The sequence below is a fragment of the Cornus florida genome, unplaced genomic scaffold (assembly GCF_030987335.1).
Source record: "Cornus florida cultivar Cherokee Brave unplaced genomic scaffold, ASM3098733v1 CherokeeBrave_3.0.0_Hap2_Chr10, whole genome shotgun sequence".
Lineage (NCBI taxonomy): Eukaryota > Viridiplantae > Streptophyta > Magnoliopsida > Cornales > Cornaceae > Cornus > Cornus florida.
In genome coordinates this window covers 8598502-8670590 of record NW_026775580.1, presented here as the reverse complement: position 1 = coordinate 8670590, position 72089 = coordinate 8598502, and the positions used below count along the sequence as shown (strand labels likewise).

Below are 72089 nucleotides of genomic sequence, written 5' to 3'. Positions count from 1 at the left end.
AAATGTCAAACATGTGTAGAAGCAAAATTGACTAGAACCTCATTTCACTCTATAGAGTGAAGTACTGAACCTCTAGCATTAATTCACAGTGATATCTATGACTTTAAATCTATGTCAACTAGAGGTGGGAAAAAATATTTCATTACTTTTATTGATTATTGCACAAGATACTGTTATGTATACTTGTTAAAAAGTAAAGATGAAGTCTTGAAAATGTTTAAACATTACAAGAATGAGGTTGAGAATCAACTTGGTAAAAAGATAAAGGTGTTTAGAAGTGATAGATGTGGTGAATACGAAGCACCATTCACTAACATTTGCTCAGAACATGGTATTATTCACCAAACTACCGCTCCTTATTCACCACAATAGAACGGTGTTGCTGAACGCAAAAACCATACCTTAAAAGAAATGATAAATGCTATGTTGATAAGTTCTGGTTTAACCCAGAATTTGTGGGAGGAAGCTTTGCTCTCTGCTAATTATGTTCTCAACAAAATATCTCAAAAGAAAACGAATGTGATACCTTATGATGTATGAAAAGGTAAAAAACCTTCCTATAAATTCTTAAAAGTGTGGGGGTGTTTAGCTAAGGTTGCGGTTATGTAACGACCCGGTCATTTGCCTTCCTTTCCTTTTTTCCTGAAATTTTACGAATGAATTTTTTTCGTTTAATTTTCTTTTTTGAGCTCTGTTTCGTGTCGCTTAGTGTCATCTCGAGTGCTCAAAATTGGTTTATGAGATTCTTTCAAATGAATTGACAACTTCCTTTGAGGACCGAGTCATTTTCGCATTTTTCATTTTTTGGACACTATGCGTTATTTCGTCTTTTCCCTATTCTGTCATTTTCCCTATTTCGTCTTATCTTCGTTTGTCAGTTTTTGGCACAACCTCACTTCTCATGCTTGGAGTTGGTTTTTGAGTTCACGTGCCTTCATCTTCAGTGGTTTCCTCGAAATACGTATCTTGACTTTTGCAAGAAAGTACTCTGGTTGCTCTCGGTGTCCACAGGAGCATAGATGCACAATTCTTCAGAATCTTTTTCATTTCTTGGGGTATTTTTTGTAAATATCTTTTGAAGATATTTTATTTCAGGGGCATCTAAGAAAATATCTTTTGGAAGATATTTTCATTTTGGGGCAATTTCGCAGTTAACCCTTTTTGTAGGGGCCATTGTGCAATTAACGAAAGTTATTCAAAAAATGTCTTGTCTGGAGCCTGGATTCTTGTACGGGATTCATTTTCACTTTTTTTTTACTCATAAATTCATAAAATTTCCTTCTGGTCATTTTTCTCCAGTTTCAAAGTTTCTGGACTCGGTTGCCGCCGAACTTGTTCGGAGCATAACTTTCTGCTCGGGACTCTGTTTTCAACGCCGTTTCTTCCGTTATTCATATTTTCTCATTTTAAATCTTTTTTGTTCACAGAGTTTCACCATTTGAGCGCGTTTCCTCAAAATCCACTTTTTCGGACCTGGCGAGGCCCTTTCGGGACACTTTTTGAGACTTATTATAAATATGGGACTTAAGAACAAAAAAATCAGATTTCACCTTCTTCTTCCTCTCCCATGGCCGGCCAAGCTCTCTCCCATAGCTGCCACTTTCTCTCTCCTCCTTTGATCCACTATTCTTTGATGAAAAGTCTTCGGCCTTAACATTTGTTGTTCGTCTCGTCGTGCTCTACCATTACCCCTTATTAGAAACCATTCCTGAACAAATTTCAAGTTTGGGATTGAGGTCAAGTTTGGATTTTCATGGGGCTTCTTGGGGATTCATATAGATCGTGTTGTCCCTGACAAAACTTAGGAGTTTCGTCGGATTCGGAGCCGTTTCAATTCGGTGGGGATTTAGAATTTTCATCTCAAATTGAGGTACGGGGTGTTTTAGGTTATATTCTTGCTATCTTGTATGCTATTGATGTTTACACAACCCATATGCTCACTTTTAGTTCAAGATCTAGAAATTGATTTAAATGTGATTTAAATTCTACTTAATTGTACCATGCTTGTTTTCCAATTTTGACTTGATATATGGCATGACTATGACTTAATCCTTGATATATATTAATTTGAGATCATTTGAATAACCTTTAAAATCTAGAGATTTAGTAAATTTTAAATTAATTAAATTATACATGATGATAGCTTGCTCACTTTGTGAAATTGATATGATATTTGCAATCACCATGAAATGGACATTCACATATATTATTTTGAGAATTTTTGGACATCTTTGATTTCTAAAGAAATTAATTAATTAGCTTAATTAATTTCTACTTAGTATTCTAAAGAATTAGACTTGTATTGTGTTCTTAAATCAAGTTATGGCATGCTGTATAACATATATTAAATTGGGATTTATTGCATGAGATTTGTAACTTTTGTTTTATACTTAACTTTAGTGAAAGTTTAATTCGCATGGTCGTAAATTGAATGAAATAAACTTGTAATGTGATTTACATTAGTCCTTGGCATGTTTTCCAACATAGGTTAATTTGAGAGCATTTGGTTAAGTTTGAAAATCTAGGGATTTTAATTAAAAGAATTAATTAAAATATATTTAATGGTTCCCTTAGCTTAATTAAGTTTTTAACTTGATATTTGTATTGGCCATGACTTGTTTACTAGTATATATTAATTTGGGACTAGTTGAAGTTATTTTAGAACCTTGGGATTTAAATTAGCATGATTTAATTAAAGCTCTACCTTGTTGTTGTATATTCATTTGGTTATGTTTTGAACATTGGATAACATAGTTGTTATGTTTACACTCATAAGAATATGTTTTCCTTATTGAATATATTGTTACCTTGTGTAATGATTTGCACACTTCGTATTTAACATCTTTCATGCATAGCGTGTAACGAATCGCACGCTGAAGATTCGACATTTATCATATCATATTAGTTGTGGACTTAGAGCATGTATTGTATAGGTTTCCAAATTTGGTTGTGCATGGTAGATAGTTGATTATCTTGTATATAAATGTTGATATATATGTTGTTGCACAATTTGTTGATTTTGGAAACTTGGGGATGTCGTTGTTTGGCTACGGCTAGGACGTGGTTCTAGTACGGGGGATAGTCCCTTTATGTAGTCTAGTGCACACATAGGGAGGTTACCCATGGGCTAGTAACCCTAAAGTAACTATGTTGTCGGTCTGATCCGGCGTGACGTCCGAGTATCCACTTTGTTAACTTCGCATTTCATTTTCAAGTTGATAACTAGATGATGTTGTAACTTGTTGTTCCTTATTTGTCTTTCCATTTTAAGTTACATGATGTTAATTTTGCGAAATTATGCTTTATGTGTTGTATTGAAAGTTCCAATGTTAGTCAAATTACATCGATATTGAAAATTGTGTTTTGACGTTCTAACATAGCTTAGGAATGATCCTATTGATTCATTTAGAACTTAGACGTTAGGTGGCATGACCCACTTCTGTTAATTTCATACTTTAGATTTTAAGTTGAAGGCTTTAAGAGTTTATACCTTGTTACATTGCATAACTTGCTCTTAGGTTGTTGAATTACATGGATAATGTGATTCTTGTTAACATATATTCAAATATGTTTTTTGTCATGTTGTATAGATTACTCTAGACTTTGTTGAATTACACTAATAATGTAACCCATGTTAACTATAAACTTGTTGTATTAATCGGATTACTCTAACCTTGATTTGTCTCACTTACGTATTTATATTATGATTCTTGTTGCTTTGTATAACATGTTTCTATGTTGTTAAAATGCATAAATGATGTGATTTATGCTAGAAACACTCTAAGGTAGCTTAGGATGCTCCATGAGTCTCATTTCGATATAGACGTTAGGTGGCATGAACCCCTTAAACATGTTTCACCTTAAGGTGATAAAATTATAAAATGCTAGGTCGATGCATGCTTATCTCCTACGAGTAGCTTTATGTTGCTCACCCCTACGTTACTGGGGCATATTTCAGGTACAGAACTTAAGACTTGAAGATTTCATTGCTTCTTGGATGAATTCTAGCTTTTCAGTTTCCATTTCATGCAAGTGTTAGCATGAAAATGACATTTTTATAGCCTTTTGTATAAAATTTGTATTCTTCGATTCTAATTATGTAAAGTGTACATAAGTACATTCTTAACAATGTATTTGACATGTATGAGATGAGGCCGGAGGCCAATGACATGTATATTGTATTTTATGCAACTTTTTAAATTAATGAAATGTTATGAAAACCTTGAAAAATCGCAAGTCATTGCTTCACCATGGTTGCATCGGGTGTGGGAATTCCATTTTCATTCTTTCATAGCATCTTATTAATCTTGTATGAAGTGTGGCCAAGGGCTAAATGGTCATTTGACTCCATTTTGTATTTTTGGATTCCATGTTTTCCATTCCAAGTCCATTTTTGCCTTTTTGCCCGTTGGGGGGTCGGATTTTGCATCGGCTATATTTTTAAGCCATGGACCATTATAGCACATCTTACTAGGTAAGTTACGTTTGCGTGCATGGTCGTTTCCGGGCAAAGCTTCTTCTTTGGTGAAATGAGCCTCCTACGGACTCATTTTACACTTTTGTTGCATATTCTGACCTAAGGGTATTTTGGTAATTTTCTTTGCAAAATAAATTCTGTTCTTTACATGGTCACTTAGAAAATGTGATTTTAGGGGGAGTTTCTTCTTCGTGTTTTTCCAGAAAATGCCATATTGGCATCGGAAATCGCATCTAAAGTTCAGCTCTCAGTTTTTAAATTTAGCAACTTTTTGGACTCTCTGGACCAGTTTTCTTGGGAGGGCATTTTGGGTATTTCACAGTGAGTTTTTTTTTATTTTTCTCATTTGCCACATAAAAAACTTGATTTTGAGGGGGGTTTCTTCTTTGAGTTTTTCCAGAAAAAGTCATCTTGGCCCTCAAACTTCCATTTTCCCCGGAAAAACCCTTGCTGCCAGGTTTTTGGGTTGCACTTTACTGCCCTCTTCACATGTAAACGGTTACGAGGGGTTTCGTAACCGGTTACATGTGCATTGGCAGTGTTTTTGGTGAGATTTTTGGCCTCCTAACCGGTTAGGAAGGTCTTCTAACCGGTTAGATGTTCTTGGTTGTCCCCTTTTTGACCGTTTTGCCCCTTCTTCTTCCGTAAGCCATATCTTCTTCATCCGAACTCCGAATCAAGCGATTCTTGAGTCTAAATTCATTAATTTTTCGTTGTCTTTCCAATGGTGTACTCGGTGGTACCCACTTTTAAGCTAAAAATGACAATTTTGCCCCTAGGTTCATTCTTGTTCGTTTTTGAAATGTTGCTTCCGCATTTGTTTCCTTTGGGTTCCGTGACTTCATTGAGTGTCACATTGGTGTCTTAAGGATGTGTTGTATCTCTAGAGACCGTTGTTTTGTCTTTTGCTTCCGCATTTCGGATCTTTTATCGGGTCATCTTTCGTTCATTACTGACGCACCGGGTTGAAAAACCTGGGCCGTCATAGGTTCCTATTCTTAAGAAAGTTAAGATAGGACCAAAAACCTTTGAAGGGATTTTCATAGGCTATGCACAGAATAGTAGTGGATATCATTTCCTTGTGCATAAATCAAACATTCCTGACATCCATGTCAATATTATTGAGTCAAGGAATGCTTATTTCTTTGAGAATATATTTCCTTGTAAAAATCCTTTTAAAAGAAATCATGATATTGCTAATAACAATATACAAGAGAATATAGACTAAGAGTCTATAGATGATGAAAATAAGGAAGAACTTAGACGTAGCAAAAGAGCTAGAACGTCTAAGTCATTTGGTCCTAATTTTCTGACATATATATTGGAGAATAAGCCACAAAGCTATAAGGAAGCTATGTCTTCTCCTGAAGCTCCTTTATGGAAAGAAGCCATAAATAGTGAAATTGAATCCATCATGCAAAATCATACTTGGGAGCTGGTGGATCTTCCTCTTGGTATTAAATCTTTAGGGTATAAGTGGATTTTCAAGAAGAAGATGAAACCTGATGGTTCAATTGATAAATATAAAGCCCGACTTGTTGCTAAGGGATATAGACAAAAGGAAGGCTTGGATTATTTTGATACATATTCACCAGTCACAAGAATAACATCCATTAGATTGTTATTAGCTATTGTAGCATTGCAAAATTTAAAGATACATCAAATGGATGTTAAGACTGCCTTTTTAAATGGTGAATTAAAGGAGGAAATTTATATGGAACAACTTGAAGGTTTTATAGTTCCAGGAAAAGAAAAGAAGGTGTGCAAGCTTGTAAAATCCTTATATGGATTGAAACAAACACCTAAACAATGGCATGAAAAATTTGATAAAGTGATGTTGTCAAATGGTTTTAAAATTAATGAGTGTGATAAATGTGTTTATATGAGAAACACTAAAAATGAATATATCATTGTGTGCCTATATGTGGATAATATGCTAATAATGGGTAGTAATGATGTTATAATCAAAACTACTAAAAAGATGTTGACCAAAAATTTCGATATGAAAGATTTAGGCACAGCTGATGTCATACTAGGAATCAAGATTTCTAGAAAATTAGATGGTCTAGTATTATCTCAATCTCACTATATTGAGAAAATATTAGAAAAGTTTAATAAGGAAAATAGTAGTCTTGTAAAGACTCATGTTGATGTAAATCCTCATTTATCAAAAAATACTGGTCCTAACATATTACAACTTAAGTATTCTCGCATTATAGGAAGCTTAATGTATTTGATGAATTGCACACAACCATACATAGCATACTCAGTTAATAAATTGAGTAGATATACAAGTAATCCAGGAAAGAACCATTGGACAGCAATAAACAGGGTTCTACGGTATTTAAAATATACCATAAGTTATGGATTATATTATTCTAGATATCCAGCAGTACTTGAAGGATACAATGATGCTAATTGGATATCAGATACGAAGAATTCTAAATCCACAAGTGGTTATGTCTTTACTATTGAAGGAGGTGCCATATCTTGGAAATCTTCAAAACAAACTTGTATTGCTAGATCCACTATGAAATCTGAATTTATTGTTTTGGATAAAGCTCGTGAAGAAGCTGAATGACTTCATAATTTCTTAGAAGATATTCCAAATTGGCCTAAACCTGTGCCCGCTATATGTATACATTACGATAGTCAATCAGCAATTGGAAGGGTACAAAGTAATATGTATAATGGTAAGTCTCGACATATACGTCGACGACATAATACCATTAGACAATTACTCTCAAGTGGGATAATCTCAATAGATTACATTAGGTCAAAAGATAATTTAGCAGATCCGTTTACAAAAGGTTTGACAAGAAAGCAAGTGTATAGTTCATCGAGGGGAATGGGATTAAAGCCGAAAGCTAATGAGTCATCTTAATAGAAACCCAACCTAGTTGACTGGAGATCCCAAGATCTAGGTTCAAAGGGACAACAGAAATTTTGAATGGCTCACCAGAAGTACTGGGAAGATTTAATCTTCTACCCATTTCTATGATGAGACAGTGCTACCTACAGCGATGAGTAAGATAAGCTATGCTTTTAATGACTCTTATACCTTGAAAATTCAAATGGGGTATAGTAGGATACTCTTAATAAGAAGTCACCTATATAAGTGTGAAGTGGGGCCGCTTCTATGAGAACTTCTAAGGCTAAGTTTTCTAGAGCACTCATGAAATACCAGGAGTTGTTCAGGGCCATATGAACACAACTGTGAGAACCGACTTTGTGTGGGAAGGAATTGTGTGTTTGCTATTATCTTAGTTTACATCAACAGTTGAAGCACCATTTTTCATCTCAAGCCACAAACTGGTCGACCGGTTTGTCCTTTCGGTCGACCGAACTGAAGACTTACCTTCCTTCTTTTCCTGGCTCACTTCGGTCGACCGAAATGGAGCTGCCTCATGGGTCTTGTTTGGTTTGTTGCTTAGACAGGTTAACCTTGTTTCATTCGTTCCCACTTGACCTTGTTGATCTTGTTCAAGCCATTTAATGGCGTACGTGGTCTAGTTTGGACTAGATCTCATTCCTTCGGTTTTCATTGGTGCCATAGGGTCCCATTTAACCTTTTTATCCTAGTTTCCACTTCCGGTTATTTCTTTGGGCTCCATGACCTCATGGAAGGTCATCAAAGTGTCTTAGAGGTGTATTGTGCCTTGGGAGACCGTTGTCTTGTTTCTTGTTTCCGCATTTGGATCCGTTAACGGGTCAACTTTTGGGTCATCACTGACACACCGGGTTGAATAAAAACTCGGATCGTTACACCAATGGTGCTAAGCTAGGTCTACATCACAACCCTAACAAAGCGTTTAGCCAAGCATGATTGGAGTGGAATTCTTCATGGTTGAGGAAGACTCTCTTCATCGCCATGAATTGATCCCTTCTTTCTTCTGAATGCTTCTTTTCTGATCTCAGCCTCAAGCTCCTCTGTATGATCCTCTAATGATGTAGAGAACTCCCTTTAAATAATAGAAGATCATCCCTAAAATTCCCTTTTTCACATAGAAGACATATATGGAAAATCTGCCAAACAAGGATTCCAAAATTCATATAGACTTCCAGCCCAATTTTGACAAGGTAAACAACTGTTTTATGAATTTTTTGCGAAATACAAAATTGTAGCTTTTTGAATTTTCTTTCAACAAATGCGTGAATTTAGCTGTTTTAACATTCAAGGAAAGAGATACAGACAGATTATCAAAACGGGTTCAAGTTACCAACTTTGGAGAAAGTTTCCTAGTTGGAGAAGAATTCTTCTTTCCAATCTCATCAACTTGTAGCTTCTCTTAGACTCTTTTCTAAGTCTAATTAGACTTGAATCTTTATCATTGCTCAGTCTCACGGAATGTCATCTTTTAAAACTCGAAATCACTAGTCTTGACTGATATTACAATTAAAACACTGAAATAAATAAAAACAATAAAACAATATAAAATCACAAATAAACTACTACTAAGAGAACAAAACATGCAAGTTAAGGGGCCAAAATGTATAACTTTAAGCGCCTAAGATAAAATTTTAATTTGTCACTTTGGTTGAATTAAACATATGCATTGATAACCAGACACGTTTTAAGTGCGTAACGTATTAGTGTCAAACACGTATCCGAGGCTCGAACACATGCTCGACACCTTGTTACCATGTCCTATTTTTACTTTATTTAATCTGGGATCAGAGGATACGCCGACGACATGCAAAGGACATGCCGACGACATGATATAGGACACTCCAACTGAATCTTTTAGAAGAAAAAAGAGAGAGAAGAAGATGCTATATCAATATATCATTATATATATATATGTGTGTGTGTGTGTATATATTCATCTCTATATAATACACAAAGAAAAAGGGTCCATGAAAAAGATTCAAGAAATAGATCATGAAATAAAGTATAAATTGATACAATACAACTAAATTTATAGATGTGTTTGCCAAAATCGTGTTCTTCCATGCTACTTTTGTTCGATTTGAAAGTTTGGGTAGAGGGGATTATAATTTTAAGTGAGAGAGCTCAGAGACAAAAAAAAAAAAGATGAAAGAAGACAGAAGATACGAGAGAACAATAGAAGAGAGGGAGTTAATCGTCCAGAATGAGAGAGTGAGGACGCTGGATAAGAACAACAAAAGAGAGAGACACACCCGGAATGAGAAAGGAAGATAGAGGTGGTGATAAGATTATACTGCAATCTTTTCTTCCGTGACCACTTGTTTGGTCACAAGGCTAACATTTTAAAAAAATTTGGGCTGTTTGGGCCATATATATATATATTTAAAAATATAATTTTTTTAGTGGGCCAAATTTAAATGGTTATGAATAAAGGAGGAATTGGGAATTTTTTTATATATAATAAATTTATATTATTATTTTATTGTCGTATTCTTGCCATGTTTGTGTCTTATTATTATTATTATTATTATTTTTTATTTTTTATTTTTTTTAAAAAAAATTGGTGTATTAAAGTGTCCATGTCGTATCGTATCTATCTTTGTATTCGTACTTCCAAGATAACCATGGTTCAAATCCACTATACTTTTCAAACTCTTATTCTAAAAATATCAAATTATCCCCCTTAAATAAAAAAACTTCTTCACCTAAGAACTTTGTAGATACCTGTTTCTACTATACCGTTGAAAGGTCAATGAGTATGAGATATATCACTTAAAATAATATGAGGAAAGCAGAAGAGCTGAGAAGGGCGAGAAAGCTAGCCCAAAAGCGAGGATTGGAGTGATGGTAGGAGAGATGATGCCCGGAGTGTATGGTCTGAGTGGCCTGCCTCTAACCTTTTTTTATTCCTTCCTTTTATAGCCTAAGGTCACTAAAGGGGGATTTATTACCACTTATTGGGCCTCTTTCTAAATAGGGTAGGGCTCATGTAATCATTAAGATCACGCTGCCCTAATTCCTATTCTTCAGGACCTACTTAATAAGTGTAACGCTCTCTTAAATGACCCAGGTAGGATCAGGCATAACTGTAGCGTTACTCATTCCGGTTATCTCTCACTCTGGTCCTCGAATTGGGTCTTGCTTTGTAAGACTTGACTAACTCTTTTTCTCAATTCTAAAGTCCCTTCTGTATTCCCCCTGATAACGAAGTAAGTCCTACCATTTACTCTTCGTTCTGGTTAGGTTGGACAATTTTAGGGCTGTCGATCGATGATTCGTGATCGGGTCGGATCGAGGTTCTAGGCCCGTTGATTGAGGATTCGTGATTGGGTCGGATCGAGGTTCTAGGCCCGTCGATCAACGATTCGTGGTCGGGTTGGATCAAGATTCTAGGCCCGTCGATCGACGACTCGTTCTAGGCCCGTCGATTGACGACTCGTGCTTGGGTCAGATTGAGGTTCTAGGCCCGTCGATCGACGACTTGTGCTTGGATCGGATCGAGGTTCTAGACCCGTCGATTGACGACTCGTGCTTGGGTCATATCAAGATTCTGGGTCCTTCAATCGACGATTCATGGTTGGGTCGCTGTACTCCTAGACCTAATCTTTATTCTTTTTTTTGAACTTTATTGTGATTTTGTCTTTCCTACATTCCAGTAATAATGTCGTGGGAGCCACCTAGATTTTGACTAGGCGACGTTGCCTTATTACTTCCACAAACTTTAAGAAAATATTAGCCAGATTTCCTTTAACTAATTAGCCGTTGGTTATTTGCAAGGAGTGCCACTGTATATAATTTTTCTTGTAATTATTAATTAATTTCCATTTTCTAGTTATCTGATAAGTGGTTTGGTTTGTGAAGCAACAGAAACTTGCTATTCCGATTATCTCTTGACACCTTAAGCATTTCTTTATTTATTTAGATCCCTTGAGAAATAAAAAAATAATTCACTCCAAATACTGTAAGAAGTATATCCTTTGTAGAAAAGTTAAAATTTGCTCTCACACACCAAAAGAATCCAGAACAAAATGCATGGAGCTTTTACTGTTAGTATTATTATTTTCTTTTTAACTACACTGTTAGTATGAGTACTTAAACTAAATTTCAGAGTTTCTGCTCAGACAAAAACGTGGTGGTATAACATATTGCTGCAATTAAACATATATGTACTTGAAAGAATTAAAAATCAATTATATGCGAATGAGTTTTTCTAATTTGTTTGAGTGAAAAAATTATTTGATTTAAAAAGAATAATTTAATAATTTAAAACAAGTGTGTACACGATATTTATTTTGAAATAAGAATGTAGAGGATATTTTTTACTTAATTCAGTAAACGTATGAAAAATCAAATTTTAGCCCAAATAATACTGCATTCAATAATATACGGAGTAATACATACATACATACATAGTACAAAAGAACTTAAAGAAGTGGACGGTTGACCTGCTAGGGTAAGGTGGACTTGGAAGTTGTACGGACTACGCGATCATTTTCTGGTGGCCGTTGGATTTTCAATTCAATGAAAGAGCAAAACGCCGACGAGACGAACAATGTTGTTGGAAACACAGCGGAAAATAACAATCTCACAGTCCAATCTGTTCCTTGTCCTTCTTCGGAGTCGACCCAACAACAACAATATTCAGAAGAAGAAGAAGAATTGCGGAAGCTTCTAGTTCCAGATGTACAAAGTCTTCCTCTCGCTCCTCCTTGTGCTGTTGAATCCAACTTCGCTGTCTACTTTTATCCAGGTTCATTTGTCATGCCAAATTACAGAGAAAGCAAAAGAATTTCTAAGATTTTTTTGATTTTTTTAAAAATCTTTTCTGGATTAAAATCTTTTTCTGAGCAATTAAAGTCGAAAAATAATTTCATTTTGTTTGCATTTATATTTTTTATTTGTTTAGATTTCATGAAACCAGGACATGATCAGTATGTTTATCGCCACGTCAATGGGTACAAGTCCTTTATTTATTTATTTTTTATTATTATTTTTTTAATACATTCTAAATATCGACAAGAATGTGTATTTGCTTATTGTGATTCAAAGCTTGTGCGTGATCGGCTTGGCACCTACCCACCTGGCTTTTAGAGATAAAGGAGGAGTTACGGCTGTTGATTTTAATGTTGGAAAGTCTGATCGTAGTGGGATTAAAGTCACGGGCAAGCGCAAGAAGGTAATAATCTGTTTACTTCTCAAGTTCTTCAGTTTTTAAAGTAATTTAATTTAATATGACTGGAAGTAAATAAACTAGGTTTGGAGCATTAGTTTTGATTTATGGAATTATAATGGTGCTGAAGTGATTGGTGATTCAGTTCTGGTTTGGGTCTTCAGCGTCTAGATATTAAACATAATAGAAAGAGTTAGTTGAAAGCTCATCTCTCTTAACTTTCTCTGCCTAGTGTTCCATTGGGATTTTCGAGTTGTTTTAGAAAACTATGGTCTGACTCTGGTGTTCATAGCTGGTAAAGTCTATTGGAGGTTTTTTTAGTTTTCTTCTGAGTTCGGAATTTGGCCGGCAGTGCTTTCCTGTGCTTGTGCGTATGACTGTTCAATCATTTTTTGGAGTAGATAATGGAGGTTTGAATCACCCGTGGTTAGCGTACCTGATTTGGAGGAAGAGGATCATTTATGATGTAGGACAAAGAACACCGTAGAATAATATGGCTGAAAGTTCAAATGAACAGGATTGGGGTTCAAGAGGTGTTAGTAGAGAGAAAGGATATGAAAACAACAAATTGCCTATTGGAATCACACCAACAGGGTCTAGGCATCACACCTAGAGAAGGCCTCACACCCTCATATCTTGTGAATCACTAACCAAGAAATTTCGTAACATTTTTTTTTGTTCATTCATTCACTGACCACCAATATTGCATTCTTCCACTTTTATAGTATTATGTGAGTGCAACTCATGATACTTGGATAACCCTATAATTGAGGTAATCAATAGTTGACTCTATAGCATAATAAAAGTAATCACCCCATAATTGAGGTAATTAATATTTGATTCTACGATTACCCTGTAATTGAGATAATCAATATTTGACTCTAGGATACTCCATAATTGAGGTAATCAACACTTACCCAGTAGCATAATTAAAGTAAGTAAAAGTTAACCAAATCTGCCAATTATTCAAAACTCCAAATGGACCAATATTTTCTAGCCTATGCCAGATTGAGTCTTAGAATCCTCCATTTTGCGCCTTTTATACACTTTTAAAATTTTTTGCCATTGATCTCCATCAATTCTCCCCTGCTTAGAAAAACTCGACCCCGACGAGTTCAAGGGATGAAATTGCTCGTATAGGTCAGGGGCTAGGTATTGGAACTCACTATCAGCAATCCAAGTACAATAAAAAAGTGGATGGTCGCCAACGGGCCAGTGGCCTAGCGGTATCGGCCTCTTACTTCCCAAAGGGAGGTCAGGGGTTCCAGTCTCAGAAGAGACATGTGTCTGTGAGTACCAATTAGGGAAAAAAAAAGAAAGTGGATGGTCCCTCCATGTAACAAGGAACTTCTGATAACCACTCTGAAAATCAGCTTGTGCCTTGTGACTCTCATTGCAATTTTCCTTTGAACTTCTGCATGAATATCCTGGAGATGCTTTCTAAAAGCATTAGCTTCTGCACTAGGGCGTGCCTCAATTGGTAAAGGGACTAAATCAATTGGCTTCCTAGGACGTAAACCTGTCAAAATTCCAAAGGGGCTGTTCCCAATGGTCTTGTTTACATAAGTGTTGTTCACAAATTCAGCCATAGGAAGAATCTGGTCCCATCTAGTAATATGGTCATCAACAAGAGAATGAAGCAAGTCACCCAAGCTGCAATTAATGACATCAGTTTGGCCATCAGTTTGTGGGTGAAAAGAATAAGAAAATTTCAGCCTCGTATCCAACAACTTCCATGATAGCTGAAAAAAACTCATAAAGTTCACATCTCGATCAGAAACAATGGTGTTGTGCAAACCCATGAAGCCGGACAACTTATTGAGAAAGAAGTTTGGCAATATTGACAACATCGAAAGTCTTAGAATAAGAGATGAAGTGCGCCTTTTTCGAAAAACAATCCGCAACAACGAATATGGCATCATGTCTTTGACTTGGTCTAGGCAACCCAAGAAAAAAATCATCTTTTGACTCATCATCCTCATTATGACATCCACTTTGCTGCAACTTTGAAATAAAGTGAGTACAAAAAACATCATTTGTACCATGAAGTTCAGATACCTAGTACCATTTCGCAAATAGTACAGAAACCTGATCACTAGAACTCGTAGGATCTGCTCAATCAGACTCAGCATTGATATAATTATCCCTGCTTGTAATAGCATAGTCAGATCACTTCTATTCTTGGGATTGCTTGACCCTATCATCTTTGCCAGAAGCAAATCCAGCAAGAACTGCAGCATTATCGGCAACTTTATTCCTCCCAACATCAATAATCTTTTCCATGTTCTTGTTGTATTCTGTAAGGTTCAGCAAGTTCTTGTGAATAAGGCCAAGAATTATGGTTGTGTTAAACTGCCTCTCCTCATTTGAATGAATCACCGGAATATAAGTACTATCTATCCAAGCCACTTTGAACGGTTGTGGATATGGTTGGATGGAAAGTTTGAGAGGGCTGTGGAGATAGCACTTGGGCAGCCACTGCCATCAATAATAGGCTTCCGAACTTGCTTTCCACAACGAACTTGCATCTGAAAATTAGATGTGAGCAGCCTTCTTCGCCTTCAACTTTAGGGTCTTCAAGGATCTGCCTCACAACGAAGATGGAGGAGACATTATCTTCATCCTATTCCTGATTGATCAGTGTTGTACTTCTCATTTTCAAGCAGGTACTTATTATCCTTGCTAGCCAGCCATTGTACTCTTTCCTTCGACATCAGCCATGTTATAGAAAGATGATTTTGATCCACCATCTGGCATCATTGTTGTTGTACGTGTGCTGCGAGTTCCATCACTTAACTTCTTTATAATATCTCCAGTGGCATCATAAAGCTCATATCCTCTATTGGATTTCTTGGAAACTCCAACATGGGATGTAGGGGTGGGTCAACCTTCAAATCACGCCTTTGCTGTGAGTGTAAAGGCTGTTGTAGATCGCGATTTCTTCCATCATTAATACCAAATGCAGATCCTTCTTCAAGGGCTACCGATTTGTTAAACTGCCACGAAATTCGAGCTCCTATCTCATCGCATCGAGCATTCAGCCCTTTAAGTTGTTCCACAATATGTGACAACAACTCAATCTCCTAATTACCTGATCGAGTAAACATAAGGTCTACTTAGGCTCTGATACCAAAAACTGAAGTAGGACAAAGAACATCCTAGAATAATTGAAACAAATAAGAGTTATGGCTGAAAGTACAAATGAATAGGATTGGGGTTCAAGAGGTGTTAGTAGAGAGAAAGGATATGAAAATAACAAAAAGCGTATTGGAATCACACCAACAGGGTATAGGCATCACACCTAGCGAAGGCCTCACACCCTTATATCTTATGAATCAGTCACCAAGAAATTTCGTAACACTTCTTTTATTCATTCATTCATTGACCACCAAGATTACATTCTACCCCTTTTATAGTATTCTGTGAGTGCAACTCATGACCCTTGGATAACCCCATAATTGAGGTAATCAATAGTTGACTCTATAGCATAATAAAAGTAATCACTCAATTATGGGTATTAATATTTGACTATAAGATTTCTCCATAATTGAGATAATCAATATTTGACTATAGGATACCCCATAATTGAGGTAATCAACACTTACCTAATACCATAATTAAAGTAAGTAAAAGTTGACCAAATCTCCTAATTTTTCAAAAGTCCAAGTGGACCCATATTATCTAACCTATGCCAGCTTGAGTCTTAGAACCTCTATTTTGCCCTTTTTATACACCTTTAAAAATTTCTGCCATTGATCTCCATCAATTTCTTGGTAGGAATTGGACCTTTCCCCACGGAAATGGAGACCAAGCTTTTGAAACCGAAAATGCTAGCAAGATTATCATCTCAGTTGAAGATGGTGGTGTTGTTGCAGCATCGATTCTGGTGAATGATGAAGGACTCTACTACAGGGTCTATTTGGTAGAAGAGAAGTTTCTTGAACTTGTTCCTTCGACGGCGAGTCTCAACGGGAGTGATAAGAACACTTTTATAAAGGAGGAGGAGTGGTTCTAGATTTAGAGAAGACGTGGCAAACGTGCAAAATATGACGAATTTAAAGATGCAAAAGTTACTTGAGGAGCTATTAAATGAAAATCATTTTGGAAGTTTAGACTGAGAAGAATCTATTATATATATATATATATATATCTATTATTTTAGGATAAAAAGGTACGAGGTTAGAAATGTATTAAGAAAAATGAAATCTAGAAGGGCTTTAGGACCAGTGGACATTCTTGTTGATGTTAGGATAATGAGACGCCGGCTAACAAATTTAGTTAAAAAAATAGCTACTAAGAGAATGGTAGACCACACAAAAGTATTTTAATACCAATATATAAAATAATGGGAAAATATAAAGTTAGACCAATACTTGTGGTACTAAATTAATGAGTCAAACTATGAAATTCTTGGAGAGAGAGTGATAAAGAACAATTAAGACAAGCAACTGAACTGTCAATGATGGAGGCTATATAGTTTTTTCTTTTGGTAAGTAAAATTATATTAAGAAACGTTCAAAAGGGGAATGCATCCCTGAAAAGCTACACAAGGCCAAATGGGACCTCTAAACTCTCAATGAGTCCAAAAAATGAACTATATCATCTATGGATTTACAATTTCTCCCTTGAACCCAAACCCAGCAGAAAGGTTGCTAATAATGGAAGACTTCAGCGCAACAATAGGGGTCTCCTTTCCTTCAAAGGATCTCCTATTTCTTTCAAATCATAAACACCACCAAATGCACAAGGGCATGACCCTCCAGAATTCATGAGCTTGGGCCCCACTATACAACCTCTCCAAGCCTCGACCAAGCCTATGGAAGACCTGGGCATAATCCATTCATTCCATTGAACCCTGAACAAACCCAATTTCAAAACTCAATAATCCCAAGCTACAGGGCAATGCAAAAGAAGGTGTTTCACAATTTCCTCATTTCTCAAGCACATGCAACAACAATTAACAACAACCAGTCTCCTCCTCCTCCTCCTCTTCAGATTAACTTGGGTTAAAATTTTTCCTAACACAGATGTCCAAGCAAAGAAAGCCACCCCTTGGAACCTCTGTAAGACGCCTACATACCTGCTCCCAATTAACCAAATGATACTTGAACTCCTCCCTTTTCCCTCCCCAAAGAAAGTTCCGCTGCAACCTTTCAATTTTATCAACCACAAAAGACCGAATTTGAAAAAGGGTGAGGAAGTAAGTAAGGAGGCACTACAAAGTGCTCTTCATCAAAGTGACCCTACCACCCTTCGAAAGATGCTCTTTCTTCAAACCTACCAATCTCCTCTTGAAACTCCCCATCATGGGGTCCCATTTTCCACTCTCCTCGGTGTTGCCTGGTGCCCCGAGAGGCAACCCCAAGTAAGTAATGGGAAAAGATCCAATGCAATAGCCCAAAATGTCGGCAAGGGTGGCAATATCGCGTTCTGGTAAAAGATCTCAATATCGTATTCGTCTAGAAGAAAACAAAAATTACATTTTCATTATGGTCTTACATAACGACAATTACTTAAATAGTTAAATACGTTCGGCACCTCCCCATGCGGCACCAAAACACTTTTCGCCACATTCACCTTCAGTCCAGAAACAAATTGAAACCATATCAGAACACATCTCAAAAACCTCACCCGGAACACATCCGCATAACTAAAAATTGAAGTGTCATTGGCAAACATCATGTGGGAAATCTCCAGTTGATTGGGAATGCCTCCCCCCCCCCCCCCCCCCCCCCCCCCCTCCCGAACCCAAAAACCACGCAAAAGACCTAGATCCATCCCCCTTTTCATCATCCTGCTAAAGGCCTCCGTCACGATGAGAGAGAGAAAGGGAGAGAGAGGATCTCCCTGCCTCAAGCCCCTCAAGCTACGAGAGAAGCCCATCGGAGCTCCATTCACGATGCCTGAGAAGCAAACACTTAGAGATGCAAAAATCAATCCATCTCCTCCATCTCTCACTGAAACCCACCCTCTCCAGCAAATAAAGAAGAAAACTCCAACTGACATAGTGTGCGCATTTAAGATGAGCTTCCATAGTGAGTGCTTTTCGTTGATGATATAGTTTTAATTGATTAAACTAGAGGAGTGCATACTAAGTTAGAGGCTTGGAGGAAAGCTCTAAAATTTAAAGGGTTTAAGTAATAAGATACTAGGATTAAAACATAATATATGGAGTGTCACTAAGTAAATCTAGAAATATATATAGGGTGATAGTGAAGATTGAGGATGAAGAGGCATTAATAAGTAATAAGTGAACATTTTTGTTATTTAGATCAATTACTCATAATGAATGAGAAATAAAAGATGTTAATCATAGAATCATAGCAGTATTGGTTAAACTATTAGACCAATTGTTCTTTATGGGATAGAATGTTGGGGAGTTTAAAAAAATACTTTGGCATGGAGTGAGTGTGGTGGAATTGCAAATGTTGAGATGGAATTGTGACAAGACAAGATAGGATAGAATTAGAAATGAAACAAAGGAACGCTTAACAAAGGAATTTGAAACAAAAGATTTAGGGAGTCTAAGGTACTTCTTGGGCATTGAGGTAGCCCGAACCAACGACAGCATTTTGTTAACTCAATGGAAGTACATCCTAGACTTACTAAAGGAAACTGGGATGGCGATACCCTAATTGATCATAATCACAAAATTGGAGCAGACAATGGAGGAAACCTTGTGGAAAAAGGGTGGTATCAACGGCTAGTTGGTAAATTGATCTATTTGTCTCATACTAGGCTGGACATAGCTTATGCAGTAAGCGTGGTAAGCCAGTTTATGCATTATCTTATGGAAAATCATATGGAAGCTGTATAATGAATCTTGAGATATCTGAAGTCTTCACTAGGAAAAGGGCTTATGTTCTCTAAAAATGGTCATCTACAAATTGAATCCTAGACTTACTAAAGGAAACTGGGATAGCGATACCCCAATTGATCATAATCACAAAATTGGAGTAGAAAATGGAGGAAACCTTGTGGAAAAAGGGAGGTATCAACGGCTAGTTGGTAAATTGATCTATTTATCTCATACTAGGCTGGACATAGCTTATGCAGTAAGCGTGGTAAGCCAGTTTATGCATTATCTTATGGAAAATCATATGGAAGCTGTATAACGAATCTTGAGATATCTGAAGTCTTCACCAGGAAAAGGGCTTGTGTTCTCTAAAAATGGTCATCTACAAATTGAATCCTTCACTGATGCAGGTTGGGCTGGATCTCCAATAGACAGAAGATCAATGTGTGGGTATTGCACCTTTGTAGGAGGTAACCTAGTTAATTGGAGAAGCAAGAAACAAACTGTTGTAGCTAGGTCCAGTGCTGAGGCAGAATTTCGAGCAATGGCTCAAGGGATATGTGAAGTTCTATGGATCAAAGGGTTGCTCAAAGAACTCAAACTGGAACATAAAGGGCCAATGAAAGTCTAATGTGATAACAAGGCCGTAATCAGTATTGCACACAATCCTGTCCAACACGATCGCACCAAACACGTAGAGATGGACCGACACTTCATCAAAGAAAAGATTGAGAGTGGACAAATTTCTACACCATTCGTAATGACTACATAACAACTAGCAGACATCTTCCCCAAAGGAATTCAGACAACTAGTTTCGGTTCTTTAGTTTCCAAGCTGGGAATGCATGACATCTAAATACCAGTTTGAGGGGGAGTGTTGGCAGATCAAATCTCCTCAGATCTGATTTCACATATCATGCAATATGATTCGGAAGATTTGTACAAACAAATCTACACGTAATCTCCTCATGATTTGTACAAACAAATCTGCACATGAGCTGTCAGATTTTATACCGTTGTAGTTGACTATTTTATTATTTTTTAGCTTTTTTTATCTATACACTTTGTGTATACTCATGTAATACCTTTGATTTTTTTTTTTTTTTTTTTTTTGATAAGTAAAAATGTATTAACAAACGCGCTTAGAGGAGAGCGAAACCTTGACAAAGCAAACAAGAAACCCAAGATGAACCATTACAATGATAAGTTGTCAACAAAATCCAACAAACTATCTACAGATGGGCAATTCTTCCCATTAACCCAAGAATAAAAAGAATGCAAAATATTCGCCTTGATAACCCACACTGGCGACTCCTGCCCTTCGAAAGATCTCCTATTCCGCTCGTGCCATAAGCCCCACCAAATATAAAGAGGTGTAACCCTCTACGCCTTCCTAACTCGACTCTCCACTTGTCTCCCTCTCCAAGTTACTAACATATCCATCGTATTCCTTGACACTACCCATTTCACCCCAAAGAAATTCAAGACCAAACTCCAAACATCCGCTGCCACTCTACAATGTAACAAGAGATGATTAACCGACTCTCCCGCCTTCTTACACATGCAACACCAATTAACTATAATTTGTCGTCTTTTCCTTAGATTATCTAGAGTAAGAATGATACCAAGCACCGCTGTCCACGTGAAAAAAGCCACCTTAAGTGGAGCTAAAGTCCTCCATATAGCCTTCCAAGGAAACCCGTTGCTTAGCGAATTCGTAAGACTTTTATAAAACAGCCTCACTCTAAACTCCCCTCTCGAATCCCCCATCCACACCATCTCATCCCTTCTTTCCCCCTCCACCACTTGACTGTAAATTAATCCCATTAATTCAATAAACTCCAACAACTCCCGATCATTAAAATTTCTGCGACATCTCACATTCCAACTGGCTCTCCCATTCTCTAAACTAAAACAATCTGCCACCACCGCATGCTTCTCCTAAACCATCATATAAAGTTTAGGAAACCTACCGGCCAACACCACATCCCCACACCAAACATCCGTCCAAAACCTCACCCGACGACCATCCCTAACTCGAAACCGCATCCGCTTAGAGAATTCGTCCTACCCCCTCCTGATACCTTTCCATGCACCCATGCCTGCTGATGCACCCATGCTTGCTGATGCACTCACACCTCTAGACACCCAACCTCCCTCCTCTTCACCAAACCGACAAGCAATAACACGCCTCCAAAGCACGGACCTTTCGCATCCAAACCTCCATAACCATTTCCCTAGCAAAGCTTTGTTAAACATTTACAACCTGCGAATACCCAAACCTCCTCTTTCAATCGGGGTGCGCACTTTCTCTCATTTCACAAGGTGATATTTAAACTCCTCCCCTACGCCCCCCCCCACAAAAAATTCCCCTGAATCTTATTAAGTCTACAAATCACTATTTTAGGGATTGGAAACAAAGACATGAAATATGTCGGGAGATTAGATAAAGTACTCTTCAACAATGTAAGTTTACCCCCTTTCAACAAGTATTGCTTCTTCCACCCAGATAACCTCTTTTGAAAACGTTCCAATACTGGATTCCAAACAACAACTCTCCTCGAGGAAGCACCCAATGGCAGCCCCAAATAAGAAAAAGGAAAAGCCTCCACTCCACAACCCAAAATAGCTGCCAACTCATGAATATGCTCCACATTCCCTACTGGAACAATCACACTCTTCCCAATATTAATCTTTAACCTTGAAACCAGTTGAAAACAGGCTAACACACACCTCATGTGTCTCACTTGCTCCACACGCGCATCACAAAACACAATAGTGTTGTCAGCAAACAGCAAATGAGATGTCACAATCTGATTTGGCTCACGGCCCACCCCAAAACCTTGAATAAAACCGAGAACCTCTGCCCTTTCATTAGTTTACTAAAGGCTTCCATTACAATAATGAATAGTTAGGGAGACAATGGTCCCTCTGACGTAAACCTCTCGAACTGGCAAAGAATCCTGCTGGTGATCCGTTCACTAAGATAGAAAACCGAGCGGTCGAAATACATTGATGAATCCACCCCCTCGCCAATACCCATCCTCTCCAACACATACAATAAGAACACCCAATTCACATGATCATATGCTTTTTCTATGTCTAATTTAGACACATTTCCCGGAACACCACTCTTAACTCTTGCATCAATGCACTCACTAGCAATAAGAACTGGGTCAATAATTTGCCTTCCTCCAACAAATGCATTTTGAGACTCTGAAATAACCCCATCCATCACTTTCCTTAACCTATTAGCTAGAATCTTCACAATAATCTTATAAACCGCTCCCACCAAACTAATTGGCCTAAAATCCTTAGCTTTAACCACTCCACCCTTCTTAGGTATAAGAGTAATGAAAGTGGCATTCAAACTCTTCTCAAAACACCCTTCCTCGAAAAAAGCATACATTACACCCATCACATCCTCTCTCACCACCTCCCAGTTCTTTTGGAAAAATGCAATTGTAAACCCATCGGGCCCCGGAGCTTTATCTCCATCACAACTCCTAAGAGCTTCCAACACTTCGTCCTCCTCAAATTGCCTCTCCAAATCCCCTCTATCCTCATCAGAAATGGTATCAAACTCAATATCATCCATCCCCGGCCTCTAAGAGACAGACTCTGTGAACAGCTCCTGATCAAATGCCACGAACCCTGTCCGGATCTCCTCTTCAGTTTTAGCTATAACACCATCAAAACTTATCCTCCCTATACTGTTCCCTCTTCTATGTGCATCAGCTAATCAGTGAAAAAACTGTGTATTTCAATCACCTTCTTTAAGCCACAAGGCTCTTAACTTCTGTCTCCACGAAATTTCCTCCATCACTACAATCTCTTCAAACTCGGCCTTACACTCCTCCCTTCTACTTCTCTCCAACACTGAAATCCTCTTAGCACCTTCCTTCCTATCCAACTCTTAAATCTCCAAAAGTAGCTGATTCTTCCTCCACTCCAACTTACCAAACACCTCCTTATTCCAAACCTTAATATCACCCTTTAAGTATCTTAGCTTATTTGCCAATTGGAAACTTGGGTTACCCCTACCATCATAAGCACCCCACCAATTCATAACCCTTTCGTTGAAATCATCCACTTGCAGCCACATGTTTTCAAATCTGAAAGGGGTTCTTCCTCCTAATCCCACCACAATCAAGCAAAATAGGTATATGATCAGAAATTGCCCTAACACACGTCACTTGAGCCACATCCGGGAATTTCTCCTCCATCTCCACTAAAATAAGAAATCTGTTCAGCCTAGAAAAAGGAGGAGGATCCCTCCCACTAGACCATGTAAATGCACCTCCCACCATGGGAAGGTCCAGTAGCCTGTTAGCTTCCATAAACTCAGAAAAATCAACTATTGCACCATCCCACGCCCCCAGAAGATCTCTAACTCATATTAAGGACAACATTAAAATCCCCCCAACACACCATGGAACTCCCCATCTGCTTTTAATTATGACCAGCTCCACACACAGCACTCTACGCTCCACATCCCTTACAGGCCCATAGACACCCGAAAAACACCACTTCACCCATCTTCCTCAAACTCAAACAGTAATGATAAAGAATGACTCCCTTTCCAAACATCAACCTTCAACACCCATCTCCTATCCCAAAGAACAACGATTCCCTCAGCAATCCCCTCTGCATCAATAACCTCTATTTCCGCAAATCTAACCCCCCCCCCCCCCCCCCAAACTTTTCATAACCTTTGCCGCCTCCACAGCCAATTTGGTCTCCTGCAAACAAACCATATGCACCCTCCATTTTCGAATCAAGGCCTTCACCACCTTTCTCTTCCTCAGGTCATTCAGTCCCCGAACATTCCAAGACACTATATTGAGCTTCATTAACAACCAATGATTCTTCCACTCCTCCTCCTTCCCCCACTCCTCTTCACTCTCCCTGCTCCACTCCACCCCTCATACTTCACTTCAGAAATCAGGCCTTTCAGTTCTCTCACCCCTTTCAAAACATTCAGGCTCTTCTCCTTCTTCCTCACCCATTCATCATCCACTGCTTGAAACAACTCCCTCACTTGCATATCCTCCCCTTTCTAAGTCAACCCCAATAGCTAACTTTCCTCTTCAATTCCCTTCATAAACCAGTTATCATCAACACCATCCACCTCCGAAATACTCTGGCTATCTCTAATCACTGCCAAAGGAGTGTGAAACCCCACAAAACTCTCTCCACCTTCAGCCCCAGTGTCCCATAACTGATACGCATTCTCCTCAGCATCCTCATTACCATTAAGCTCATCCTTATCACTGCCAGCTCTGTGCTTTGTTTGCAAGTGTTCAGAACCTACCTCATCAATCCACATACAACTGCACCCCTCGCCCCCCCCTCTAAGTAAATCATTCCTTCGTTCAATAGCATTTGCCAACAGCTTGATCAAACCCCTCTCCTCCACCGAGTGTATCAATCCTCCCTCCTCCCTGACTGAAAGTACATGACTACTCCCTTCACCATCCACTTCAGGTATCGCCTCAAGTTTCTGGACCACCGGCACCTTCCCCCTTCCCCCTTCCCTCCCTCTCACCCACTATCCTCACCACCCTAGAAGGAGGAGTAGAAGAAGAAGAAGCATGTGAAGAGAGAGAGAAGAGTTCACTGAGTTTAAGGCAGAGAGCATACCTGAGCCACCACCTCCCGCAACGACCCACTTCTATTTTTGAACTCTCGACCACTTTTTGCCTATCCACCGGCTATGAGCCTGAAATTCACGACGTATTCGAAGATGGTGACTTGAATCCTTGCCTCTTTCCTCTTGCCCTTCTCTCCCCTCCTTGGCCATTCTTTGCGTAATCTCCTTTACTGTACCCATTCCTTCTGAAAAATTAACTTCATCCCTGAAGTTAAACCCATATTGTTCCAGTCCGTTCCATTGAACCCCCCCTTGTACATCTTCCAGCCCATTTCTATGGGCCTCCCCCACAGGCCCACATCCATTAACCCCAGATAGCCCAAATGACTTCACCTCCACTCCCCCAACCCTTGGCCTAAACAACTGGCCCCTATCCTTCAGACTTCCTTTCTAGCCCACCTGTGTAAACCTATTCTTATATCTCTCCCCCTCCCTCACCCGGCCCATCTGCCCATTAATGGTCTACCCAATCTTTCTCCTCACTATGGGCTCAGCTTGAGCCCACCCTACCACCCTCTGGCCCAAACTACCAACATCCCTAGCCTGTTTAGATAACTCATCATAGTCACGTGCCCACCTAACCTTATCCCCCATCAACTGAAGATAAGGGTATGCAATCTGGCTTAGCTCCTCTACACACTCCACGTGGATCTTTGCTCCACTCCTTCCTCACACTTATGTCCGGTGCGTGATTCCCCCATCGTCTTCCTCCCACATATCTCAAACCTCGCTACCTTTCCCTTTCTTTCAACCATTCATGAATTTCAGTAACCCCTTCCTCGCCTTTACTAATAATCCTGATCCACTCTTCCTCCGTCAGAAGATGAGCCCCATCGCTGCCTTCTAGGCTTTCCGTTGTGGGAACAAGCTCTGGTAGCACCACTTACCAAATCGGAACTTTGTAACAGAAGCTATTATAATGAATGAACACAAATACTGGACAATTTCCTCCAATTTTCACTGTGATCATAACACTTTCGGCATCCCTCATTTCATCCGCCTCCACACCGACAAAACCACCACAAAGATCCCCCACTTCCACAAACAATTCCTGACACTAGAGATGCAACGGAAGCCTAAACAATCGAATCTGCTTGAGTCCTCTGTCCTTTATCACCTCACAACAGCCGACCCGAAAGGACCATACATCAATCCTCAGTGTAGCCGATCCCCACTGTCACCATCCTTCCTTCAACACCCTTCGCGCTTCGCCAGAGATGGAAACCTAAACAGAAGAAGAGAGTTCGGTAATGGCGCCACACACCCACCCCACACGACGTATTCCATGCCCTGCCCACTTCTCAATTCGATCACATCCTCCAACCTCTTTATCAAAACGTCCTACCAAGCAGGACAACAACGTCGATCTTCTCCCTTCCACTGACTCCTCATCAAGATACAAGATTGGCCCTTGACGAGGGATCGCTGTCTTAACACTTCCCCCCAATGAAATCTTCGGAAGCCGCGTAACCTCAAGAAACGTCTTCATCCCATAGCCTAAACACATCCCAGAGACAATCCCTAACCATAATCTCCCTACCTTTGATTTTAATATAGTGAATCATTTTATTCTCTCATCTTTCTTTTCTATTTCCGCTTCAGTACAAGACTGTTTCCCTTTCCAAACAGCAATAGGTTGATTAGGATCAGAGTCCGGAGAGATGGAAGAATCTCTAGGCGTTGAAGAGACTGGTGGAAGTGGCAAGGCTAGGTTTACCACTTCAGTCGCTGGAACATGATTAACTACTCTTTTCCGGCGATGAGCATAGACACGAAGAGCTGATGGGATGTTAAAATCAAAAACTGGAGTTGGAAGAACAAACTTTTGAAGAATAGAGTCCTCCAGACGGCTGCCTTCCTGGGAATAATAAGGAACATCCTCAAAGAAAGTTACATATGCACACAAAAATTGTTTACGAAGAGTTAGACTATAGCATTTATATCCCTTTTGAGTTTTGAGTGCGAGAATAACCTAAGAAAATACATTTGTGAGCACGAGGATCAAGTTTGTCTTGTCCCGGGCTTAGATTATGAACAAAACATACACACCCAAACACCTTTTGAGGAATGAAAAATGGTTTTTGTCAGAAAACATCATTTGGAAGGGTGATTTTCCTTGAAGGATCCTAGAAGGCATGCGGTTTAAAAGGTAAGCAGCAACCAAAACTGCATCTGCCCAAAAATGTTTTGGAACATGCATTTGAATTATTAAGGCACGAGCGATAGCTAGGAGTGGGCCATTCTTTCGTTCAGCAACTCCATTTTGTTGAGGGGTATCAACACAAGATGTTTAATGGATAATGCCCCTCGACTCAAGAAACTTTTGAAAAACATTAAGTTTATATTCAAGGGCGTTGTCAGTTCTAAGAACAAGTAATTTTGCATCAAACTGATTTTGAATTTCAGCATAAAGGGATTGAAAAATAGAGAATACTTGAGATCTATCTTTAAGAATATAAACCCAAGTTAAACGTGAATAATCATCAATAAATGACACAAAATAATGAGCACCAAATAAACCAGTAGTACGAGTTGGTCCCTAAGCATCCGAATGTACTAACTCAAAAGGTTTTAAACTTTTATTACTTATCAAAAAAAAAAAAAAGGTTTTAAACTTTTATTAGCAAAATGAAACTTAAAAGTAGCCCGACGATGTTTACTAAGTTCTCAAGTAGTACAATTAAACTTGGAAAAATCAACTAAAGAAGGGACCAAGGCTCGAATACTATTTGAAGAGGGATGTCCAAGGCTGTAATGCCACTGGTAAGCTGAAGAGGAGGTGGAATGTAGAGTTGTCGAAGCAGTAGTTGGCTGGAAGTAGTAAAGACCATCTTTTTTAATCGTCTTCTTCGTCTTGAGATCCTGAAAGACACAACGGGAAGGAGAAAAAGTAACGGAGGATTTAAAATCTGATATGACTTTTCGAACTGACAATAAATTGAATGAAAATTGAGGGATATATAAAACTGATGAAAAAGTAAGACCCGAAGTGCAGAAGGTACCAATTCCATGAACAGGTGATTTGGCACCATTCACTATAGTAACAACCGATTGTGAGAAAACATGAGAAATATCAGAAAGATGAGATGGGTTACCTGTCATTTGATCGAATGCCCTTGAATCAATGATCCAAGGTGTAGAAGATGAAGCATGGAGACACATATTACCTGAAGTAACGATAGTAGCGGTGGAGGAGGGCTGATTTGCAAGCTCACGCTTTACCAGAGAATCATATTCGGCTTTGGAGAGAACAACTTGTTCATTCGCAAGAGTGGGAGTAGTCTCCTCCGAAACTGAAGCTTAATTAGCCTAAGCTGGCTTGCAATGAGCCCAGTAGAAGTCAACATAGTGATTGTTTCGTCCACAACACTTCTTGTTGCCCCCCGGCCTGGGTTAGAAAGACCTCTGCCCCCTCGTCCTCCACGGAAAGTATCATATCGCTCAGTAGGAACAACAAGAGCAGAGTGGTTGTCCTTTTTAATCACAGGGGCATGAATAAATGCTCTTCGAACTCGAGCAAAAGTCTCACTTGTTGTGGGTATCTCCTTGCCAGACAAAACTTGTGAACTGATCGGAGCGAGTTCGGGTTTAAGTCCAAATAAAAATTTTGCCACTGGAAACTCCTCCCTGTGCCGTTTTTGTTGTTCTATGTCTGTAGTCAATGGTTGGTAGACATTCAATTCTTCCCACATGCCCTTCAGTTCTGAGTAATAATCTTCAATAGAATGATCTCCCTGCTGGAGATTAAAAATATCGTGGTATAACTGATAAATACGAGAAATATTCTTCTTAAAAGAATACATGTCCCTGAGATTTTCCTATATATCTTTGGTGGCAAATTCTAGGAATGACACGTTGTTGAAGATCTTAGGCTCCAAGTTGTTCCATAACCAAGTCATAATCTGAGAATACATGTCCCTGAGATTTTCCCAGATATCTTTGGTGGTAGATTCTAGGAATGACACATTGTTGAAGATCTTAGGCTCCAAGTTGTTCCATAACCAAGTCATAATCTGAGCATCTTTTTTCTCTCAAGCCTCAATAATCTTTTCATCACTGGTGGGTTTGGTTGATTTAAGATAGGATAGTTTTCCTTGAGCCCGTAAGAACACCTTTACGGCTCGAGACCATTGAAGATAGTTTGAGCCATTTAGTTTGGTGCTGGTGATTGACCCAAGAAGATGGGATTCCTTAGTATCCATCACAAGAGCTGCCGAACAAATGAGATATAGTAGCGAGAGGGAGTCGAGATAAGAGAACCAAGATCTAGCTGAGATGAACCCGAGAGAAATTATTAAGGAGAGAGCCAAGGAGGGATCCGGGAGAGATTGTCGAGACGAGAACTGAGATCACCGAGGAGAGATCACCGAGAATAGATTGCTGAGAGAAAGCTGAGATGGAATCAAGATCGGAGTCTGAATAAGACTAAAAAAAATTAAAGAGGGATCGATTTCGGCTCTGATACCATGTTGAAAGAGAGAGAGAGAAAGAGAATATAGGAAAACGTATATCTTATTGAGTGAGTAATACAATAATACAACGGTGTTTATATAGGAGAAGTTACGGGAGTCGGTGAGTGGAGAACAAGTAAAACCCTATACATAGTAATTCTATATATGGTAAAAAGGGGTAGGTGACAATTCATACAATACTAACTGTACACGTGTGACAACTTATACAATACTATACAACAGTTCCCATAACCACCTCTCTTCCTAAATTTTAGGAACAACCTTGCCCCTTCCTCTTAACAAGTAGTTGACTCATTCAAAAGGATTTCAAGTTCACGTAACTCAATTAGGCCAATTACATCCTTCATTATAGGTAATATATATATTACCAATTTTGTAACATAACTAATTGGCCAACTGTCATCACCTTAACTTACCACTTGTAGTCTCTAACCTATACACGTGTTGCTTCCTTGCTTGTACACATGTTGGAATTTTAGTCATCTTCTGGAATTGTTGTTGTGTTAGTAGGAGATTGGACCATGGTCATGTGTCATCTTTTTATTGGTCCATATCAGCGCTGAAGTGGCTGCCACTTTTGTGTGTCAACATTATGCCCCCTAAATTTTGAGAGGCTCCCTATCTTCCGGATTGGGCCTTCAGAATTTAAATTTAAACTTTTCTAGAAATCTGAACAGGCCTTGTCACAAAATCCAAAAGATTTCTTTTGTTGAACACTATACCCGATTTGACAGCTATCCGCCATTACTTAAATGGCGGCAATATCTCCACCTACCGCCATTAATTATGTACTTCCTACAAATCCATCATCACTCCAAACCTTCCATTTCTTTATGGTGCTATCTTCAACAAAGGCAAACACGCATCCTCATTATCTTAACTCTCCATCAGCCCTAATTCTTCCTTTAACACTTTTGCCTCTGCATCTCTTATAGCGCCCAGAACCAAATCCACTAACCCAGCTAGCGAACTTCCATTACCCTCTGATCACTCTTCTACCCATGGAACTTAAGCAGCTAAAGCTATCTCAAAACTTCCAGCTAAGCAAGTTTTTCCAGATTCCTTCATTATTTTTCCCGACGGATCTAAAGCTCTTGGTCCAGCCTTCTCTTGGAAGATTCATTCTTCAATCTCTTCGCTTTACCCTCTGGCGGAGAATCGGCTTCCTTTCTCGAGGAAATTTTATCCAACTTCCAGTGGTGATCTACCCCTTTTCCATCTTAAAAATTGGGCAACATCGTTTGAAGGTTGGAACGCTTAGGTAGATAGAATGACCCATTTGAAAGGTGAGAGTTGGAAGAAGCTTGGAATCTAATGATGCTATTCAATTAAGCAAGGTTACCCGTATTCAAGATAAGTCCCTCTTTTTCTCTGCTCTCTTCTTTTGGAGTTCCACTACCAACTCTTTACATTTAAATTGCGGCATGATGGCCCCTTCCTAAAAAGATATTTGCCATTTAATTGGTCTAAAACCCTTTTGAACCGAGGTTAATTGCCTTTTGTATGATGCTGATACGGCCTTTCATTTTCCTACTAAGGAATTTGGAACCAAAAGCTATGAAGTGGCTTATGGTCCATTCCTTCAGGCCTGTATGAAGCATACTCCTCATGCTGAAGAGGAAGAGCACATTGCTTTCCTACTCATGTCTATCATCAACCACTTGGGTGTCGTTAGCAACTGGCTGTGGAAATTCGATCCTCGGCCTGGACATCTCATTTGTTAGTTGTTGCATGTCCAAATCAGCCAACCTTCTTTTATAGTGGCCGATATTGGTCTTCCCATCTTGTTTGTACCTGTAAACTTAATTGGTACACAATTTTCATCATACAATATTACTTCGACAGAATATACCTTTGCCACAAAGAGTTTATCGTTGGCCTCCACTATCTTTACTTCACTTTCGTCCTAGAAGATTATTGTGAGCCGCTGTTGATTCTATCAAGAAGAAAGCGGAAAAAGAGGTTCTTCCGCATATGGTAATTTCTAACGGTAGAATTCCCTTAGTGTTAGTGGTCCCTCCGTTGAACTCACTAATGGCCACATCACTAGGAATAATATTTTCAATACTTTTCCCATGCAACCTTAATGTAGTTATTGGAATGATGTTTAAGACAGATTCGTTATCAACCAAGACTTTGTTGACTGGTTGCCCTTCTACCCATACCTTGACATAAAGAGGCCTTAACTGTTGGGTCATGGCTAAAGGCGGTTTTTTAAATACCACCTTATCGGCAACATCTATTACTTCCGTTGTAACTCATCCTTTTTTAGCTGAACCCACGTTCTTTGCTGTTGATTCATTAACTACCCTATCTTCGTCAATGGCCTTAGGTGGTTCTTCCGCTTTAAAGCTTTCTTCCACTGTCATTGACCGACAAGGAGTAGCCTCAAAGACGACTGGTAATATAAAAACCATGTTACAAGCCACTTCGTCAGGAGAACTTCCAAAACGGATTCTATACTTAGGAGCATGTTTAGGATCCACATCTGTATCAGTATCTTGCCCCCTGAGTGCTACTTCATCATCACCAAAGGCAATAGCTATGTCCAGGTCTTCTGGTTGATACCTTATTTTTCTGTCTCTGTTTTTAGCGACAGCCGCTATGGGATTCATTCTTCTTCCTCACCTCGGTTTTTCTGCGTTGTAGCCTCCTTTTCTGAGTCCGAGTAAAGCCATGCCTAGCCGAAGGCCTTTCTTTCGGGAACTTCTGGTGTTCAAGTCTTCTCCACCTTTCAGGCGGAGTGATGGGTGGTCTCACCATTCGGAACTTGTGTGAAACATCACTTTTCTGCACCTAAACCTCAGATTGAATATGAGGTCTCCTTTTGAAAGTGGATTGAGATTGCTGGCTTGTGCGTACCACTGTGACTCCCTTCTGCCGGACAGATGATGTTGTACGTCCGTTAACCTGTCATGAATACTTCTTCTGGAAGAATGAGAATCCCTCCTATAATTATGGTGATGCCTTCCATTATCACGGCCCCGGCAGTTTAGGCATCGGCCGTGATTGCTGTGTGAATCTGTGCCTCTTAAATCTTTTCTCCAAGTCTGCTATCACCTTGTTGTCGGAAGCGACTGGTCTTGGCCTAATTGGAATTTCCTGTATCTTCTTCTCATCCCTAAGATCAATCTTCTTCCTTGGAACCTTTGGAGCAAGGCTGATCATGTTACTATTGACGTTTCTTCTTTGGTAACTTTAGTGTACCTTCATCAATGGCTTTCTGCAAAACGTTTCGGAATTGTGGTATTTGCAAAAGTCCTTTCCCTTTAGCTCATTAGCCGTAGGAATAATATATGACCCTTAGGCAACGATATTTGATTATTGGCCATAAAGTGATCAAATATCTGCTTGGTTTTGGACAGGTCGAAAGTGTAAACTTTTTCTAAATCGGCTAATCATTTCTTGGCCGAAGAGGTAGATGCCTGTTCACCACTTGTGGAAGATTTTGATTTGATCAAAGCCTCACACAGACATAAGGTTTCTTGATATGAACATCTGCCACAATAGCCTCTAGATCATCTTCCAATTTTGCAGAGAAAACCTCGTAATTAGGGTCTCGGTAGCAAGTCTTTTTGGAAGAATTATTTCTTTCTTTTTCCTCTTTGAGTATGGACTCAAATCTACTGGCTCTGTTAGCTAATTCGAACAGGTTTTGGAACTCTATTCCCTCAAACCTCTTCTAGAGCTCGAAATCAAAGCCGTTAAGGGCAACCTAACATACTCCCTTTCTGGAAGAGAGAAACGGAACTTGAGTTTGGCCCTTCTGATTCTGGCAATAAATGTCTTCACTGATTCATTGGCCATCTGGTAGAGCCGAGATATATCGGCCATGGTCACTTCTGACTCCGTTCGGTAGAATTGCTTATGGAAACGCTCTTCCATCTGCTGCCACGAATGAGCAGAATCTGGTGGTAAGTGAATATACCAAGAAAAGGCTGGTTCTGTAAGGGAATTTGGGAAAAGCCTTAATTTCAACCATGGGCTTGCTCATGCTTCATCACATTGAAAAGTAAACCTGCCAATATGCTCAACACCACATTGAACAGTAAACCTGCCAATATGCTCAACAGTAAATTGGTTACCTTCCCCGTTGAAGGCAACAAAATCCAGGACTTTCTATCCTCTAGGGAATTCAAATTCATCAATTACTTCCGAGTATGGCTTTCTATAAGCCGATCGGTTTACTCTTCTAGTAACCAAACCAAATTCTCAGTTTATCAACTCTGTTAACTGGAAGATCTGGTTGGGCCGGTTGATTAGCTCCCAGCGGCTGGTTAGCTACTGGTAGAGGACTATTCTCTGGCCGAACTGGTGGATTGGCCATTGGTTGCCCTGGGTACCACAGGTGGCGGCACTGGTGGGAAAGGCGAGTTATTCCTCCATCTACCATAGTTGCCCTTGGGTCAGGATAATCTCTTCCAGGGAAATTCGGAGAAAATATATGTGGCATTGGAGGCGGTTGATACAACGACTACTGCAATGCTGGCCATGGAAATAGTGGAAGTTCTGGCCAAGCTACTGCGAAGTTTTTTGAAAGACTCACCACAGGAATTGGCTGACCAGACACCACTGGTGGAGGATTAGGAATCGGCTGGGCAACGATTCTTGAGCATTTGGACTTCCAGCTTGAGCCGGTCGATTATTGTTAGAATGTATATTCTTTATAGTGTTGGGTCATTATGTAATTACCCATAGTAGTTAGGGTTATTGTGTAATTATGTAATTAGGGTCTCTAACCCTTTTCTTATATAAGCCTTATTTAGAGGGCTGCAGATATACAATATACAGAACATACATTTTCTCTCAATCTCTCTCTCTTTCTCTCCCTATCTCTCATGAATCTGAACATGGTATCAGAGCGGTATAAATTCATGGGTGTGGGAAACAATAAGTGTGTTGCCCTTGTATGAGAGCGACTGGAATCGTGAGTATATCGTTGGTGTCTTTGTCGGAAGTTCATGTCGCCGGTAGGTTGAGAACATCGTCCTTAGTCGCCGTCAGATCTGAAGCCCGTCATCGTCGTCGTCAGATCTGCAGCCTCCTTCGTCGCCGTCAGATCTAAAGCCCCTTGGCCGCTTGTGTTGTTGCCGTGTCGATCGTCAGCAAGCTCGCTGACATCCACCGTCGTTGTTGGCAGAGGTGAAGCTTCATTGATTCGCTTTTTTTTCTTGGTCGGAAGTTGCGGAGGTTGTGTGGTGTCGCCGCTATGTGCTTGCCGGAGTCTGTTAGTGGGTTGTGAAGGAGAACATCCCTGTTTGGTGGCGCAGCTACACTATTCCAATCCTGGTTTACTAAAACCGGGATAGCAGAGACTTGTTTTGATCCAATCCAGTTACCCAGATCCGATCCGGTTTCAGATCCGACCCAGGTCCGGCTCCGGCCCGGATCTGGATCCGACCCGGTTCCAATTCTGCATTTTTTCCCAGGTTCTATTTTTTTTTTAATCTTCTCCATGGCTTCATGGCTTCCAGTTCAGATCTCCTATCTCCTGCATCCTTTTATCCTCCCATGACTTCAGTCAAGCTTAATGGAAAAAATTACATTTTATGGGCCGAGTCAGTGGCCATTTTCCTGAAAGCCAAAGGCTTTGGCGATCATTTGGTTCAAGATAAACCCAAAAGCAGTGATGCTAATTTTAGTTCATGGGAACAAAGAGATGCTCAGATCATCTCCTTAATGTTGAATTGTATTGAACCTTATATTAGCTCCAACCTGTTATATCTGGACACTGCCAAGGAGATATGGACCCGACTCCAACAATTATATTCTGGTGTTGGTAATATAACCAGAGTTTATGAGGTGTGTAGACAATTTTTTGATCTCCAGCAAGGGACTCACAGTTTAGAAGAATACCTCTCACGAGTAATGGGACTGTGTGAAGAAATGAATATGTATCAACCCATCACCTCTGATATGAAAAGCATGCAGCAGCAACGTGAGGATTTTAATGTTGTTCAGGTTCTCACAGGATTGTCACAAGAGTATGAACCTGTTTGTGCACAGATTTTGGGTAGCTCTACACTTCCCTCTCTACCTGATATGTTATCCAGACTCCAGCGTGCCACTTTATCTAGTGGCTCTTCAGGCAGTACTTCCAGTGGTGTCACTGCTTCTTCTAACGGTGAACGTTCTGCCTTAGTTGTGAACCAGGGTGGCTTTCAGTCTTCTCGTGGAGGTGGTGGTGGTGGTCGTTTCGGCCGTGGTCGAGGCAAAGGCAGAGATTCCAAAATTTGCACTCACTGCGGTCTTACCAATCACACGGTCAATTATTGTTGGGATCTTTACGGGAAACCGCCATCTTCTTCCTATGCACATCAAGTGACTGCTAGTGATGGGGATTCTTCTCTCCCTGCCACATCCATTGCTCCACATGTGGCTGTTGAGACTGCTATGGTCACGATTCCCCGTGATGAGTATGCTCAATTTCTGTCTCAACAACGGACTTCCACCTTATCTTCCATGGGGTCCTTGGCTCAATCAGGTAGTGCCCCTGCATGTCTTTTGTCCTCTAGTCAGAGTCCCTGGATTCTTGACTCTGGCGCATCCGATCACATGACTGGTAGTTCTCATCTCCTATCTGATTTTCAGTCTGTTCCTTCCTCTCAAAGTGTTACTCTTGCTAATGAATCATCAACTAAAGTCTTGGGTTTGGGAACTGTTCCTCTTACCCCTTCTATGTCCCTTTCTTCTGTGTCATATGTTCCTCAATTCCCTTTAAATTTGTTATCCATTAGCAAAATTACTAAATCTCTTAACTGTTTTGTAACATTTTATCCCACATGTTGTCTTTTTCAGGATCTCAAGACGAAGAAGAGGATTGGTATGGGGCATGAAGTAGGTGGCTTGTATTACTTCGATCTTGCACCATCTCCCACAGCTCTTCAATAATCTTTGTCTTCTTTCCAGGGCACTGTCGTCTCGGCCATCCCTCGCTATCAGTTTTGCAGCGTCAAGTTCCCGGTCTTAGTCATGTTAAGTCTCTGTCTTGTGAAACATGTCACCTTAGTAAGCATTGTCGTGTATCTTTTAAGCCAAGAGCTAATAATCGTGTGGCTAGTCCTTTCCAATTAGTTCATTCAGATGTATGGGGACCAATAAAACATATTTCTATTAATGGATTTCGTTATTTTGTGACTTTTGTGGATGATCATTCTCGGATGACTTGGTTGTTTTTAATGAAAAATCGTTCTGAGTTGTTTTCTATTTTTCAAATATTTCGCAAAGAAATCAAAACTCAATTTGGGTGTTCCATTAAATTTTACGTTCTGACAATGCCAAAGAATATTTCTCGGACCCTTTTGAGACGTATTTTTATGCCAAAGGCATCATTCATCAATCCTCTTGTACTTATACTCCGCAACAAAACGGAGTAGCTGAGCGTAAAAATCGCCATCTTCTGGAAGTCTGTCGTGCCCTTTTATTTTATATGCATGTTCCCAAACATTTTTGGAGTGATGCTGTTCTTACGGCATGTCATCTTATTAATAGGATGCCCTCATCAGTGCTACACGGTAAATCTCCTCACTCTGTTCTATTTCCCGACTCCGTATCGTTTAATCTGACTCCGCGAGTCTTTGGCTGTGTGTGTTTTGTCCATAACCTTGGACCTGGTCTTGATAAACTCGACCCTCGTGCAACTAAATGTGTTTTTCTTGGGTATTCACGCACTCAGAAGGGCTATCGGTGTTATAGTCCTCATTTCCAACGCTATTTCACTAGTGCTGATGTAACATTTTCTGAGTCTATCCCATATTTTTCTGATTCTACTAGTCCTCTCGATATTACTTCTGAGCCACCTTTGCCATCAGTTCCCTCTCAGTTTCCTGTTTCCGCACGTCCTCGGTTTGCTGTTCCTCTGTAGGTTTATACTCGACGACCTCGACCGCCTACTTCGCTCCCTCCATCTCCTTCAGAGTCTTCGGATCCGACGCCTTTACCTGATGATTTGCCTATTGCCCTTCGTAAAGGTATTCGGTCATGTGTTACTGCTCATCCCATTTCTAACTTTGTCTCCTATCGTCATATTTCATCCTCTTTATCTTGTTTTTTATCCAAAGTATCTGCTACTTTTGTTCCAAAGACATTGCAGGATGCTCTCTCTGATTTGGGTTGGCGGCAAGCCATGGTAGATGAAATGGATGCCCTTCATCGTAATGGAACATGGGATCTTGTTCCCTTACCTCCGGGCTCCAAACCGGTTGGTTGTAAGTGGGTCTACATAGTTAAATACCTTCAAGATGGGTCTATTGAGCGGTTGAAGGCTCGTCTAGTGGCAAAGGGGTACACTAAAACTTATGGTGTTGACTATGATGAGACTTTTTCTCCTGTTGCTAAGATTTCTTCTATTCGGATTCTTATTTTCATTGTTGCCAATTGTAACTGGCCGTTGTTCCAATTGGATGTCAAAAATGCCTTCTTACATGGTGACTTGGTTGAAGAAGGTTATATGGAGCAACCACCTGGGTTTGTTGCTCAGGAGGAGTCTCGTCACACTGTTTGTTGCCTTAAAAAGGCCCTGTATGGATTGAAACAATCTCCGCGGGCTTGGTTTGGGAAATTCTCTGAGGCGGCATTAGAATTTGGTCTTAACAGATGCCAGACCGATCATTCGGTATTTCACCTGCACACTAAAGCTGGCTTCATCTTTCTTGTGGTGTATGTAGATGATATTGTGATCACAGGTGATGATTCTGCAGGCATTGCTAAGTTGAAGTTGTTTCTGCAAAATCGGTTCCACACTAAAGACTTGGGTAAACTTAGATACTTCTTGGGTATTGAAGTTGCTAGATCCAAGGAAAGTATAAGTTTATCTCAACGAAAATATGTATTGGATTTGCTAGAAGAAACGGGTATGTTAGGTGGTCGTCCGGTTGATGCTCCTATGGATTCAAATACAAAACTTGTGTCTGATGAGGGTGATCTATTTAATGACCCAGGCAGATTTCGTCGCCTTGTTGGGAAGTTAATTTACCTCACTATCACTCGACCTGATATTTCATATGCAGTTAGCGTTGTAAGTCAGTTTATGGGAGCTCCTAGAATGCTACATTGGATTGCTGTTCTTCGGATTATCCGATATCTCAAGCGAGCTCCAGGTTTTGGGTTACTATACCATTCAAATGGTTATCTCAGGGTGGAAGGTTTTACAGATGCTGACTGGGCTGGTTCTCCTTCAGATAGGAGATCTACTACAGGCTACTGTACATTTGTAGGAGGAAATCTTGTTACATGGAAGAGTAAAAAGCAAACGGTGGTAGCTCGATCTAGTGCTGAAGCTGAGTACAGGGCAATGGCACATACCACTAGTGAGTTGACATGAATACAAAATCTTCTAAAAGAACTTGAGTTGACAGTTGAAACTCCTACTCCATTGTTCTGTGATAACCAAGCAACAGTTCGCATAGCATCGAATCCTGCATTTCATGAGAGAACCAAACATATTGAGGTTGATTGTCATTTTACTCGGGAAAAAATATTAAGTGGTAGCATCTCTACTCCATTTGTGAAGTCTGAAGATCAACTAGCTGATATGTTTACCAAAGCACTGGGTCATAATCGGTTAAAGACTATCTATTCCAAGCTGGGATTATTTGATATATATTCTCTAGCTTGAGGGGGAGTGTTAGAATGTATATTCTTTATAGTGTTGGGTCATTATGTAATTACCCATAGTAGTTAGGGTTATTGTGTAATTATGTAATTAGGGTCTCTAACCCTTTTCTTATATAAGCCTTATTTAGAGGGCTGCATATATACAATATACAGAACATACATTTTCTCTCAATCTCTCTCTTTCTCTCTCCCTATCTCTCATGAATCTGAACAATTATAAACAACGGCTGATAGCTGAGAGTAATTCTGAGATATTTTATGATCCATGTCATCAAGGCGGGCAGTCAATCTACCAATGCCTTAGCCAATGGTGCAACCAGTGATTGCATCTTGGCTTGGACACCTTATTCATCAAGGCCGGGATTAGAATTTCCAGTCTGAACCGGATGAAGCTCTTCTTCACCAGTAGTAGCTAAGACGAGATGTCCTTGACTTTGGCGGCATTGCAATCTTACCGGGGTCTAGCCGGGCGTGCCAATTAATGTTTGCACAAAATTATGACACTGGAAGTGCGTAGACGTGCCAGAATCTCGGAAGATTCAGAGAAGGTCGAGCAAAAGGAAATCCTTTTGGAATGATCAGGCGATTGTGATGGTTTTTATTTGCCTTCAATGAAAGGACTTCAATAAAACTATAATGCTAAACTAGAGAATTGAAGTGCTATTAGCAAGTGTAAGAAAATAAAGTACTTGTATTGAAATTGCATGAAAGCAAATGACAATGTATTGAAGTTTGTTTGATGTCGTTGAGAGAGTTTACATGTAGTCATATGTGCTCTATTTACAGGCATGTGTAGCCTTTACAAGAATATCCCATGTCTTATCACAAACTGCCCATCCTCTTCATCATCTCTTTACAAAACACTTGTCTCATGTCTGGCTGTAGAAGCTCAACTTCCAGACCCACGAACTGCAGTCTTCTTCCAGCGATGCCATGTGTCCCACGTTCTGGTTTGCTCGTCTTCATCTTCTGTTTTATACCTGAGTATATACATAAATATATATACACACACACACACACACATATATGTATGTATAAGCCACGTTTTATAATAGGTTTCACCCTCTGGCTTTCCTTTTGCAATTGCCACATATGCTCTTCCTTTACTTAGGGTTATATATATATATGTGTGTGTGTGTGTGTAAGCCACGTTTTATAATAGGCTTCACCCTCTGGCTTTCCTTTTGCAATTGCCACTTATGCTCTTCCTTTATTTAGGGTTATATAAATCCCTGCAAAAGGTAACTTCCTAATTGTTCCCATAAACTCTCTTCCTAAATTTTAGGAACAGCCTTATCCCTTCCTTTTAACAAGTAGTTGACTCGTTCAAAAGGATTTCAAATTCACGTAACTCAATTAGGCCAATTACATCCTTCATTAGAGGTAGTATATATATTACCAATTTTGTAACATAACTAATTGGCCAGCTGTCATCACCTTAATTTACCACTTGTAGTGTCTAACCTATACACGTGTTGCTTCCTTGCTTGTACACATGTCGGAATTTTAGTCATCTTCCGGAATTGCTGTGTATCAGTAGGACATTGTATCAGTAGGAGATTGGACCATGTACTGGCCCATGTGTCATCTTTTGATTGCTCCATATCAGCGCTGAAGTGGCTGCCACTTTTGTGTGTCAACACATGTATAAAGAAGACCATTAAGTGTGCCAGTTAGGAAGAGTGATATGGTCCACATTGAGGGTGATGTTAGGGGAAGGGATAAATAAAAAAAAGATGTTAATCTTAGAATCATGGCAGGTTGGTTAAATGGAGGAGTACATCCAGTAAATGTGTGATTGGTGTATCCTCTTTAGATTGAAAGGGAAGTTATATTAAAACTATTGGACCAACTGTTCTTTATGGGACAGAATGTTGGGCAGTTAAGAAACAACATTGGCATAAAGTGATTGTGGTGGAATTGTGAATGTTGAGATGGAATTGTGACCAGACAAGAAAGGATAGAATTAGATATGATGAGAATTTCCGTGGTTGAAGTAGCACCAATTAGAGGTAAAATGAGAGAAAATCGATTAAGATGGTTTGAATATGTTCAATGCAGACCATTAAATGTGCGAGTTAGGAAGATTGATATGGTCCACATTGAGGGTAATGTTAGGAGAAGGGACAGATCAAAGTTAACATCGGTAGAGTTAATTATAGAATATTTTAGCATGTGGTTTGATTGGGCCAATGGCCTTGGATAATGTGGAATGGAACAATAGGATTCATATAGCCAACTCAAGTACTCGGGAAAAAGGCTTAGTTGAGTACCAATTTTTACCCTTGAAATGATTGTAAAGGCATTATGATCCTCACCTAGTCTTTTAAAATGAACTTACTACCCTTATTATTACTTCCGTAAATTGATGAATTTATCCTCATCGATTTGTGCATCAGTTAGTGTAAATTCCATAGCATTTGAATATCATATAAACGTAAATGTGGAAATGCAATTCTGGAGAGAGAAAGTACTGTGAAATAGATTGCTTGTCTCTCCACAGATTTGTTTAATTTGAACAGCTTTTCTTTATTCAGTTCGTCCTCTCTTTTATTTGAAATGGGCTATTGAAGCATCGAAATAGAGCTCAAATGTTTTCTAAGAACAAATAACATTGTTTCATGCATGCAAGGACTTGTACCAGCTTTGTGTTGAAAGGTTTATGGTCCAAGCTAAGTAAGAATATGAGATCTTAAAACAATGAAGAATTGTTGGTAGAGAGATAATGTGGTGGCCTGTTGTCATGAGCTGGAGAGAAAATAGAGGGAAGTGGAGAGATGGAGAAAGAACCAAGGTGAAGAAAAAAGAGAGATGAGAAGGAACTCATGAAATTTTAGAGAGAGAATAGAGTTGAAGAGAGAACAAAGAGAAAGAAAGAGGAAGCAAAGAGAAGAGAAAGAGGTTGGAGAATTTTAGAGAGGTGTTTGATGCCACAACTCAGTGTCGCTGGCAGACTTGGTTTTGTTTCAACCACCACAGAAGTTAACCAACATCCAACTCTACAATGACGACACGTTCCCAAAGCTTTGGCCAAAACTAAAATCAGGGTATGCCAAACAACCAGTTCCTAGCAATAGTGACCCCCAACTCCACCACTGCAACTTGGACTGGTTGTAATGTTTCTGTCGCTGCCTGCTACTCTGAGATTCTCATAATTTCCACCATCTTGATCAGTGTACCCTATTCAATACCTCTCCTTATGCCAGCAATTGGATCACTCTGTGATGCCCTCGTCATCGTCAGTTTTTTGACAAGTGTTTTTAAAATTTTTGGTTTTTGATAAGGATCATCAGTTGGCATACCTAAATCAAGATTCCGCCATCTCAAGCCAGGCCATCTTTAATCAAGTCCTAAAGCCATAGCTTTTACCTTTACTTTATTTCTTATCACTAAAAGTTAAAATAAATAACACCTCCAATGATGATCTTACCCTTGGTATTTGTTTAAGCAGGAAAAGGGTTGTTCCTCTTGACAATTTGCTATTTAGAGGAAAGAGATTTAGAGAGAATTAAGTGGTGAGAATGGTGAAGCGTGATTATTTTTTTCCTTGTTAGTTCCGTTGTTTTGGGAGTATTTTTGTTGCAAGTTGTTGGGCGGTAGAGGAGGCATGGATATTGATGGATGGTTGGCTGAACATGGCAGAGAGACTGGGAGGGTGGGGATTTTCTATGGAGGGATGGCAGGGAGATCACAGGATTGCACTAGAGATGGAATAAAGTGAATGGATTGGAATAAATACAGAAAGAGAGTAGAATATAGCATGGTTGATTGAAATCCTAAATAGCTGTGAAGGTGTGGTTGCCTCCTCAGACTCCTTTGGGGTCATACGGAGTGCCTTAACCTACTATGGGTTAGACATCTTCAATCAGGATCATGTAAAATCTTAGGCTCACGCTTTTCAAGAGGCTCTTGGCTAAAAAAAAGTGGTGCTCTTATTTTTTTAATCATTCATTCACATATTTTCTTTCTTTTTCTTTCATTATTGACCATGTCCAACTAAAAAAAAAATTTACATACTCTACATCACATTATAATCATATTGTTCTCTCTTATCGTATAATCATTGGGATTTAGGTCCTTTATGGTTGACTCATTACATCAAGTGCGTCGCGTCTAGTGCTTGATTGTAAATTTTTATGATAGTAAAATATTTATTTAAAATCTACATGAATTATTGCTTTTTGTTGTTGTACTTTTTTTTCCTTGGCATTGTTGCACATTTTTAATAGTATTTGACTTAGTTAATGCATATGTATATCAAAAGGATTGATGGCGATTTATTTATATGATCCTCTAAATTTATATGTCAAACATTCCATTTTTAGAAAAGACTTTTGATTAGTTGTTGCATTTCTTGAATTGTTCAGAATGTACATTGATTAATTGAATTCTTATGCATACTTAAAAGATAATATGCTGTAAATTCTTTTATTTGATCTTGACTAGTTTGTGTTCCATTTTTTATATGTTCTTCTATGTTCAATAATTTTTTATTCATTTTTATTTTTTATAATTATGAACGTATCTTAATTCGACTATGCTTGTGTCTTACATTACATTTTGTGCTTAGATTCAAGAGGGAGTGAGTAATTTTTCTAGGTTTTAACTCAAGGGCTTTTATGGCTTTTCTCAAAATGTTGAACGATCAATTAAACAATATATTTAAATGTGAGGGTAAAATAATAATCTTGCATGTTCAAACTATATAAAGGGTAAACTAGTAATATTGCATGTTCTTTTAATGTTCTACAAAATTGTCTGATAGGGGAGGTTAGTGTAATTTTGAAAAATAGAGGAGGGCAGTGTATTTTTGATAAATCTCATAGGAGATCAGTATTGTTTACCTATGATTATTTAGCTAGATGAAGAAGACATTTCTATTGTTTTGTAGGATTCGCACTCACTAATTTGCCAATCTTATCATACTAAAAAGAAAAAAAATACTATGAAATCATATTTCTATATATGTCTGCATTAGCGCTTCATGGGCAGTTTTGAGGCCATAATCTGGTTCCTATTCCCTCAATATTCAATTTCACCAAAACATTTCTAGTTAAAAATTGGTTTAGCCTCAGCTCATCTGTTTTGGAGTTGTTGCTTTTTGATAGACCATGCAATTGCATTAACAGATAATTAATTACTAGCTAAAATGAAATTACTTTGTTTATGTTTCAAGCATTGGTATATTTTGGTCATTTGATGTAGAATATTATTAGCTATTCAATCAAGGCCAATAAGTTCAATATGTTTGGCCGTTGTGCTACTAGAAGTTACTAGTTAAGTAATATATATCTTTCTGCAGAATGCGCAACATTTTGAGTCCAACACGGCTTTGTGTAAAGTTTGCACCAACGATGCTTCTTATATTGCAAGGTGGTAATTCTCGTTTCTGTTCTCTATTCAGGGCTGTTCATTACCTTTTGCCTCTGGCTTCTTTGATGTTCAATGTTGAACTTCTACAGGTGCTGTGTGAAAGGCTCTCTCTTAGAAGTGAATGATAGGTTAATCAAGCAACCAGAATTACTTAATTCATCGGTACGAATAACTTTGTATTCAATTGATATATATTTTTATCCTATTGTCATATTATGTCACTCAAAAGATCACCATCACATACAATATCTGTGATTTACGATCACAAGACTTTCATTTTTGTGCTTTGAAGCTCTTCATGGTCTCCTTTAATTCATAATATCATTTTACATTAGGTTTCACTATAAAAGACACTTTTAATTGTTCTGCACTTGTTTGTTCTAGGATTGATATCCTGGACACATCTTCCTCTTGACATTCTGACCAGCCCATTTATCATCACTAATTTCTTCTTTTGTAAATCACTCTAAGATGCTTGAGAAAAAATGGAAGAGGAGGAAGGAGTTTTGGTGGCATGGGTAACAAGAAGAAGATTTTCATGCCCAATATTTTAGTTTTTTGTATATCGTCACCATGTGCCAAGAAGAGGGAAGAGTTATCAGTTAGTAATCTCTTTTTACAGTAACCTGTGCCACGAAGAGGGAAGAGTTATTAAAACAAAAGGGTGAAGAAAGCAACACATCTTGCATTAGGAATCTTTGTTCAAAGTCGCAGATGCCAATGCAGTTGCAGTGTAACGAATGTAGAGTGTAATGGGCATTACATAATGTTGTCAAAAACTACTGTTGAAATTTTCTCGACCTTGCACAATATTAGATGTGCTGACTCGGATGAGTCCACAGGGACTCAGAATAGATTCCACCAATTCTCAAGGAACTTAGACAAGTCTTGGACGATTCTCTGGGAACTCGGCTGAGTATGTGATTCCAATTCCCACCGATATATCGGTGAGTATAAGACTCGGACTCAACTGAGTGTGATAAAACTGAGCCCATAAGATGGTCGATTGAGTCTAGGAATTTTGCATCAAATTAAATGCCTTAGCTCCAACCAAGCATAGATCTTTTTAGGTGGATTCCCTCCGGCCAACACCCACACCCCCCCCCCCCCCCCCCCCCCCCCCCCCCCCCCCCTTATTTTTCTTGTCTTTTTCCAAATTTTTATCTGTTGAACAAGTTGTTTGTATGTTTTTCTCTCTTCTTCTCATTCGAAAGTTTTGAATTGTGGAAGACATCTTTGATGTGCTGCTTAAGGGTGACAATGTTGATGCAGTAATCTTGTCCCTCCTCCTACTCTACCACCTATTTTTCATCTTCCTCTTTCTGTCCCTTGTATTGGGAAAGTAAAAATATTTTATGGCCTTGATATATCCAATTCTTTAGCTGCATCGATAACATTAAATCTTGAATACTAGTTTAGTTTGTTCCGTCTTCCATGTATGAACTTTTGGTAATCCATTCAATTAAGCTGCCGTTTTGGTTTGTCTTGCAGGCAGATAGGGAAGGATACATAGCAATTATTATGCCAAAACCAGCAGATTGGCTTAAGGTCAAGCCATTGTTATTTGGCTTTGAAGACTACAAGAAATTGAAACAAGTTTGATGACTCATGGAAATACTTGCACTAGAACTCCAATTTTAATGCGAGCCCTGGGTCCCACCCCTTTGTGTCTCTCTATTCGGCTGGGGCCGGATCGGCCTAAAAGAAATTTTCTTTCAAATGCTTTTAATTGCAATGTGGTTAGTTGCTCGTCTTGTGGTTATTGTTAAATTTTGCTCCCTCAATTCTTCATTTGACTGGCACAAAGAAGAGATTGTAGGAAGTCTCCAACAATTTTTAGATCAAGTTCTATACAACAATTTGTTTGCGTGTACATTTGACTCACTAAAAATTAGAATGCTTTAAACTTGTGCAAGCCAATCCTATGAATTACTTTCTTCTTCAAGCAAGAGAGTCGTACCTGGTGATGGATAATCTATTAGGTGAGTCTTACCACCACATCCAACGGTTGAGAGACTCGAGAGTATGATATCCCGAGTATTTTAAATTTTTCGCTGGAGTAGGTATTGGCATCATTACCTGTACTACGAGGTATTGGCATCAAAATTGAGATAGCTTGCTTCAGTTCCCCTCTTCAAAAGAGCGTTGTTCTTGGCACAAAAGTCGCCTTTTGTACATATAATTTTGAATACTTCACTATGAATGACTTTAGACCAATTGCTTGTTGCCGTCAATCAACATTCATAAAGGACAGAAGAATAGGATTTCTTGGTTGATACCCCCCTATCCTTGATGGGTTTCCCTCCATCCTTCATCCATTGGTTTAGGGTTTAGGGTTTACAATCCCAGCATTTCCATCTCATTAAAATGGTGAAATCCATGGATATTTCAAAAGCACCTTCAGACAAGGTGATCCCTTTATATCTCCCTTTGTCTTTGTGATTGCCATTGAAGTTTTGTACCAAAATCCTAGTGAAGCAACTATGCACGGAAATTACCCGATATGCAAATTTGTTCTCTATAGCATCAAACTCTATTGGATGGCCATTTTTATTTTACGCAAACAGTTTGGTTATAAGTTTCATCAACTCTCTGATTAGAAGATTCTTATGGTCAGGCTCCAACACCATTACGAAGAATGCCTACCTAAGCTCAATGGTGGTATTGGGTTGCTGAATTAACTTGAAAGGCTGTACGTACCGTACCGTCCATGGCAGATGATCCCTAATTTCTGGCAGCCATTGGCCACCTCTTCTTCCAATGGGCCAAGCGACATGCCAGTTTCAGTTCTCCCCACTGAACTGACAAAACCTTCTCCTTTTGGCCTCTAATTCCGATCCTCGACTCATCCCATCTCCCACCTTTCACACAAACTTGTACTGGCAGCAGCTTGTGTCTCCATATGGACTTGAGGAGAAGTTTGGTTTGGTTTCAAACCCCGGTTCAAACAGGAGTACGCCATGCTAATGTGCCTTGGATGATCCACATCTCAGGGTCAGGTACAACGACGCAATTATCAGGGGCACGCTCTACCACTGAGCTAATAACCTGTCGTGCGAGCCTCCCACTGGGGGGCCGCTATGCCAAAAGCAAGAGAAACCCCCTACACATCCTACAAGGAATGTTCTACCAAAGGAAACTAAAAACAAATTAATGACACACGCTCCCTTGTAAAAATAAAGCAAATTTGGATTAATTTTTGAGTTGTACATAACCTTGTTAAAAAAACATGAAATTTTTTATAAAACTTCAATCTCAACTACGCTTAGGTTAAAAAATAATTGTCAGTGTACATGATCTCCAGCTAGCTTTGCCCCATGCATGATGTATTTTCTGGTTGGAGCATCAATATTTCTTGTATAACTAGTGTTCTTGATCTGTTTATAGTGAGGAAGCACAAGTATAAATGCTCTTCAAGTTCTTCCAACTGCTCCACAAAAGAAGCTTCATGGATCTCAAGTTCTCTCACAACCTCTTTCAGCACTTCACTCTTTCCATTCCTCACACACATATGAGCAATTTCTTTACTGTGTTCCATCTCGTTCTCTAACCTTCTCACAAGCTGACTCATGGTGTCGAAATCATTCATCAATATGTACACTCCTTTCTTTGCAACTTCAAGCTGTTCACCCAGTCTCTCTTGGAAGCTTGTTTTGAAGTAGTGTCCGATTTCACCCGCCATTTTGCTCTTCTTTTTAAGCGAGCATAATGAATAACCGATCACTGCTGGCGCCGCTATCAATCCAACCATGCCGTGGCCAGCAGTAAGCGCTAACAACAAAATCGCAATAACGCTGTAAGAAACCACGAGACCAAACCCCACGATCATCTTCTTCAAACCTCTAGTCATCTTCGCTCTTCTTCGAACCCTTCTACGCTTTGATGTCAACCTTTGAAGCAAGAAATCATTCCTGTCGTGTACGTCGCGGAATTTCTTGATGCTGATAACCGATAAGGGGTTTTTGAGCGATGCAAAGGAAGAGAGCTCTCCGAAAATGGCGTCACAATACTGATCGTTCTTGGGATTTTCACGACGACGATCATACAGCCTTTTTGTTAGCTTGATTACCCTTCTGATTATTTGGTAATTAGAGCGGGTTTGGTGGACGCTTCGAAGGAGTAGTTCGCAAATATGGCATGCTTCTAAGCTGGATTCAAAGTAGTCAATGAGGAGATGATGGAGGTTAGAGCCTGCAACGATGTCAACTAGGGTTTCTTGAGGCGGTTCGAGCAATGTGTCGGAGAGATGGACTAAGGAAGACGATGAGAGCAACTTATTAAGACTTCTTCTTCCAAGCTGTCCTTCAACTTTGTTCAACATTTCTATGTAAGACTTTGTCCTAAAGGCTTTCTTATACTCGTCATTGATGTTTAAATTGTTGACCAAGCTTTTCACATTTTCTTCACGACTAATAACTGAAACAACAAAAACAAAAGCAAAAACATCTCGTGAATAAAGGTAAATGACTTCATGACATTAATCAAATTAAGGGAAATTATTATGATATATATATATATATATATAGGGTGTTTTGATTGATCGGATATTTAATAACCGTTACTATAGGGTGTTTTAATTTGAAGGAAAATAATACAAAAATTAATGAATGGAAAATTATTAAGTTGACAAAATATTTGTGATGGAGCTAGGTTCAAAGGGAGGAAATCGGTAAGCAAAAGAACCCATTAATGATTCAATTTCAAAATCAAAAGATAACCCTTAATATATGGTAATTTGATATAAAAAATAGAATTAAACTAAGATCTTATAAGATGAGAAAGATTTGGAAAATAAACTCACCAGAAGGTGTAGTAGAAGATGATCTCTTGAAGTTGCAGCACAGCATCTTTCTCATCTTGAACACATATATATGTTAATAGCAGATTGATGAAAGAAGCTTAGCTTTCCAAATATTCTTGTCTTTGTCTATATATATATATATATATATAGATATGAGCATGGGTTGGAAAGAAATTAAGTGGAAAAGATCGAAGAAGAAACCAGTTGGCAGTTATCACCGCCTTAATTGGTTATGGCTTTTGTAACACGAAACAGTCCCTAACACGTTGTGTTTTTCTACGTGTAAAGCCATGAGACAAGCCTTGTGGCTTTATAAGTAATTCTAAAGTTGGAAATGGTGGTGAATGGTGATGATTGATTGAGTTTCTGATACGCCATTTTTCAACCGTGTCTTTTGATTTCGTCAACTGGGGCCATGTCTTTTGATTGAACAGGTCTAATTTCGGTCGTCTTCTATGCTAGTTTTTACATCAAATTGACCCATAAAACCACGCGTTAATTAACATAGTTCTAGAGGCTTTAAATATATAAAAGGGTGAACTGGTCTTTTTATTAGGGTCTCGAGTCCAACTCCAAATATGCCACCTCCTACACTATGTTTGATATTTCTAAGCTAATGATTACAAGAAAAAATGGAAATGAAAGAAATGTTTTGCACTTGAATAATTAGTACCTCCCATTTAAGCAGGAACGGATCTAAAAAATAATTTATGTTAGAGAGGTTGGTTTTAATAACAAGAAAAGATAAAAAAAATTCAAACCATATGACAGGGGCAATAATGGAGTTTTTTTTTGTAATTTTAATGGGGCAATTTTAAAATTTTATAGGTATATAGTTAAAAATAAAAATAAAAATAAAAATAAAAAATAGGTATAAAATATGAAAAAATAAAAGTTCAATCGGTAATTGCCCCCATTGGGCCTACTGTCAGGGCTAGCATTGAGAATAGGCGACTTAGACGGTTGCCTAGAAACTCCTATTTGGAAGGTTTCAAAATTTTAAATTTCCTTATATATGTTATATTATAATTATTTTCTAATATTTTTACAAATATAATCAATATAAAAATTTAATATTAAGCCTCAAAAATTTATATCCTAAAATAAAATTTTATTTTCTCTGTTTTCTCTCCCCTCCTCATTTATGTCTTTTAAATTAAACTCTAACCAATACATATATGTCTTTTAAATTTAACTCTGACCAATACATATATATATTGGGCCCCAAAGATTTAATATTGATCCCAAATATTTATATTCTTAAATAACTTTTTTTTTTTTTTTTTCCCTCTCTCTCTCTCTTAATATTGGACTTAAATATTTATATTCTAAAAAAATTATATTTTTTTTCTCTTTCTCTCATTCGGCATTTTTTACAACAGCACTAAATTTTTATTTATTTATTTTTTATATTATTTTTATTGCTTTTATCTTTTATTTGTTTATTTATTTTCTTATTCCTTACATATTTTATCTCTTCCCCGAACTCTCTCAACAAGTCGTCTCCCTCCTCTTTCATTAAAAATTTATTATTCTCAATTTGAATCCATTTTTATTCTATTGAAGAATTTGTAAGAGCATTGGATTGGGGTTTTCTAAATTAGGTTCTATTGTTCTTTTTCTTTAATTATTTCTTAATTTTATTAACTTTTGTTATTATAAATTTGTGTGTGTGTATATATATATATATATATTTCATATATTTATATATTTTAACCAAACTTAAATACAATAATCTAATTAGCATTTTTTTTTTTTTTTTTTTTTTCATAGTTGGTAACTCACATACACATGCCTTCATGGAGGTTTGAACCTTTGACCTCCCTTTGGGAGGTAAGAGTTTGATACCGTTAGGCCACTAGTCATTGGTCTAATTAGTAATTTTTAATTTCACAAAAGTAAGAAGGATGATTTTTAAATAAATATTATTTAATATTAATATATTATTAAAAGGTCACTTTTTATTTATTGCTTAAGGACCCATATTATTTCGAGTTACCCTTGATGCTTATCGTTTGTTTTAATAAAAATTATCTACTCTTATAATTTTAATTTTTTTTTTTTTTTTTGCTTATGGCCCTAAATTATTTTGAGTTGCTCTTGGTGCTTATTGTTCATTTTAATAAAAAAATCCGCACTCTTATATATATATAAAAAATTTGCTTCATTTTAATGAAAATTTTGTACTCTTATAATTTTTTTGCGCAGGTGAAATCTTTGCATTTGAAAGTTTGCCTAGGACCTCTCAAAATTTTGAGAATTTTACTGTCGACCCTGCCTACTATAGGTCCATGCATGCATCTAAGTGGTGATTGGAGAGATTCAATTATTGTTAAAAACGTTAAGTAAAAAATTATATAAAGTTTAGGTGTTTGTGATACAATTATTTACATTTTTGATGGTGATTAATTTGGGATCAAATAATAACTTTTGGAGAAATTATAGAGGTTATTTAAAAATAATAATTTATAAAATAGACTTAATTTTCGATAAAGGCATTAACCACTTTTAATTCTAAGTAAAGAAGAGTCCTCTAAAGGAAGGACAGAGACTAGCGATATTTTGATATTTAATCAAACCGCCTACTTTTATGCTCGTAATGAAAGGAATGATGTTAAAGTGTTGAATTGCAAAATAAGTATGCTCTTATTTTGTGACTATACTTTCAGACCAAGCTGAGAGGAAAGAATTAACTAAACAATGTAACAATAAAATGATGAATATGTAAATATTTATTATAATTTGAGTTTTGCATGATATCAGTTGTTGGAGTTTTGGGTTCCACGAGTTATCTGGCACAAAATATGAGTTGGTGGGGTTCAACCAAATTAGAAAGGTTCAGGCCGAACTGAAAATGAGTAAGCTAAATGGGTCACATCTAATTAACCCAATTTTCATATGATAAAACATCTCAACTTGGATAAGAACAAGTGACACATGTCAAAGTCTTAGAGAATCTTCAAATTGATAGTAATCTTGATTAGAAACATTTTTTTTTTGGCGTTTCACATGTGATTATGATGACTCAGCAAATTGATTCAATGTGAGCACAAGTTATCCACAACTTTAAGTCACAATATTGGAACCTAAATATCCCCTTCCTTACACTACCCATTAACTTAACCCACTTTACTGTTCAATTTCTTTTTGATCGAAGATGATTATTTATGGCCTATTTTAGTAGAAGCAATCTATTTGGATGTATATTTGATAACGTATATTTTGTTGCACGATCTTTTGAAGGAAAAATATAAAAACATATTTGATAAAAAAATATTACCAGTCTAAAAATATAATGACTAGTTAAAAAGTTATTTTAGAAATTAAACGATACCAAATACGCTTTGTATTTTTACTATGTTACGATGGATACAATTAAAAAAAAAAAAAAAGAAAGACAACTTACATAGACAAACAAACACTTATTATAATATTATTTATTATTATTATTGTTTTGAAAGGTAAGATGAGTATATAAAAATAAGGATAAAATACAACCACACTCCCTGATATTTGGCAAAATGACACAGATGAAAGTTACCCATTTTGTGAACAATGATACCCCTCTTTTTGAAATTCCATCTAAACAAGGCCTTAAATCATATGAAAAGACAAATTACTCTTCAATATTAAATTCAGATATATTACAAAATATCAGATCTTGCAAAATGATGCAATAGCCCCTTATTAATTTTTTCTCTTCTTTTCTTCCTATCACACCATCTATGCCTCTTTCTCTATCTGCTAACATATATATATATATATACACACACACATATATATATATATATACATTATCCACATTACAACACCACCACCAACACCAGCGGGGCAGGAGCAGGGGTCGTTTGCCGTCGCTACCGCCTCCGCCACCACACCCACCCATACTGCTCTCCTAGAATGGCGCCACCGCATCCCCTAACGACTACTACGACTAGTCGAGTCGGTCGTCTGATCCTTCCTCCGCCACCAGATTAAGGTTTGTATTCGTAGCTAGATCAAAGTCATAGTTTGTATTGCTCTCCTTATCTCCTGCGTCGGTGTCAGAAGATCAGCGGTAGTTTCATTGTCGTCTTGGAACAAGTTGTGGGCACTGAGTTGGATAGTGAGCGAGGAGTAAATGAGTCAACTCAGCCGGGACCATTAGCAGACTCTGACCGGCTCTCTTGAAAAGAGAGAACAGAGAGGAGAGAGAAAGGGGCTGTGAATGGGTTATGGATGAGAGAGAAAGGGGTGTGTACATATATATATATATATATATATATATATATATATATATATATGACCACCAAGTCCACAGCCTCTCCCTTAAACCCAGATTTTGCAAAGATTGATACATATATATATCAATCTTTGCAAAATTTGGGTTTAAGGGAGAGGCTGTGGACTTGGTGGTGGGTTTGAATGGCGATGATTGTGTGGGTGGTGGTGGAGATTGATGATTGGGATTGTGTGGGTGGTGGCGATGACGGTGATTAGTGATAGGCTGGGATTAGGATTGTGTTGGTTTTGGCGATGGCGGCGATTATGTAGTGTGTATATTATATATACATACATACAGAGAGAAAGGAAGAAATGTTTGGGTTTGGGTTTAATTCAAGGGTATTTCAGTCAATTAAAATATCAATTTTTATATCAAATGGTAATCAAGTCAATTCACCATTGTCAGGGTTTCTTTGTCCATTTTTTAAACTTGAAGGGGTGTCTTTGTCCAAAAAACAGATAAGTTTCATTCGTGTGTCTTTTTACTAAACCCAGGGGGTGTGACTGTACTTTACCTTAAAAATAAAAGATAAGCATTTAATTCAAGGACTCGTACAGGCCCAGAAAGGGAGAAGGTATCTAGTAATTGGCACAAGATGGACCAATGAAAGAAAGGAATGAAGCTCGGACCAATGGAACCTCGTGAAAAGGACTGACTCTGTTATGCCCGGATTCCAAACCCCGTAAGCGATAAACGAAAATAAAAAATCAAATATAAATCATTTCTTTATTACTTTATTTAGAGTCCATTTGGTATAGATTATATTTTTAGATAAAACTATCAATCAGTAAATAAAAATTTGTAATTTTTCTCCCTAAAAATTCGATTAGATCGGAAGGTAGGACTATTGAGATTGGAAGGCAGTTGTAGAGTCCCATAATAAATTACGATCTTAGTTTGTTACAGAGTCCTATATATTATTTGCTATTTGTTTGTAGCAGGGACAAAATTGTATTTATAAAAAATATAAAGAGATTAAATTGTCAAAAAAAAAAAATAGTTACCTTAAAATATGAACATCTACCAATAATGTAATTTTAAAAGTTACGATTCCTAACTTCACTTAAACACATTTTTTTGACGTAACCTCTGCCACCTATAAGCGTTTTTCTTTTTTCTTTTTCTTTTTCTTTTTTTTTTTTTTTTTTTTTTTTCCACCAAACACATTGCACCACAATTTTTTGGTATGAAAGTGCTTTTAGAAACAATCCCAAACACCCACTTAATTACCAATGGATATTGTTTTTTTCATTATTTTATTATCTTCGTTCTTACTACTTTATTTTATTGCTATTTATATTTATCTTATTTTTATTTTTATTTTTATTTTTTTGCAAACAACAACAAACAAACCAACACTAACCAATAACTCTACCCTCCTCCTTGGCCAACTGCAAGATCAAAGAAAGGAATGGAGAGAGAGCCATATCTAAATCCATGCCATCCCGGGATAAGGAAGCCAGTGCATGAGCCACCTTATTTCTGTTGGGTCAAACATGAGTGACTGAATAGCGTGAGAAAGTTTTAAGGAATGCATGAATATCAAAAATCAATGAAAAAATATCTATCAGACAATCACTAGCACCATTCAAGGAATCCACTACAAACTTTGCATCTGATTGAAAGCACACATTCTGCAAATTGAGTGACCTCACCCAACAGACTGCACTTCTAAAGCTATAAGCTTCTGCCGACAACACCGAGGATGATGGAAAAGGTTAGAACACTATTGCCTAAACAATAGAGCCAAACGAGTCCCAAAATATAGCACCCCTGCCTCCCAAGAAGGAAGATTTGGAGAAACTTGCATGCACATTACATTTAATAACTCCCTCTGACAAAACCAAAAATCAGGAGTTATTGTCCAACGATTGCTTATGGGATCATTGGACAATATTTCTGCATTTTTGTTGCACATCCATAAATTCCCAATAATGCTCCACTGCCAAATTTGCAACCACCCATGGGCTCTAAACAACATTGTTAAAAATCAACTTATTCCGAGCTTTCCATATATCCCATAAACAAAAAGAAACAAAAGCCAAAAAAGACATTTTCTCATATAAAACCTCTTTAGAAAGATGGGACCACCACTCGAAAAAAGAATTAAATTGAAAAATTTGAGAAATCTAATCGTAGGGGTGAAAGCTTCCAGACCTGAATAGAGAAAGGACATCGAAAAAATGAATGTATAATATCCTCTTCCACCAACCCACAACGAGGACGGATAGGATCTTCCAAGCATCCCCGACGCACAAGAGCAGACCCCGTGGGTAAAGCATTATGGCAACATCTCCAAATAAAATGTTTCACTTTTGAAAGGGTTCTACTTTTCCATATAGATCTCCACCCCATCCCATTGTATGGTGGACTAGGACCCCTATCCGGTACCTTCTTCCTCAAATCACTATAACTAGATAATGCCGAATGGTATGTTGATTTATCCGTAAATTTTCTAGAAGGCTTAAGACACCAAATTTGCACATTATCTCCATTTAAATGACTAAAAGTAATTCTAGAAATAGCCTGGAGTTCCATAGGTGTAAACCATTGTTGAAGCACATCCATACGCTAAACCTTACGGTTCACATCAATTAAGTCTGTAACATGACATAAATTAGTTACGCCATATCTTAGATTTAGCCTATTTTGCAAACTAAAAACCCATTTATCCTTCCAAATATTAATAGTTTTTCCATTCCCCACTGACCACCTCAGCCTATTACGCAAAATAGTCTTAGAAGACCATATACGCCACCCCCAAGACGGATTCGAGCCCAAACTAGCCTCCAAAATAGAACAAGATGGAAAATATTTAGCTTTTAACATCTGGTATGCCAAGCCTTTCTTATGAACCTTAGATCTAACTTAGGTCACAATGAAAACATGATAAAACTGTCACAACTCACACAACACCTACATATCTTATAGTAGACTCCAAAACATAACAAAAAATCTAGGTTATAATTATACTACACCCCTACCTCACTCTAGGATAGCAACCTAGAAGATCCAAAAACAAAGATGCTCCAAAGCTAAAACAAAATTAAAGGTTTTGTTGCAAATGATGTCCCCGATCTTTTTCCCTTCTATGGTGGTACCAAAAGATGGAAGGATGGTAGCCAAAATGAAGAGAGAATGAAGAAAGGAAAGGAGAACAAAAAAGAGGAAGAAAAAGAAAGGGAGAGAGAGAAATGAAATGAGAAAAAGAAAGAAGAAGATAGGTTATAAGTAACCTACCATTCTTACAAGAATCTAAAAACTACAAAGTGACCCTTCCAAAATCCAAGAATCACTCAAAGATCCCAAAGTAGAAATATCTCTATAACATAATCACATAAATACCCCCACAAGACAAAAAGTCATAAATGCATAGTAGTGGATATAAGTGCAGTATACATCCATGATGATACGATGGCAAAACATGCAAGTATGAAATGAATGAAGTGTTGGAAATCATTCTTGAACACTTGACTCGGTCCTGGGTCCACACGACCTAAAGATGAAAAAGAAATGGATGAAATGAACACGGGAAAAAAAGAAAAAAGAAAAAAGGAAAAAGATGATACAGTCATCACAACAATTCCCACCAAGGAAATATCCAGACTTGGAAAAGCGAAAAACCACCAACCCTAGCTACTTCTGCATAATGGACATGATCATCACTACCGAAAAAGGAGCCCATAAAAGATCCTCAAAGAGAAGGGCTCTCCAAGTCGTCCAAAGCAACCACACATAAAAACACTACAATTAAAACTTTAATGTCGTTATACTTGGGCCATTCTGTGTTCCTCCTTGCTCATGACTTACCACATAAAAGTGCACTAGGCCCAACACATAGATAAAAATGTTCAAACCCCATTTTAGAACAGGAAAATGAAGACCCTGCAGGGTGCAGCCCAATTGCAATTGGGTCATTTTTTGGAGTAACCCAACAAAAATAATAGGATAATTTGTTAGACTAGTGGTTATCAACACATCTAGGCTTAAACCCAAGGCTACCATATAATTAGGCCTATATAGAAGCCCAAAGAGGATTGCGTGTCCTCCACGCCAAGCTAACCAACTCATGGTGGCCTTTGAAAATTGAACTAAAATCAAACACGACACAGGACTTCGATGTTTTCGAGGATGCGACGAGACCGCCGACCACCAATAAGGAGAAGGCAATAAAATCGTCGACGAATTGTCACCATCAAGAACACCGTGAGCTACACAAACCGAACACCAAACACAACCCTTAACTAGGATTGCCTTCACCATTATGGCCGCCTTAGCAAGAAGGATTTCAAGACCCACCCACGGTTCAATTTTTATGGCTACCCAGAAAGCCACAGCATGAACAATCAGGTACTTCGCCATGGGGGTCCAAACATGGTATGCTTTCGGATGAAAAGGAACATAGGAAAACAACCATAGAAAAATGACAACAAAACAGCAGAGATAGAGGATTAAAACCAAAAGAGAACCAAGGAAAATGGTAACAATACCTGTATCAGAAGGAAATATTTGCGAATAAGAAGCATCAAGCATCCCACAATTCAAAATCGCCGATGATACGAGTAATAACTCACATGGTTCCTGTTAGAGTATTTCTCAATTTCATCACAATACCTTATTTGAGGTGGAGAAATCTTTAGTTAAAGTTGGAGTCTAAGCTACTAGCATGTTTAAATTAGTTCAAGAACTTTAAACCAGTTTAACTAGAGTAATGAGTTGGACTTTAACTATTGCCTTAGTTGAAATAGTTCAAGGGAGGCAGTGAGTTGCAATACTTTTAGGGAAACAAAGTTGAACAAGTTCAAGTGTTGTTAAACTAGTTCAACTTCCTTGGGAAGCTATGTGATTTGTTTTCCTTATTGGTTTTGGAAGCCAGAAGACTTGGAGAGAAAGTTGTAGATTTGGGGAAGAAGTTGTATCTCTATTTTAGAGTTGAAGACTCATACGGTAACTCCTTATAGGCAAGTTGATCCTTGTGACGGCCCTAGATTTTATAACCTAGTGCATTATGTGATGACCCAAAAGTTGATCCAAAATGGATCTGAAATGCAAAAGCAAGACATAAACAAGTCTCTAGATATGTACATCATCCCCAAGACACAAGAGTGACCTTCCATGAAGTCATGAAACTCCACGAGACAAATCCCAGATACAAGGGTTAAAAATAGACCAGTGTAGCCCTAAGGGCAAAATAGTCTTTTCACATAGAAATAGGTGCCACTGTGCACACCATTGAATAGATAACAAAAAATGAATGAAATTTGACTCAAGAATCACTTAATTCGGAGTCCGAACGAAAGAGTTAAGGTCAAAACAAAACCCTAAGTCAAGGCTGTCAAAATGGCCCTACTGCGGTCCTTGCGTTCGGACGCCAAGGGCGGCGGGTGGACGTAAGCCAACAATGCACTGTGGGCGGACACTAAAGGGCTACATCCGGACGCAAGCCAATAATGCATTACATTTGGATGCAAGATCCTGCATCCGGACGCCAAATTATTGAAGCTACTGCCAAGGGAATGAAAATGTGTGTTCGGGTGGTCCAAAAATTACCCAAATAGCAAATGCAACCCTAAAATACACCTACAAGACTCCCGGAACTTCCGGAACGGTCGGTACAGTTTTTGAGCAAAAGTCGATGAATAGTACCAAGTGATGAGCACTGAATATTGCATATTCGAGCCCCTAAATACATATATGTTAAGACCTAAAGTGATATATCTATCCTATTTTATACTGATTTATGTTTATTTCATATTTTTAGGTTTTTTCCCCCCCCAAAAAAGCAGTTAAAATCGGGATTTTATGATGAAAAGAATGATAATGAAGTTTACCGCGTCGTTGCCGGTCATCCGAAGCAAGCTAAGAGTCAAAATGGTGAATTTTGAAAGAGTTTAAGTTCGGAAGCTCGAGCCTCAGTTCTATGGCACGAGCTTTGAACTTAGAAAGCTCGAGCCTTGATCTCAAGCTCAAGCATAAGGCGTCGGAATTGATCTAAAGTCCCAGAACCTTGTGCCAAGCCTCAGGGATCCAGCACTGACACCTAGAGCTCAAGCCCACAGCCCTAGAGCTCGAGTTTAACACCTTGGGATCGAGCACCATGAAGAGAGGATCAAGCACCATCAATAAAAAGACGTTTCAGACAAATTTTGCTGCCAGAGCTCGAGCACCACCACTTCGGGCTCAAGCATGGCTGAAAACTCTGAACCCGCTTCAGTATTTTGGCCATACCTTTTGACTCAGAACTCAAAATTGAACAAACTTAGTGGCTTTGGAAAGAAGACTTGAAGCCCGATATTTTTGTTAGCCATCTTGAGATTCGCATTCTAAATGGGTCAAAATTACATTATAAAGTCAGAACAAATTGCTGGTAGGTGAAGCTCGAGCCTGAACCTCAAAGCTCGAGCCTGGGACTCTAGAGCTTGAGCCTGGATGTCCCGGAAAAAAATCATATTTCTTTATTACCTTATAGGCCCAATTGTTACCAAAAGCTGTAAAACCAATCCAAAGGGGATTGGGACTTGTTCTCCACTATAAAAGAAGAGGAGAAGGCCACAGAAAATCATCTCTTTTCTAGTTATTATATCTCTCTCACGGCGGCTTTTAGGGTTTTGAAGAAGAAGATCCAAAAGGAGTTTTGACGGTCCATGGTGATGAAGACCACAACAATACAGATGATATCTTGCGTCGTCATGAGTAGCTAATTCCTCTCTTAGGGCATTGATGTAGCCCAAATCCGAGTACTATGGTTTGATTGTTCTGTACTTTGGGAATTTAATATATTATATATTTTGATTGCATGATTATGGGCAATTGACTTAATTCAATTGGATTTTAATGATTAAATAGTTTTTGAATGATTAATACCTTGTCTTAGATTTAATTGTTCTTAAATTATATTCAACCCATTCTTATTGGACGAAATTTGGTGGAGGTCTATCGGACATAAGAATGGAGATCATGCAATGATGTTCAAAATTTTTTCATGAATGAATATTTTCATAGGCTATGCTTAGGAAAGATGGATTATACTGCAAAATTAGTTAGAAGTAGGTAAGTGAATAGTTCATGCTAACCGCAGATAGGTTATGTAATACCCCTAATTTCAAAAGGGATAAAAATGGAATTTAAATTTTATGTTTGTGCATTTTAAATTGATTTTGTATTTATATGCTTATGTGTCCAATTGTTTGTTTATTTTAATTCATTGTGTTATTTTTTTTAATTGTTGGTTTATTTTAATTAAGGGTGTAATTCTTTATTTGTTTGTTTATTTTAATTAATTGTTTTATTTATTTTATGTGTTTTAAGTGATTCGTTGCTTGCTTATTTGATTTAATTAATGGGTTTTATTAAATTAATTATTTATTAAGTATTTAATTTTTGAACAGGGTAATTATGTAATTCCCATTAACTGGGGTTTTAGATACGTTTTAGTTAGGGTTTTTGGAGCCGTCTCATAAGCATCTGATATGTAACTAAACTGGGTTACTTTGTGGGCCGACGAAGTTAGGGCTCTGTGGATTAGGGTTTTAATCTTGCAATTATAAATACCTCAGTATATGTTAAACCTAGGGTTACATATTGTCGTAGCTTTTACACGGAAAAGTCTGCCAAATAGAGAGAGTTACAGAGGGAGTTTTGGTGAGAACAGAGCTGTTTGTGAGAATTTCGACTGGGGTTCCAAGGTTTAACCAAGGAGAAGGAAGGAGCAGAGGTTCTAGGAGGTTAGACGAGTTTCAGTGGATGTTGAAAAAAACTGAGACCAACGGCAACAAGGGTTTGTTTGCAAGCCTATTCAGGCAAGTTCTATCTTCCTCTTTCCCTTTGGGCCGTGTTCTGTGCACCTAGATAATCTCTAGGGTTTAATCAAGCAGAAACTGGAATTGATATGTTTATTATGTGTTATATTGTTGGTCTGTATGTGTTGAAATCAATATCTGTTACAGTGTATGTAAGTGTTGTTTCAGTTTTCTGTATTTAAAGCATATGGTTTCTATCGTAGCCTTAGTTTCTGCATTTGATTGCAACTCTTGTAGACACAATATAGGAACTCTACTGGGGTTATACAAAACTCATAGGGATGTTATTATTCTGTTTTAAATACGTGTGCAATCTGTTCCGTTTCTATTTCTGTATATAGTTTCAGTTTTGATACTAAAAGCTTGGTAAGTTCAATAGCAACCTTAAGCTTTGTAATTGATTTAAATTACTGTAATCAAACATTAGAGATGTTAATAGAGTGATAATAAACCCTTAAGATCAGTTTAAGAAATAAACAGAAGGGTAGGGACTGACCAGAGAACGAGCAGATAGGTAAAAACGGAGCAGAGACTGAACTGGAGGCTCTCAAGAGGGAGAGAGCCGGCTCTAGAAAGTCAAGAGACGGCTCCCCTTCAGCAAGAGCCGGCTCCTAGGGAATTGGAGCCGGCTCCAATAGGGGAAGAGCCGGCTCTTCCATTCCAAGAGCCGGCTCCAATTTGTTTTACGTCCAGAAAGTGTTTTCTAGGGCTCTGTTTGGTGTTTTGAGCACTGTTTGAGCCTCTGAGTGATGCTAATGAACTGTAGGGACTTAACAGAGGATCTAAGTAGTTAATTTTAAGTGTTATTAAACTTATTGTTGTATGTTTTAAGTCTCTAAGACAAAGGATGAAGCAGTGTAAACATATACAACGGTGTATGCTACTAACAGAGAAAGGAACTAAATGGCTTGATTAAATTTTAGAAATTTAATGAGACTTCACGGAGGGATTAAATAGTTAATTTTTGGGTGTTATTAAGACCCTAAATTGATTTAAGGTTAATTCTAAATTAACGGATCAAACTGTATAACACTTATGTACATTGTATACGGTTAGTGGATAGAAGAAGTTTTAAATACTTAAGCTTATTTTTAGGCATTCCAGTGGGATTTAATATATTTATAAAATGGTTTTAAATATATTATAGGGTCATTGATGTGTTAGATGTGATCTATGCAGGCTCTGGATGTTAGTTGTTGATTTATTAAATCATCTCCTGCAACTATATGGTTAATTGTTTGGATTTAAATTGCTGAAACATTTAAAAATCTTCTGTAATTAATTGGATATTGGTTTTAGATTTTAAATTGCTGTACTATCATTCATAGTCTGTAATTTACATGGTTTTGGTTTTAAGTTGTTGAAATACTAAATACTATTCTGTAACGATGTGGATGGTTGGTTTTGGACTATAAATTACGTGCTTATTATTTATGCCTTGTAATTTACCTGGAATTATGTATTGGAACATAATTGCTGAATTCTTATACTTAATTTGGTTAATTATTTGGAATCATATATTGGATTATAATTGCTGAATTCTTATATTAAATTTGACCAATTATTTGGAATTATGTATTGGATTTTAATTGCTGAATTCTCACATTAAAATTCTGTCAATTATCTGGGTTTGGTTTTGCATTGTAAATTACTTGCTTATCATTTGAATGTTGTAATTTACATGGATATGGAGGATGGTATGCACCGGTATGGGACGGTGGCATACTAGGTATGGTTTAGCTCAAAATGCTAATTCCTACCTTATGGATTTTAATTGGTGAACAGTATGACTGGTTCTATCAATTATATGGACTTTGTGGATTGTATGCACCGGTATGGGACGGTGGCATACTAGGAACAGACTGATTTAAAATACTCAGTCCTACCTATTTTGGAATAAGGGAACGGGTTGTTAAATAAATCCTCCTTATATATATATAAGTCGGTACGGTTGAATACGCCGAATGACTTATTGGATTTCTTGTGAATGGTTAGGAACGGAGTTTAGATATATATGTTTATGGTACCACGAGTTGAGCTTGAGTCTCAAACTTGTTGGTTAGGGTGCGTATATGCAGTGGATGTGTAGCTGGTTATAGTAGGTTGGGTGTACCCTGTTAGGTCTAGGTACTCATGCCCACCTTTGGGTGCGTTTTCGCATGTTACCTTCTATTCAGGTTGAGACCCCTATTGTAGTTCAGTGAATGTCCCATAGTGTGGATATATATATGTATGGATTAGATAGATATTGTGAGGTATCTATGGTGTATCTGCGTATCGGGTCACTGTATGGATTGCAGTTAGATTAGAACTTGCTCGTGGGCCTGACCCACTCTTCTATTATTTTTCAGGTGTTCGTCAGTCCAAGCTGTAGAGCTTGATCGTGCTGAACAGATACAGTTATTCACTGCACCGATGGCATAAGATTCTATTTCATGTTAAGACTTGAGTTTTATTTCCAGTTCTTTTGAATACAGTTGGGATTTGAATAGGGGTCCACTAGATGGATTCCCGAGTTGTAGATGGAGGATCAGTTGTAGCATAAAGGTTATTTATTAATGAAATTTTATTTCTGAGGTTTTCAAATATTGGATTACTCTTTTAGTTATCATTTCAGCAAATTTTATTTATCTCTTTTGATATAATTATTCTGTGTTCGATTATTGCTAATTGTTTTGATATCCTCGGGTAATCGGGCGTGGGCCTGGCCAACCTGCATCCGGAAATCCGGGGGTATCACAGGTTATAGTTAATTGAAATTCATGAAACATCTTTCTTTAAATCTGAATTAAACAAATGTTATTGAGTTTAATTCCATATTATACATAATTACTGAAATCTCAAGGTTGAATAGTTGACCATAGTATGAGGTTCATGGTGAAGTCAATCCCTAAGTATTTCTTCTTTTGATCTCAATCCTTTTATTCCATTTATTTTCTTTTATGTTATTGAATTGCAACACAACACACAAAATCAAATCTTCCTTCTAAATTAAAATAACAATTAATTTAAGACTCGATAAACTACAACAGCCCTTGAGGTTCGACACCCTCGATATAGCCCTATCCTGTAAGGATTCGTTCTATTGCGAGTGGTTAATTTATTATTAACACATCAATTTTTGGCATTGTTGCCGAGGACTGTGTCTTGGTTTTGTTGATTTTGAGATTAATTCTAATTTAATTTATAATTTTAGGACTCTCTGATATCTTACCTTATTTTTTTTTCTTTTCAAGTACAAGAATTAAGGAGAAAGGGCGACGAAGCTTAAGGAGAAGAAGCTACGGTTTCAGTACCTTTTGTGAGTTCTTTTAAATTTATTTCTTTGCTTAAAATTTTTCTTTTTACTTACCATTGAAATTAACTTAAATTGTTAGAAGAATTCTTTAAATTAAATATGGTTAATAATTGTGATAATCCCAATGGGGCACATGTACCACAAGCACCTGTTCCTCCACTACAATAATAATTGAGGGATCCCTTTATTCCCACCTCATATACATCTCCTTGTTGCTTTTAATTTTCATAATCTGATGCAACTCACTTTGAGATCAAACCAGCTATGATCTAAATGCTTCCAACTTTCCATGGGTTTGTTACTGAAGATCCCTATAAGCACATAGATGAATTTCTGGAATTGTGTTCAACTACCAAGTTGTCCACTCTTTCTGATGGTAATTTTAGGATGAAACTCTTCCATTTTTCTCTCAAAGACAAAGCTAGAACTTGGTTGCACTCCCTACCTCATAATTCCATAAGCACATGGGATAAGTTGCAACCAGAGTTCTTGAAAAAATACTACACTGTAGGTAAAACCACACAAATGAGAAAAGAGATCATGGCGTTCTCCCAAATCCCGGGTAACCAATTTCATGATACTTAGGAGAGATACAATGATTTTTTGAGAAAGTGTCCACACTATGACATTGCTAAATGGCATTTGGTGCAAATCTTCTATGATGGATTACATGATCCACATAGGAATATGGTAGATGCTTCTAGTAATGGTGGTTTCCTGTATAAAAGCCCAGATGATGCTTGGGAACTATTTGAGGCCCTAAGTGAAAATTCTGTTCAATATATTCTTCCTTTAAGTCTAGGTTCACTCCTGGTATCCATTAAGTTGAAAGTTTGTATGAAGCAAAAAAATCTAGAGAGCTTACTACTCAAATGGAAGTGTTGAATTGAGAGTTTGACCAAGTCTTATCAGCTGTCAGTACTCTTAGTTCTTCTAAGCACTCTTCTTTGCCAAAGGAGGTGTGTTCTGTTTGTGCTAATCTATCTCATTATGCTAACAGTTGTCCTCTCTTGGGTCACTCTTTTGAAAATCCACAAGCACAAACCAATGTTGCATTCTCCAGTTCGAGTTCCAATCCAAATTCCAATTCTTATGACCCTGGCTGGAGAGATCATTCTAATTTATCATAACAAAATCAAAGCCAAGGCAATACTGTTCCCCAATCTCAGGGAACAATTCATCCAATCCTCTGCAAAATAATTCTTTCACTCAATCTTCCATCTACTTTCCTCCTCAATTTAGGAACCAAGCTAATCCTGATCCTCCTCCTCCTAGGTACTCGTCTGAATTTGAAGAGAAGGTTTTAGCTGCAATTAATGATTTTAAGTCCACCACTCAATTGGTACATTCCTATTCCCAATCTATAGCTAAGATAGAGACTCAAGTTGGGCAAACAATTAAAGTGTTCACTCAAAGATGTAATGACCCGATCATTTTCCTTCCTTTCCTTTTCTCAGATCTTTACGGATATTTTTTTCCGTTGATCTTTTCTTTTCTGAGTTCAGTTTCTCATCACTTAGTGTCATCTCGAGTGCTCTGGAATGATTTCCGAGACTCTTTTCCTTGAATTGACAACTTTCTTTGAGAACTGCGTCATTTCCACATTTTTATTTTTCGGACACTATTCACTTTTCATTCTTTTCCCTATTTTGTCTTTTCCCCGTTTGTCACTTTGTTGGCATAACCACACTTTTTGTGTTTGGAGTTAGTTTTTAACTTCATGTATTTTCATCCTAAGTGGTTTCCACGAAATATGTATCTTTACTTTTTTAGAAAAGTACTCTAGTTGCTCCGGTGTCTATAGGGGTATGGATGCACAGTTTTTCAGAAACATTTTCTTTTCTTAGGTTGTTTTGCATAAATATCTTTTGAAGATATTTTATTTTAGGGGTTTCTAAGAAAATATTTTTGGAAGATATTTTCATTTTGGGCCAGTTGTGCAGTTTTCACTTTTTGGAGGGGCCATTGTGTCATTAATGAAAGTTATTGCTAAATATCTCATTTTGAGCCTAGATCCTCATACGGGATTCATTTTCACTTTTTGTCGAGTCGTGTACTCATAGAATTTTCTTTTGGTTATTTTTCTCCACTTTCAGGGTTTCTGGCCCTAGTTGCCGCCGAACTTGTTCGGGGCATATCTTAGGAGTCGGTTTTCGATACCGTTTCTTTCGTTGTTCATATTTTCTTATTTTAGTTCTTTTTCATTCATGGAGTTTTGCCGTTTGAGCGCGTCTGCGCAAATTCCACTTTTCCAAACCTGGCGGGTCCCGTTCGGGGCACTTTTTGAGTTTTTCTATAAATAGGGGGTCTTTAATTGAAAAATCAGATTTTTCTCTCTCTGTCCTCTCTCTTGGCCAGATTCCATGGCAGCCATGGCTGCCACCTTCTTTCTCCTCTTTTGAGCTTCTTCTCCTTAGTGAAATGCCGTAGTGCCTTAGTGTTTTATGTTCGCCTTGGTGAGGCCTTCGATTCCACCGATTGGAATCTTGTTTTGGCCATTTCTTGAGTTCGAGTTTGAAGTCAAATTGTGATTTTGATGGAGCTTCCTTGGGGTTCTTGTTTACCGTGTTGTCCCCGACGAAACCTAAAAGTTTCGTCGAATTCGGAGCGATTTCATTTTGGTGGCTTTTGAGATTTTCATCTCAAATTGAGGAAGGGGTGTTTTAGGATTTTGTATATGTTGTATTGAGTATTTACCATGATTATACAACTTGTTTGCATGCCTTTTATCAAATCTAGAAAATTAGTAATATTTATTTCTTTGTATAAGATTTAATTTACAAGGATGTATATAGCTTAGAATTGAATTGTGGCATGATGATAAGTTATGCTTTGATATGTTTGTTAGCATATATTAAATTGGAATTATTTGAATAAGAAGTTCACTTTTTATTTAATAATTATCTTTGCTGAAAGTTTAATTCTCATAAACGTACATTGCATGAAATTAACTTGTGATATGCTTTTAAATTAAGTCTTGGCATGTTCTTTAACATACTTTAATTTGAGGGCATTTGGATAAGTATGAAAATCTAGAGATTTTAATTAAAATGATTAATAAAAATCTATTTAAAGGTTCCATTGGCCTAATTAAGTTTTTAACTCGATATTTGTGATGACTAGGGCTTGTATACTAGCATATGTTAATTTTAGACCATTTGATGTTGTTTTAGAATTTAGGGATTTGATTATGATGATTTAGTTAAATTCCATTTTATTGTTCAAATGGCCTAATTAAGTTTTTGAATTGGTATATGCAATGACCATGCTATATTGTTTAACATGTGTTAATTAGGCACCGTTTGGTTAAGATTTGAAACTTAGATAAATTAATTGTTGTACCTAATTAATTTCCGTTTCTATTGCATAATTGATTAAATCATGTGTTTGACATTGGTGTTATGTTTGAAGCATGATTTTAGACTTGTAATGGATTTATGAGTTTATGTTTTCAATATTGGATTATATTGTTATAGCGTGTAACAAATGTAACGATCCAGTCATTTGCTTTCCTTTCATTTTTCCTAAAATTTTACGAATGAATTTTTTTCGTTTAATTTTCTTTTCAGAGCTCTGTTTCGTGTCGCTTAGTGTCATCTCGAGTGCTCGGAATTGGTTCCTGAGACTCTTTTCCGTGGATTGACAACTTCCTTTGAGGACCGAGTTATTTTCACATTTTTCGTTTTTTGATACTATGCGCTATTTCGTCCTTTTCCCTATTCTGTCTTATCTCCGTTTGTCAGTTTTTGGTACAACCTCACTTCTCATGCTCGGAGTTGGTTTTTGACTTCACGTGCCTTCATCTTGAGTGGTTTCCACGAAATACGTATCTTTACTTTTGCAAGAAAATACTCTAGTTGCTCCCGGTGTCCATAGGGGCATGGATGCAAAGTTTTTTGAAATTATTTTCTTTTCTTGGGGTGTTTTTCGTAAATATCTTTTGAAGATATTTTATTTTAGGGGTTTTTAAGAAAATATTTGTGGAAGATATTTTCATTCTGGGTCATAAGTGCAGTTTTCACTTTTTGGAGGGGCCATTGTGCAATTAATGAAAGTTATTGCAAAATGTCTTGTTTTGAGCCTAGATCCTCGTACATGATTCATTTTCACATTTTGTTGAGTTGTGTACTCTTGAAATTTCCTCCTGGTCGATGTTTTCCAGTTTCAGGGTTTCTGGCTCCGGTTTTCGCCAAACTTGTTTTGGGCATAACTTTCTGCTCAGAACTCGATTTTTGACACCGTTTCTTTCGTTGTTTATATTTTATAATTTTGAATCTTTTTTATTCACAAATTTTTGCCATTTGAGCGCGTCTGCTCAAATTTGACTTTTTCGGACCCAGCGGGGTCCGTTCGGGGCACTTTTTTGAGATTTCTAGAAAAGGAGGGTGAGATATTTCATTTTTCATCTTCTCCCTTCTTCATGCACGACATGGGGCTCCCATGGCAGCCCAAGGGGTGCTGCCATCTTCTCTCTCCTCTTTTGGTTCACTTTTCCTTGATGGAAAGTCTTCGGCCTTAACGTTTGTTGTTCCCCTCGCCGTGCTCTACCTTTCTCCCTTATTAAAATTCAGTTTTGATCATTTCTTGAGTTTACTTTTGAGGTCAAGTTATGATTTTGTTGGGGCTTTCATGGGGGTTATGTTCACGACAAAACTTAGTAGTTTTATCGGATTCGGAGCCGTTCTATTTTGATGGCTTTTGAGATTTTCATCTCAAATTGAGATAGGGGATGTTTTAGGTTTAAATTCTTGTTATATAGTATGCTTGTGATGCTTATACTACTTGTTTGCATGATTAAATATGAAGTCTAGAGATTTTATTATTTATTTTTCTTGTACGGGATCTAATTTTTCCGATTGCTCGTGACTTGGTTTAAACATGTAGCATGATATTATATTGCCCCATGATATGCTCATTGTCGTGTATTAAAATTAGAGCATTTAAATAAGTACTAAAGCTTTTATTTAATATTTATCTTAGGTGAAAGATTAATTCACATGGCCTTAACTAGCTTGAAATCAATATGTGTTAGCATATTAAATTAGGCCTTAGCATGCTCTCCAACATAGTTGAATTTGAAAGTAATTGGAGGTGTTTTGAAAATTAGTAAGTATTAATTAATTAATTTGCCCCGAGTGCACTATTCACTCTATTTGAATTCCGACTTGATATTCTTGATTTACATGCCATATAGCTTCACATCTATTTGATTTAGGTTTTGAAACCTTTTATTTTATTAAATTCCATGTTTAAGATTTAATCCTCATGGTGATATACAACTTGGAATTGTATTGTGACATGCTAGAAAATTAAGCTTAGGTATAGTTGTTCACATATATTAAATTGGGATTAATTGTATGAGAATTGCAACTTTTAATTTATATTTAACTTTAGTGAAAATTTAATTCACATGGTCTTAAATTGAATGAAATAAACTTGTAATGTGATATTACATTAGTTCTTGGAATGTTTTCCAACATAGGTTAAATTGAGAGCATTTGGTTAAGTTTGAAAATCAAGAGATTTTAATTAAAAGAATTAATTAAAATCTATTTTGTGGTCCCATTAGCTTAATTAAGGTTTTAACTTGATATTCGTATTGGCCATGACTTGTTTACTAGTATATATTAATTTGGGACTATTAGAAGTTGTTTTAGAACCTTGAAATTTAAATTAGCATGATTTAATTAAAGTTCTACCTTGTTGTATTTAAACTCATGAGCTTATGTTTTCAATATTGAATATATTGTTATCTTGCGTAATGATTTGCACACTTCATATTTAATATTATTCATGCATAGCGTGTAACGAATCGCGCACTGAAGATTCGACATTCATCCTAGCATATTAGTTGTAGATTTAGAGCATGTATTATATAGGTTTCCAAATTTGGTTGTGCTGGGTAGATAGTTGATTATCTTGCATATTCCTGTTGATATATGCATTGTTGCACAACTTGTTGATTTTGGAAACTTGGGGATGTCGTTGTTTGACTATGGCTAGGACGTGGTTCTAGTATGGGGGATAGTCCCTCTATATAGTCTAGTGCGCACATAGGGAGGTTACCCATGGGCTAGTAACCCTAAAGTAACTATGTTGTCGGTCTGATCTAGCGTGACGTCCGAGTATCCACTTTGTTGAATTCGCATTTCATTTTCAAGTTGATAACTAGATGATGTTGTAACTTATTGTTCCTTATTTGTCTTTCCATTTTAAGTAACATGATGTTAACTTTGCGAAATTGTGCTTTATGTGTTATATTGGAAGTTCCAATATTGGTTAAATTACATCGATATTGAAAATTGTGTTTTGACGTTCTAACATAGCTTAGGAATGATCCTATTGATTCATTTAGAACTTAGATGTTAGGTGGCATGACCCACTACTGTTCTTTTGTGCTTCAGATTCTAAGTTGATGGTTTTGAGAACTTATACCTTGTTGCATTGTATAATATGCTCTTTTGTTGTTGAATTGCATGGATAATGTAATTCTTGTAAACTTGTATTCAAATATGCTTTTGTCATGTTGTATGGATTCTTCTAGACTTTGTTCAATTACATTGATAATGTGATCCGTGGTAACTATAAACTCGTTGTATTAATCGGATTACTCCAACTTTGATTTGTTTCATTCATGTATTTATATCATGATTCTTGTTGCTTTGTATAACATGTTTCTATGTTGTTGAAATGCATGGATGATGTGATTTATGTTAGAAACACTCTAAGGTAGCTTAGGATGCTCCCTGAGTCTTATTTCGATATAGACGTTAGGCAGCATGAACCCCTTTAACATGCTTCACCTTAAGGTGATAAAGTTGTAAAATGCTAGAACGATGCATGCTCGTTTCTTACGAGTAACTTTATGTTACTCACCCCTATGATATTGGGGCATATTTCAGGTACGAAGACTTGGTTCGTGAAGCCTAGCATTCCTTGGATGTCGTGTAGCTTTCAATTTTCCATTTCATGCAAATGTTAGCATGAAATGTCATTTTGTAGACTTATATGTCAAAATATGTATATTTGATTCCATGTATGTAATGTGTACATAAGTGCACTCCTTTCAATGTATTTGACATATATGAGATGAGGCCGGAGGCTAATGACATGTGTATTGTATTCTATACAACTTTTTAACTTCATGAAATATTATGAAAACCTTGAAAAATCGCAAGTCATTGTTTCACCATGGTTGCATCGGGTATGGGAATTCCATTTTCATTCTTTCATAGAGTCTTATTAATCTTGTATGAAGTGTGGCCAAGGGCCAAACGGTTATTTGATCCTGTTTTGCATTTTTGGATTCCATGTTTTCCATTCCAAGTTCATTTTTGCCTTTTTGCCCGTTGGGGGGTCGGAGTTTGCATCGGCTATATTTTTAAGCCATGGACCATTGTAGTGCATCTAAATAGGTAAGTTACGTTTGCATGCATAGTCGTTTCCGGGCGAAGCCTCATCATTTGTGTTTTGAGCCTCCT

The 72089-nt window shown here is 37.7% G+C and overlaps 2 protein-coding genes across 2 annotated transcripts; one reads left to right on the top strand and one right to left on the bottom strand.

Annotated features, from left to right (window-relative positions):
* The first annotated feature begins 11801 nt into the window (after window positions 1-11801).
* Window positions 11802-46391, top strand: LOC132279063 (uncharacterized). Its single transcript, XM_059780992.1, has 6 exons — window positions 11802-12117; window positions 12274-12322; window positions 12417-12543; window positions 44376-44446; window positions 44536-44608; window positions 45938-46391. The coding sequence occupies exons 1-6, from the start codon at window positions 11889-11891 to the stop codon at window positions 46046-46048; spliced, it is 660 nt and encodes a 219-aa protein (XP_059636975.1). The 5' UTR covers window positions 11802-11888; the 3' UTR covers window positions 46049-46391.
* A 1223-nt stretch (window positions 46392-47614) lies between these two features.
* On the bottom strand, window positions 47615-49501 carry LOC132278765 (UPF0496 protein At1g20180). Its single transcript, XM_059780648.1, has 2 exons — window positions 49248-49501; window positions 47615-48862 (listed from the first exon to the last, which is right to left on the bottom strand). The coding sequence occupies exons 1-2, from the start codon at window positions 49300-49302 to the stop codon at window positions 47751-47753; spliced, it is 1167 nt and encodes a 388-aa protein (XP_059636631.1). The 5' UTR covers window positions 49303-49501; the 3' UTR covers window positions 47615-47750.
* Between the last annotated feature and the right edge of the window lie 22588 nt (window positions 49502-72089).

Bases quoted from the DNA above. Each gene is read 5' to 3' on its own strand.
- LOC132278765 (XM_059780648.1), bottom strand. From the start codon at position 49,302: ATGAGAAAGATGCTGTGCTGCAACTTCAAGAGATCATCTTCTACTACA. The intron at 48,863-49,247 runs GTGAGTTTATTT...TTGTTGTTTCAG, and splicing joins ATCTTCTACTACACCTTCTG to TTATTAGTCGTGAAGAAAAT.
- LOC132279063 (XM_059780992.1), top strand. From the start codon at position 11,889: ATGAAAGAGCAAAACGCCGACGAGACGAACAATGTTGTTGGAAACACA. The intron at 44,447-44,535 runs GTGGTAATTCTC...GAACTTCTACAG, and splicing joins GATGCTTCTTATATTGCAAG to GTGCTGTGTGAAAGGCTCTC. The intron at 44,609-45,937 runs GTACGAATAACT...TTTGTCTTGCAG, and splicing joins CAGAATTACTTAATTCATCG to GCAGATAGGGAAGGATACAT.